The 60,948-nt window shown below is 37.6% G+C and overlaps 3 protein-coding genes across 3 annotated transcripts in view; 1 reads left to right on the forward strand and 2 right to left on the reverse strand.

Annotated features, from left to right (window-relative positions):
- Positions 1–14,051, reverse strand: part of LOC145768544 (sodium/nucleoside cotransporter 1-like) — a 17,973-nt gene extending 3,922 nt beyond the window's left edge. The window contains exons 1-12 of the mRNA XM_082580055.1: positions 13,939–14,051; positions 13,352–13,506; positions 12,501–12,592; positions 11,710–11,899; positions 10,528–10,669; positions 9,715–9,906; positions 8,482–8,623; positions 7,037–7,182; positions 6,173–6,303; positions 4,991–5,159; positions 4,429–4,497; positions 1–177 (exon numbers count right to left, since the gene is read on the reverse strand). The exon at positions 1–177 is cut by the window's left edge and continues 37 nt beyond it. Of these exons, the coding sequence (XP_082436181.1) occupies positions 1–177; positions 4,429–4,497; positions 4,991–5,159; positions 6,173–6,303; positions 7,037–7,182; positions 8,482–8,623; positions 9,715–9,906; positions 10,528–10,669; positions 11,710–11,899; positions 12,501–12,592; positions 13,352–13,506; positions 13,939–14,046 (1,713 nt within the window). The 5' untranslated portion in view covers positions 14,047–14,051. The remainder of the gene's footprint in view (positions 178–4,428; positions 4,498–4,990; positions 5,160–6,172; positions 6,304–7,036; positions 7,183–8,481; positions 8,624–9,714; positions 9,907–10,527; positions 10,670–11,709; positions 11,900–12,500; positions 12,593–13,351; positions 13,507–13,938) is intronic.
- Positions 14,052–28,930: 14,879 nt separating this feature from the next.
- LOC145769188 (myeloperoxidase-like) lies at positions 28,931–60,488 on the forward strand. Its single transcript, XM_082580778.1, has 23 exons — positions 28,931–29,228; positions 29,546–29,630; positions 30,474–30,654; positions 31,126–31,276; positions 32,496–32,601; positions 36,224–36,380; positions 42,743–42,800; positions 50,567–50,673; positions 50,951–51,112; positions 51,278–51,424; positions 51,919–52,020; positions 52,896–53,045; positions 53,495–53,622; positions 54,221–54,334; positions 55,129–55,292; positions 55,782–55,915; positions 56,505–56,673; positions 56,868–57,043; positions 57,345–57,563; positions 57,920–58,150; positions 58,686–58,810; positions 59,242–59,368; positions 60,138–60,488. Exons 1-23 carry the CDS (start codon positions 29,128–29,130, stop codon positions 60,140–60,142), a joined length of 3,099 nt encoding a protein of 1,032 aa, XP_082436904.1. The 5' UTR covers positions 28,931–29,127; the 3' UTR covers positions 60,143–60,488.
- LOC145768808 (uncharacterized) lies at positions 36,644–38,319 on the reverse strand. Its single transcript, XM_082580406.1, has 2 exons — positions 38,072–38,319; positions 36,644–37,276 (listed from the first exon to the last, which is right to left on the reverse strand). The coding sequence occupies exons 1-2, from the start codon at positions 38,096–38,098 to the stop codon at positions 36,839–36,841; spliced, it is 465 nt and encodes a 154-aa protein (XP_082436532.1). The 5' UTR covers positions 38,099–38,319; the 3' UTR covers positions 36,644–36,838.
- Positions 60,489–60,948: the final 460 nt, after the last annotated feature.

Here is a 60,948-nt window from a genome sequence, read left to right on the forward strand (position 1 = left end):
TGCAAAACCGCACAGTGAGTAGGTCACTATGGCTTCTGATCTTTCGTCCACCCAGTTGACTGTGCCATTGGCCGTGTGAGGTATTGTGCCATTGTCTCTGCTGACGATCATTTCAGCTAGCGATTCGTAAGCTATAAATTCATTGAGAAATATCTTCGTGCCAATGAGCTCGGCTGTCTGAAAATAGCATATAGCATGGCAAATAGCAATAGCATAATATAGCAAAGCCTGTACAGACTATTTTTAAGAAACCACTCTCAAGCGCGCCACTAAGACTGCAACGTATGATGACCAAAATTCAGCCGTATGACCTCAATGTCGAAGTCCAAACTGGAAAATATACATCGGTTGCAGACACGTTGTCAAAAAGCACAAGAAGACGCTGGTGAGCCTTAATTCAATACAGACATGCAAGTTTTAACGATAGCAGAATCATTTCCTGTTTCGACTGACTGTCTTGAAAACACAAGAAATGCAATAAAAGACGAAAACACGTCTTAACAAAGTATCTGTTGAACAATTGACCCAAACATAAAAAGAGCCTTGATATGCAATTTATGCATGCTTGTCTTTATTGGAAACTTAGATCCGAGTTCTCCTTGAATGATGGTTAAATTTTGAGAGGTGAGCGTACAGTTGTGCCTTTTTCACTCATGCTTGAAATGTTACACACATGTCATTTAGGACTTGTGAAATGTACCCAAAACGCCCGAGATATGTTTTATTGGCCGGTATGGCCGCTGATATTAATGATTTGATTTCTATTGGTGACATTTGTAAACAATTGCAGTACAACAATTCCAAAGAGCCTTTGATTCCTCATAAACCACTCAGTAAATTATGTGAAATTGTTGTGGCAGATTTGTTTCACTGGAACAATGCTAATTATTTAATTGTCGTCGACTATTACAGTAGATTTTTTGAAACTGGTTTGTTAAACAGGACCAATAGTCAAAACGTATTTCACCACATGAAGTCGTCCTTCTTTTACTGTACATACATGGTATTCCAAAAACCCTCCGATCAGATAAGGATCCTCCATTTCAATCAAAAGAGTTTGCGAATTTTTGTGATAGTTGGAAAACTAATCATCGAACTTCTAGCCCATTCTATCTCCAGTCAAATGGACTTGTAAAAAAGTTTGTCCATACTGCGAAACGTTTATTAGATAAATCCTAAAGCACTAACCTTGACGCTTTTTATGTTAATTATTTTAGAATACAAAAACACACCGATTAGACCAGAAGGATCTCCTGCTCAGTTCAAACCCGTCTCAGTCGACCCCGGTTTTGTGAAAAAGCAATTTGTAAAACGTCGTGCTCATAACAAAAGGTACTATGATCGTTATATGAAACATATCACTTTTGTAATGCATCGTGACATAGTTTATCAGTCAGAAGCTTTAGACGCTTTTTGTTTTTGGAGTGCATGAAGGCCTAAATTGCAATGAGCTCCTATCGAAGAAGTTCAAATATCGTGTGACACCATTAGACTACCATACTTTTCTGTATTCAACGGCTAGCTAGAAAGCAAACCAAACACTTTTTACATCGATTCAACGTCTCTAGACGTTGAAACAATGTTAAAAACGAAAAAATACCTCCCTGGGATGGGCTGCAAAATACAAAGTGTTTTCTTCACAAGGTAGATTTAAACGATCTGTCTTAGCCTGATGCTGCGAGTTTGCTGTGGCAATAGTAAGTTGCGCAAGCTTTCGGAACACAGTTCCCTAGTCATGTGCTATGATGATCTACCTTGTGAAGTAAGCTACGATCATGCTGCTAAAAGCGAAACTCAATCAATTACAAAGTGTTTCTTGATCATGTATAACCAAATTGGACTGTGTGAGTGCGAGAAAAAAAAACTGAACTAAACACAATTGTCACTGAAGCTCATTGCTTGATTTAGTTCTCATATCAAGTGATGACAGTACGTTTGAAAAAATATAGACTACAACATGTGGCTCAAAAATTAATTGAAACAGTTTTTTTTTTGCTTTGATTTTGTCTCATTCTCTGCAAATGTTGAGACAAGCAAAATATTTTTACAATGCCTCCGCAAAATAACAAGCAACGAAAGTCGGACGCCAATTACGATTTCATTGAAGCGTAGACGACGTCTACTTGCGTCTACACGTAAAAGATTAAAATGGAACACAAGAGAATTTTCCCGTCACACTCAAGTATAAAGCAATTAGAAGCGATTTCTCAAGTCAAATAAAAAAAAATATGATCAAACATCAAATTATTAGATTTTTCAAGTTGCGCTGTTGAACAAATTGCAAAAGATTTTCGATGCTGTGTTGTCAGATAAATTATTTGCATCATGTGAAAATTTGATTGATATATCTTGCGTAGTGTTTGAGTTACACGAGCTCGAAGTGCTAGTATCAGACCAATAGGTCAATATTTACTACCAAACATTCGAAAAACAAAACAAAAAGAAACAATAGAAGTAGTAATCACAATTATCCAATTAACAGATAATGCTGCTGCGTAGAATTGTCAACGATTAAACTGCGAATGGCAGCACTGAAATACGACGATATGTCAAGAACGTCAGAATTGCAGAGAGCATTCATGTAACCATTTTGAAGATTGATACCTACATAAAAGATTCTAAATAGATTTGCAAAGTATTGTATCAAAGGTTTAGATATTTTGTTCAATTTGAATAGTGTGTGCTTTAGTATAGCGAGTTAAGCCATGCAACATACCAGTTCCAAGTTCACTCATTTTAGTGCCACAGCCATGTGGGTGTTTACGTTTCTAGTTTATGTTGAAGTCTAAGTACTGGTGGATATTCAATTAAAGTTGTATGCTTGTCAATGACAGTTTGTCAGGAGATAGTTAGACGTCAAGGATTTCGTATAAAAATACAGATATAAAATAGGGGAGAACCTTCTACAGTGCCCAGTTTTTTTACATTTTCATAAATTTTGAAAATAAGTTGCAGAGAAACATTGAAATTTTGATTTTTATTCTATAGTTTGAGGTTTTCTCCGTTTCTTGGCCTATTTGTCTAAGTTCTGGGATTATTAATTTTTGTTCGGTAGCCCTTTAAAAACTTGCTTTCATAAGTGGGCACTGTAGGATATTGGTCCCATACAATGCCCATGGGGAGTACCTACAGTGCCCACTTTACAAAGCATCACATTATTATACTGCTTAAAAGGTCATATGCTACTTATCTTGTGTTGTAATATTCTGGCTGCAGCAATCACCACACAAAAATGTTGAATTCAAGCCATATAACATAGCTAACATGAACAACACTAATCAACAACAAAAGAAGCAGATGAAGAAATAAAAAAACTTTCTAACCATGTTTTTCCAGCCATGGTATTTGCCTTCCACACTTCCGGTATTTTTTTGTCATATTTGTATAGGCTACGTAGCAAGTTCGTATGCCAATTTTCTAACGTTCTTATTGAAAAACTAAATGGTGCTTTGCAAACTCTATTAGATAGTCACAAAGTTTCTGTTTTTCTTGGTCATTGAAAATTCTGTTTACGTAGTAGTTTTGATTGAAATTAATCATGGTAATATTCTCTAGATCTCGTTTACACTTAGCTAAATAGCGCCGAATTGTTCTACGAGAAATGCCGCACTCCTCAGATACAAATTGTTTTGATCTTCCTTTTACAATCACCTCCATGCATGCTTTCTTCATGACATTTTCTGGATGTCTAACAAGCTTCTTTGTAGGCTGCTGGACATTTTGAAAATATGGTATAGATATAGAAGATTATTAACTTATTGTCTGGACAAAACCAATAAAAGTAAACCTATCTGAAGATTGTTGCTCATTATCAATAAAAAATATATAGATCCAACAGTGCCCACCCCTGGGCACTGTAGGCTCTGTCACTGATGGGCACTGTTGGGGCCGTCGCCATTTTGGACAAAATGTGCTGCAATATTTATAAACTACATTATTACAAGCAGTAAGCAGTATCAAAGCTTGCCTACATTAACTAACTATCCACAGTGTAACTGACAATACTGTAACATGAGCAATGAAGTCACATGCACACTTTCCTTTCTTCCAAAAAAAAGTTTCTATTTTCCTAAAAAAATGATTTCTGTTCTCACTTGCCAAGTACTTCTCGTTGCATCTTCACGTTACATGCGAGAAATCATTGGGCACGTGGACATCTCAAAATGAATTCGGGCGCGCAATTGATGATGCATTGTGGGTAAAATTTTAATATGGGCACTGTAGGAACCTGGGCACTGTAGGAGGTTTTCCCCTACTTATTTTAGTCTGCTGCTGCGGGTTCGCTGTGGCAGTAGTGGTTTGGTACCAAACAGCTATCATCACAGCGAACTCGCAGCATCAGGCTAAAGCAGGTCGTTTGTGTCTACACTTGTAAAATAAACTAAAATCAATTATTTGCATAGTTATTGATAAATGATTGTCCTGTACCTTAAAGCAATCTCGCCATTCAATTCCCATCAAATATGTAACTGGAACGAAAAGATAAGAGCAGATCAGCTGAAAAGCAACAAGATGACTTTACTTGTCAGTTTGTATACTTTGTCATCCAAAGTTGTCATATCATGATTCACCAGTGGTTAGTCAACAGTGTGCTTTTATCTAATCAAAAAATAAAGATCCCAGATTGTAAATACTAAACTCATGTTCAGCAAACAAACTGTCTTCATCTTCAGTGCTAGAAACGTATTCATAAATTTATAGCACTGAAGACGAAGACAGTATAGTTTTTGAATTTTTTTTTTTTGCTGAACATGAGTTTAGTATCTGCATTTTGGGCTCTTTATTTTTTAATTAAAGTAACCAAGTGTTCCAACCATTTTGTTCCTAAGTTTGCTTTTATTTCTATCAAACTTAAGGCCAAAACCAATTGAGACTAATTCTCATTATATTATAATATTATTTGCACCAACTTTCCCAGTTAAAGTGTTTGACGAATTCCAACCAATTTATCACAAAAAAACAAACAAAACATCCACCAAGCGCTAAATACCTCAAAGCTGAGTTGTGGAAAATCCAACAATCCCCCAAACCAACCAAGAAAGCCATTTATGGCAGCCAGAAGTGATAAAAACGCTATTAAATTTCCTCCAATGTTTAAAACAAGTGGTATAGCTTGAGAGGCACCAACAAACGCAGCTTCAATGATGTTTCTCTGGTCCCTGAACATTCAAACATGTCAAGAGACGTGACGTAAGTCAACAACATTTAAAAAATCAGTGAAGTTTAAACTCCACTGAAAAATTTAGATCTCCATTCTCAGTGTTTGCTTGAACAGCAGTGAGTGCAATACTAAGAAATTGTGTATCCATTTCAACAATTACAAGAAGTGAAAGAAGACACAAAATAAACAATTCGACCTATTAATAACCAATAGTAGGCCTAATAGGCTATATCTACACTCTAGCCAGCAAATCAATTTTTTACATTGATTCAATGTATAGAGATTTGCTGGCTGGGTTGCAAGTCGTCAAAAGCGACTTCTGAAATAAACGACTTCTGAAATAAACGTCCCGATAGCTCAATTGGTTAGCGCGTCACTTCTGGAACAAAGAAACTTCAAGATCAATAGCGGCGCTGGTTCGACTCTCGGGGTGTGCGCTTGAGCAACGCACGTTAAGGACTGCTCTCCATTCAGCGGCATCTAATGGATGGAATAATTCCCTCGGCAACAATACTTCAACAATCGGAAACTTCACTCTGTCAATCTCGGTTACTGGGCCTGTGTTAGTGATTCAAAGCCTCTACAAGTATGCGAAACTGTCAGGATTAATCTATGCCAGAAGCTTTCCCAGTCCGCGGATAAAGATTCAATCAATCAATCATAGCTATTTGTGTCAGCTCACAGAAGATTCAGATGATTTTGGTAACCCAAATTGTTCTTGCCATTTTCCTTAAAACTCTTACCATCCACCAAGAAATGACGAGGAGGTTTATGACATAAGGACAAATGCATTAATGAAAACATCAGCTACAAATTTGATCTAAGATATCAACAGAAGAGACTGATTTTGCGGGTTGCTCTTTAATAATAATTGTCTCCATTCTTCTGATGTTGATTAGACCAAAGAAATAGTCATTGCAGTGAGTTTTGCAGAAATATCTTCAATGCCCAATAACGAGCATAAAGCTAGCTGTGAGTTACATTGATAAAACATTACTTAACTGTACTTACGGTTTTTCTATAGTGAGTCCTTCAGTTGTTAAAAACTTTGATTTTTTCGTTTCTGGATACACCAACTTTGAAACAGCCAAGGCACACGGTGAAGCCATAACACAAGCTGTTACCACATAGACTGCTTGAATCTAATAAAAACATACAATAAATGTTGAATATTTATGCAGTGCTAGCATTGGCGACGAACTACGGAGTGGAATGATTGATGGAATTTTTATGGTCGGACTAAGAAAGCTTCTTTGAGAGCTTAAGCCTGGCAGTTTGGCTACTTGTAGAGGCTTTGAACCACTGAATCAGGTCTGATCACTGAGATTGACAGAGTGAAGTTTACGATTTATTCGTATTAGCTAGAGAGCCGAAGCATACTCATTCGTCTATTTGGAAAAAGTTAAGTGCAGGTTAGGAAAATTATTACTTTTTTTTTTTTTCAGAAAGATTGTGCTGTATAAAGCAGAAAGTTTGCTATTAAAAGGATGGTGGACCTTTCGGATGCATTTGGTCATCTTCTTTAGGACGAGGTCATTCATTTCGTTGGAAAGAGACTAAAAGTTAGCCAAAAAAGATATTATTGGTTGTTTTCTCTGGTTAAGGTTGGCCAAAGAGGATCTTATTGGTTGTTTTCTCTTTCACACTGCATTAATACAAAGTACGGTACCGTTGTCCTGCAGCTCAGTGACACAAAGCCTTGAATAATAAAATCTTCTTTGCTACACAACCAACAAGCAGCAATATCGTTTAAATGCACGGCAACCTAATTTACACAACATACGCTTTTTGCTACGTGTGCTGGGTTTTTTTCCATTGCATCCTTTCTCTTAGAATATTCCTTTTAACACAGCAACGTGATAATCTATCAGTTACCCCGAAACCTAAATATGCCCCCAACACGCTTCCAGCAATGGTTCCAAACCCAGCAGTCATAACAGCATGAAGTTCAGACGTTGTTAAATCTTGAATGTATGGTCGAATAAGGAGAGGGGATTCCGTTTGGCCAACAAAGATGTTTCCTGTAAAAGAATAAAATTGTTTGAGCAAACGAATTCATCTGCACAACCACAGTAACTATTATATTGCTGTTTGATTTGTACGGTGATAAGTTGTATTTTTTGTACTGTAGCCTACTCAAGTTGAAGTGTTTTCTTTGCGAAGCAATTGGATACTGGCATGTGGCGCATCGTAATTAGTAAGCCATAAGAAAGAATAGTATTAAGAATTAAGCAACTACTGAGAATGAAAATAACGCACCTGGTACCAACGTTTTTGCTTTCTCTGTAAAGGTAAAGGTAGGCTACCTCAGACAAAAATAATTTTTTATCGTGTTTTGTTTGTTTGTTTATCTTTATCCTGCATTGCGGGAAAGCGGACTTGAGCGCTATGCATCGGTGTACGCCTTCCGACGTACACCTGACCCACGCTGCAGCCGACGGCAATGTCTGTTTCCGGTTGTCTACTCTACTTATGACGTAAATTTGGTACTATCCATTACTCGAAATCGATCACTAGGTAGAGGCAATTATCGTAAAGTTTCTTGCCCAGAGAAACAACAGCAAGTGTGGGTGGCTGGAGTCGAACATGCAGGCTCTCGACTGCGAGCCCAACGCGCTAACCACTCGGCCACGGCTGCCGAAGTTCTAATTAATTCTAATTAATACTGTTTCACTACATAACACCCGTCGTTCTATGGAGACTCACTGTGCCTCTTACTGCAGTTTGGGTAAAACAAAGTGATGCTTTTATAACATACAGGTAAACTCAATAGAGTATCGAACTGAGTTTGAGCGGTTAAAGAAGCCGTCCCAGCACTTCAACTGCAAAATTCTAGGTTTTACAACAAGTTTGATAGCTCATTACTAAGGCTGTGGAGTTGGAATCGAAAAAGTTTTGCCGTGTCCAGAGTTGGAGTTGTTAAAAAAAAAGTCAACGCGACTTCGGCTTAATGCAACGCGATAAACAATAGAATATTTGTTTGCAATCTTTTTCAAAAATATTGTTTCATGTTCTCTGTATAGCGCTCTAAAACCTTTTCAGAAAATGGAGGTGCTTGTTCTTATGAGTCGCCGTTTCAATATCGATCGCAACTTTCGTTAAATTAAATTTAAAAAAAAATGGGAGTGAAAAAAATTAAAAAAAAATCTGGCAACCTTCAAAAATGTGGCAACACTGAAGTCGGAGTTGGCCAGTTAGAATTAAAGAGTCGGGGTCGTATATTCTTCGCCCTACTCCACAGACCACAGCCCTGCTCATTACACCGACTTCGAGTTTTCAGACAAACAGTAAATTGACAATATGTAGAAAGCTTTCTGTACCAGCTGCGACCATGGATTCTGTTGCCGACGTGTTCAGTGATATTTGCATGAGCCAAGCGATTTTAAGTATTAGCCATTGCATGGCTCCGAGATAATAAAGAACAGAAATGAAAGCACCAAAATACAGAACGATTGGAAGAACCTGAAAATAAAAAAGTACATAGTTATACTCAATTATTCATAAATGGACTTCCAATTAAAACATTTCTGTTACTAGTTCCTAGAGCAGAACTGTGCCTAAAACGAAATTTGATATGTATAATCTTTCAATGCTAGCTTGTTATTTTGAGTCATTAAAAGAATTTTATAGTCACCATAATGTGAAGGATTGGTCCTACATTTTTTTAACACAACCTTTGTTGACGTCACTTCGAATTGATGTTCACTTTAATGCTTCGTGGTCTTGTTTTAATGGTCGTTTGATTTGTTTGACAAAGCGCGCACGACTAAACCGACAAAGCACACGGCTCACAGTTTCTAGCACTAGTTGCAACGTTGCAACTAGTGCTGGAAACGATTGTCCTGATGAACACCCAAACTTTTCAGTATTCAGTTTAACTCAAAATTACAATGAATCGGTTGCTGTTCTTAAGAACATTAAAGATCCATGGTTTAGTGCAGTTTTATTTGTTTTGAATATGAACATTTCGAGAGGAAACCATGTTGGCAAAATATATATTTACAAAGACACGTTATTTTTCCATTTCCAAACTGCTTAAAAAACTATTCTACCTGTGTAAGCAAACCAAACGTAACCAAACGCGGTCAATCCTTTATCCAGTAGTAGCCTACTCGCTTACGTGTTGGATACAATAATTGTTACAGAATGTTGTTTAATCTGCAGAGACGATGCATCATCACCTCTGCATTCGTTGATAACAATACCACAACCACCAAGCTCTCATTCATAAACAATCGTATCAGTTTGTAACCCGATGTAACTTGTCTTCCAATCAATGGATTTATGATCTAATGCGAACAGACTGTTACTATCAATCTTTGTATTTGATACATTACGACTCAGCTCTTCGGAGTTGAGTATCTGCTTTGTTTCTACTTTTTATGTTTGATTGAAATATGGACCATCTTGAGTCTGATGCAAATAATTAAATAAAATAAACATAGAATTAGTAAAACTGTAAAAATCATTTAATTATCAGTGGACGCAACATTCTCAAGTCCATAGTTGATGTGACTTGATGTTGACTACAAGTTTTGAGAAACGGTTGGTACCTTGAAAGCAAAGTAATGATCATTGAATGACTCTCCGAAGACAAACTCTGACCCTGCATCGACATAGTTAATAAATGTTTGTGCCAAATTTCCAACCCAATTGAATGCATCAAATCCAGCTTGTGTGCGCAGTATAAACATGCCAAAGCACAGCTGGATCAATAAACCCCATAGTACTGGTCTCCAAATAACCTGTTACAAAAGAAAATAGTTAATAGAGCGAATAATCCTGGAAACATTTGTAACCATTCAAAAACCTAAACACTTTTTGACTAGTCGACCTTAAGACAAACAAGCTTGGTAATTTGCAGAGCAATATGATGGATTCTCTCTCAGTTTTGATATGATCTACGTTGAACTTTGAGTGAAAGCTTTTGATAGATCAAAAAGTTGTCATGTCAATTTCAGTAATTAATGACTTTGAAAAACAGCATACCATCTGATCCGGCCTGTCCAGTCTGCGAGATTTTTAGAATTAACTTGTCATTAAGAAATAGTTGCAAAACAAAACAGACATGAACCTATAAAATCCAATCTGAAAAATAATGCACTTGCCTGTAGGCCTATTTATGTTACAAAGTTACTAGAATAATAATAGGAATAATAATCATGCTTTTATTTGCACCCATTGCTATAACATACAGTACACTGCGATCACAGATGCGATACAACAGACGACAGGAAGCAGCGAAGTGACATATAGTCTTCGAGTCAGCTGCTCCCCTTATTTTGGCTTAGAAAACTACTGTAACTCTAAATAACAATAAAAGCAACAATAAAAACAAAAAACTTTAATGTAAACTTTTTATTAACCTTGTTAGGATACTTTGAGGTTATGAAAAGTCCAAACAGAAACACGAGATATCCACCTCCGGATATGAGTTGATTTGGTCTTTTAGACGTATCCAAAGCGATCCACACTGCTAAACCAGCAACTACGCAACCAATAAACACCCTGCATATGCACATATATGTATATGTATTGAGAGTAAATAATCGTTTTGCATATTTACGTCAGCAAAGAATTTTCGTTTTTTTATGCAGAAAAACACTGCCATCACTGAAAAACTTTGTGGTTTTCTAGTTTAGATATCCCAGACAGTAAATCAGCCATCTTTTACATTGGTTCAACGTTTGCATATGTTCAATCAATTTGATGTCAGGGATTGATGGCTCTCAGCAACAATGATCATCATTACAGAAATATTACATTATTACTATGGCAAACCCATAACAATTAAGTACTGCATGGCCTACACAACAACAAGTATATGCAATAGCCAGAGTAGTTGGCAACAAATCCAGCGAAAACTTTTTCATCTACTATTTTGGTCATATACAGGCTTCGATCCGGTCGTTGTCAATTTAAGTGGACAAAAAAAAAACAAGAAACCCAATCGATGTTTCCACCTTCAAGCATTTCATTTCAGCTCTTGAGCGGTGTCGAACCGGCGCTCCTCCGAGCATCGTACCAGTTAGGGCTCTCACCACTCAGTTATAAAGCTATGCAACCGACGTTGTCAACCATTCAACCATGTCTACAATTTACTGGTTGGTTGGTTTTAAATCTTTACCCTCGGACTGACAAAGCCTTGATAGGTTATTCCTGGTACTTTCGCTTACTTGTAGAAAGTGGAGGCTCTTGACTCAGGGCCGGTTACCGAGATTGGCAGAGTGAAGTTTTCCGATTGTTAAAGTGTCTTCCCGGGAAATTATTCCATTCAGTAGGTGCCGCTGAATGGAGAGCAGTCCTGAAAGTGTGTTGCTCAAGCCCACACTCCGAGAGTCGAACCAGCGCCGAGTGATCTTGAGCAGGTCGCGAAACCACTGAGCTAACGGGACGGTAAGTAGTAGATAAATTACACTTTCCATTAGCAAACAATTGATACTATAGCTGGGCCATTCATGCACTTCTACAATGATGATACCTAAAATGGAGTTGAAATGAGCAATCGATATTTATTTCTTTTGGCAGTTTTAACAAAATTGACTTACCATTTTATCCAAAACATATTGTGAGTTATAAGCTTGTACATCGGTCGAAAAGCCTCCATTATACTGTCTCCAAAACGATCGCGGATAAGCGCATAAATATTGTACCCAACAACTACGCACCAAATGACAAAAAGTGGAATTGCGCGGTTAAAGTTCCAAATCATTGCGACTATCGTGTATGCTGTGACTCCTGGAAAAATTTGCAGATTAATTGTCAACACTACAGCTAGCGCAACACTGCACAACGCTACACTAATACTAACATAAAGCGGTGGGATGGCGCAGAGGATAAGGCGCTCGCTTTCCAATCATGCAATCCTGGTTCGACTCCCGGCTTCAGCTGGTTGTTGAAAAACACCGCTCACCTCCACCCAGGGTGTAATAAAACACCACTCACCTCCACCTAGCATGGGCTTAGTTGCTAAAGGAAAGGCGGCCGAGAGAAAGGAACGGGCCACCCTACTCTCGTCTGTGGCGAAGGCTTAGTACAATGAGAACCTTGTCTTCTCATCCCCAGATGCTTGGATCAAGTATGGGTCTCACCTTTACCTTCACTACAGCTATGATCGTTGAGAAGATAATTTGGGCCCGGTACAAATTAGAAAACTTTGCTAAAAAATACACCTTTAAAAACTCAAACCTATCACATTTTAAATTTTTTTAAAAAGTGATAAATAATTTGAATGCATTAAAAGTTTTTACAGTGTTTTGTAGACTTCATTGCAGACCTTACAAATTTTTATGATGATTAATCATTTGTAGGCAAAAAAGCATGCTGAATAAGTTGTTACCAATAGCCAAGAAAATTCCAATTGCAATGAAGATGGCCTTCTTGTATTCCGAAGCAAACTTTTTCACTGCCGTCACTGGATATACGATGGCCCTAAAAGCAACATTACGGCATGTCACATATGCACTTCAAGTAAGCTACATTGAAAGAATGCTTTTTCATGCAACAAGATAACAATTTTATGTGCAACAATGGACCACGTAAGTTATTCCATAACTATGGAATGTAGAGAACCTGTTTATCAATAAATTATGGATTTAATGGAAGGCCATCTGTTGCCTGTAATGAAAAAAATTATCTATTTCTCCAAACCAATTGCATTTGAAATGTTATCTCAATGAAGCCTACTTGGGTGGCTGTGCTAAATTGTTTTCATCGTCACATACACCTTAGACCTTCATTGCATGCACATCTTAAACCAATATGGTTTTGCTACGTTTCCTTTGGTTGGCTTTGTTGCTGTAGCTTATTCTATTTTCGCAACATCGTTTATTGCTTATTCCGACAAAGAAAACATATTAATTCAATTGCATTCGGAAACAAACAACGACACAGGAGCGGTCAACTCCCTTGTGATAAGCTGTAAATGTAAATGCTGAAATCCCTTTCACTTAATTCGTCGTCAAAGACTCTTCATTTACATCAAAAATATATTCATAAAACACAGTTTGATTTCGCTTTCTTCTCACAAAGGTTTAGTGAAGCCATTACCCATGCTTAGCAATGTTCAAGAGATTGGGGTAAGCGCATAACTAGATTCTATTTGAACAAGATCTTCTGATGATCCGTTAGGTGAAACAAGCTATCAAGGATTCAGATAGTAATAACTATATTTGATTTAACTAGTGTTACCTTAGCACAGGATTTGCGTTGGTCATAGTCGCATCATCACCATCATCATCATCATCATTATTACCATCAATGTCATACGCATCTTTGTTGCTTGATGTATTTTTGTTTTCAAGATGTTTTCGTTTTTTTACATCACCATTTACATTTTCTTCATCCTACAAAAAATTACAATATTGTTTTATTGCTTTCAAAATGGCTATAAATCAAGTTTATTTTCTTCAAAAACTTAGCTCATACTTTGTGGTTTACAGTGATAAAGTCTCTATTACATGGTCGATTGCGACAGCCTACCCTAAATTGTGTTAAAGTTTCACACTCAGGTTGCCAGGAGGTTGGTTGCGTATGAAGATGTTGAATCAATGCAAAGTTGATGGATTTTGCTCTCTGGGAAAAAGCTTAAGAGTAGAAATAACCGTAAGTCAACCTCCCGACAAGCTAAAAGTAAAACTTTAACACAATTTGAAACTTTGACACGCTGGAAACCATGATATCCTTTCAACGTAAACCTAATAGGCCTATAATTAATTTTGGTACAAGCTTTTATTGATGTTAAATCGTTGTATTATTGCATATGTTTCTTAACGTACTTGAAACGCAGAGTTAAAAACTCCTTTCTTTTCATTTTCCAGATTGGAAGACGAAGTAAATTCTTTCGCTTTTTCATCGCTCTCTGGATGACTTGAAAAAGATGTCATCTTGTTTTCTGCCGTAGTTGCCATTTTTCACACGACAAGTGCAAAGATAATCTGCTGTAGCACCAGGTTGATGATAAACTTTTTCGTGCAGAAAACTTCACTACAATTTCACAGTAACCAATATATTACATTTATACTGAAATTTGGCAAAGTAGCTTACGTCTTTAGTAAGTTGTTGCTGCAACCAAGTCAGTAGGCTATTACAGTACAAAAAACGTATTTCAGCCAAATGTAGCTTTCAACCTAAATTATACCTTTCATCTCAATTTCTTCTAGTTTTGGTCCATATCTTTTATTCTAGTAAACATTTCAAGCCATTCGCTTCACCAATAACTACATCACCAACTACAAAAATTAGTATTTTTGCATCTTTTCAACATTTGGAGACGTTAAAACTATTTACAAATAATAATTTTACGAGTTGTCATGATAGTTGTCCGCCCCGTTAGCTCATTGGCTACGCGCCCTGCTCAAGATTAAGCGGCGCTGGTTCGACTCTCGGTGCATTTCAGGACTGCTCTCCATTCAGCAACTAGTAAATAGGATAATTTCCCGACAACAACACTTTAACAATCGGAAAACTTCACTATGCTAATCTCGGTAACCGGCCCTGCGTCAAGAGCCTCTACAAGTATACGAAACTACCAGGAATAACTTACCAAGGCTTTGTCAGTCCGAGGATAAAGATTCAAAACCAACCATAGTTATAGGCCACTTGTTTCCGTGGGGTGTTACTGGTACTACATGCAGGGCTGGATTTCAGCCGGAACGGTGCGGAACGCCGCTCCGGAAGCTTGATCAAAAAGTTGACTTGTCCGGAACGGCCTTCCGGAAGCTCAAATATTTTATACTCTTATGATGCTTTGCCCTGTTCAGAGTAGCGTAAAGATAGTATTTGAAATTTGTATCATTCATTTGATCCGTTCTTCTTCGTGTGAGCATCTGGGGCCGAGGGTCAACCCTTTTACTACCCCAGATTCGTCACGATGTTCCCGTACTACACTGGAAGGTTACTAGAGAGCAGCCAGTCTTTGGTTTCATCATCCATGACGCGCAGACCTTACACTCTGTTAGGTGGCTTGAAGATGGTACAGTCATTGATGATGTGGTCTGCGGTCTAATCTTCGGCACCACATTCACAGGAGGGGGAAGAGGCCATTTCCCATTGATGCATGGTTGAGCGGAAAAGCCCGTACGAAGACGGTTGAGATGCATCCATGCCTGTCTTTGTAGTTAATTTGATCCGTTATTGTGCATTGTGCAACCTTGAAGCAGCTTGACTGTCCAGTGTCCAGACTGCAGCGCCACAACCTCACGTCTCCGATATTTTATTGAGCCACCTTACTACATCACAATTAGTTTTTTTGTATTTTTCTGCTTTTATTACTGACTGTTTCTCGCTGCTTAGCACCACTCAGTATGCCTTGCCCTATTCAGAGTAGTCTTGTATATCTGAGCAGTCGTGATACCAACTGGTAAGAGTAGCAATAAGAATAGTCTTATTCCGCGATCTAATGGTTAAGATGCCCACAGAAGTACACCGTGGAAGTTCAGTGTCGTCAAAATTTTGAACCTCAGAACAAAATCTTTGAGCTACGTCCAGTGTCTAAAGCTTAAGACTTGGCTTCGGCTTCTTATAAAACTTTCAATGCTGGACAGCTAAGCGCTGTTAGCCGACGAGTTTTCCTAGTACGTCGATTAGCTTTCTTGCGGTACTAACCGTGTCTTGCCCTAAGGAGTCAACGTTAAATCACTGATCTAAATTTATTTATTTATGTGTATAATTTTGTAGAACGATAAAAAATTCTTCTAAAAAACTTTGACACGTCAAATATTTGACTTAAAAAAATATTTTTTCGCTGGAAGTAGTGAGTTTAGGTTAGAAATGAAGAAAATTACAAGTTTCGTTATCTGCCAGGAAGCGAAAGCTTGTGGAAGACAGCCAACAAGCCATTTCCAATCCTACCGATTCGACCCCTTTTGACTTACCATCTTCGTCCTCAACTTATGTTACACAAGTGTCTACATCTGTAGATGCTTCAATTTCTCCTGATCTACCGGCTCTGTCCTCAAGTAATGAATGGCCTGATTGTTGGTCTACATCCCAGAAAACATATTATCAAAACCGATAGGGAATAGCTCACAGCCAAAGGCGGAAAACTTGGTTGTGTAAAATGTGGACGAGTTGGCAAATTAAGCGTAGAAAAAACAGCAGGGGCAAGAATTTCACGAGAATGGAGCCAAATAAACATAAATTACAATGGAACTACCAGATCACAAGAGTTAAGTTCCCTTCAGAAAGAAAAATACGAACTTCGGAAAAGTGCTGGCCACAAACCAAAGTCGCTCATTTTAACACAGTCGAAGGAAAACCGTATTTCAAGTGCAGTTGAAGTACAACCCAGACAGCAAATCGGTCGTTTTTACATTGATTTAATGTCTGCAGACGTTGAATCAATGTAAAAGGCGACTGATTTGCTTTCTGGGAATATTCCCGTGAAAAAGAGGTCACACAAAAACACATTTCGAACTGTGTACAAAGGAAAATCAATCATTTAACAACTTCGACAGTGAAATAGATGTGCACATGTGCAGGAACTCAATAGACTTGAAATGGGCTCTGTTTTACATTCATGTATTGCTTGCAAGAACATTGTGCAGCATGTAAGTAAAGAAATGAAGACGAATCTATTTTAAAAAAATGTTGAGAATCGTAAAACTATATCAATAATTTTTGGTGAATCGACCACGTTGAGCCGCATATCCACCCTGATTATATATCTTCGTACCAGTCTTGACGGAAGTAAAAAACTAACGTTCCGGAAGCTAATCTTCTGGAAATCTACCACAGACAACATGTGTTAGACATTGGTGACATAGCTTTACTAAAGTTTTTACACTTTGCTATGATTTTTTCCTCTCGTTGATTTACATTTTATGAATAAGCATTGAAACCTATCTAAAGCAACAACCTCATTTACAGCAGACTAGTGTGGCATAGCACATCCTCACTTCACCAGTCTGCTGACAGCAGGCCTATGCGATGCCCTCTCGTTGCTCTGACATGCTTGGAATAATTGAAAGGTATTTCAAGTACTCACACGTCAATGAGATTTGTGCACCTGCTTAGCTGTTATCACTCTTTCTATGTTAGATTCCATTTTGCATAATGCCACTTTTATATCATGCATCACATTTAACCTGTTTCGAGTTTTTGTTTTGATAGCAAGTAGTGTTAAAAATGCTGTTTCACATTCATAGGTAGTTGGAAATTGAATCAGCGGTGTTAGTGCCATATTTGCGATGTCAGGTTAGGACTGCGCCATTTCAACCCAAACGTCATTGCAACACACCTCACAGCAGGGGCGTATCCTCAATGGAAGCAAGGGAAGCATTGCTTCCCCTGCCAAAATTGAAAAAAGAGAAAATGATATTTTTAAGTAAAACGATTTCGTAATTTCTTTACCTGAATACGAATTAGAACAGTTTCTCACTCACGCCCCCGTATGATTTCAGCTCGGTTTTAATTTTAAAAAAGTTGGAAGCTTACGGATGCAAAGATTGTATCGCTTTCCTTGCTCTAGTTTTTGCTATAAGGAGAAACAAGCAAGAGAGAAAGGAAAAAAAGCAGCGCAAAGTTTGCGAGATTTATGTTTCTTTTAACAAATCGATGGAAGCAATATTTAAATTGCTTCCAGAGTTGCCAGATTGGACGAATTCCTCGAATTAGGCTTTTTTTTAAAATTAACTCTTCAAAATGCATAATCAATATTTCTCAAATATCGTAACCTTACCAGATAAAACCATATTCACCATTGTTCAATACATGTTCTATACTTGTTTATACTCGTAATGTGGCCGATTAAAACTCATCCGCTACAGTATTTTTATATTTGCTATTTTTTTGGGATAGGCTACTTTCAAAATTATTTTTGCTACAGTTTATTAAAATCCGCTACAAGTCATAAAATATATGTAGCCTACATTTTATAATTTTTAATAGAAACAGGTAAATAGGCCTATATCCATTTGGCCTTTTTGTCTAATATTTTCCTTGTTTTGGCCTTTTTTGTATTATTTTGGCTTTAAGGCCTTTTCATAGTCTGGCAATTCTGATCTGTTGGATATTGTGTCATTGAGCTAGGACGCTAGGTAATGAGAAAATCTAAGGCGCTGTTATGGTTATAATATCGGCCTAGTAAGCAAAAGTTTGAGCCAAATGTTGGCTTTACACTGTTATTTTGGCTGGGTAGACTTTGGCATAAGACATGATATGTGAGGTCTAGGCTAGAATTGACTTGACTGAAATGAATTCTGGCTTAAGCTACTTCAGCAGTAGGTAGCTGTAGCTGAGTTTTTGGTGTTCTAGTTAATAGCTGTTTATCTGCTAATAATTAAATTACATACAAATATTAATTACCCTAAAAGTGTTTCTAGAAAGCATTATAATCCATTATTTGAGTGTAATTTTGCAAAAAATTTCCTGGGGGGGCATGCCCCCGGACCCCCTAGGATACACGTGCCTTCGGCACGCTCTAACCCCCCACGAGTTATATTGCTTCCCTTGCTCAACCAACCAGGATACGCCACTGCCTCACAGAAAATACATTTTCCTCCCTATCATTCACCAAACCAATAAACTGTTCTTTGCAGCAGGCTAAGTTGTCTGGCCGATTGCTAACATTAGTTCCAAACGGGTGAAGAAAACAACCGTACCTACTTTTAAACATAGCCGTAGGCGTAGGAGAATAAAACAATTTAGAGGTGCGAAAAAACTTTGCCCAAATCGTGTCTTTACAAATATAGACCTACCTCTAAAAACACAACATTTTTTCAATTTCCTGCAGATACTGAAGCGAAGCTTAACATTCTGCCCAGATTCCAATACCACATGCACCATTGTCCAAATTCGATGACAATGCATTTTACATTTATTTTCTCGATTAACTGGATATTATTTGTCTAGATCAGCGACTCTTTTGTGTAACAAGGAAGCAACCGCTTTTCTGCACCTTCTTCTCCTGCGATAATGCGTTTAAAGATCTTGTAGGTTGGGAAAGTAATGGTAATTTTACTCTCCAATCATGAAAAAGCAGAGGCTGTCCAGTGTCCACAGCTCAATCTGTCGTAATGAAAAGAAAAAAAGGCGACATTCTACTGCAAGAATATAGAAATATAGAGTTTGCTTCCTTGGATATTGTAATCACATCAAAATTTTGTTTAAGAAAAACTCACAGCTTTTTTTGAAATGCTTTGCGGTCCTAGAATATTGCTTCGCGGACCCCTAAAGGACCGCGGACCCCACTTTGAGAACCACTGGACTAAACTTATCTATACACCAAAATAAAACTTAAAACTTTAAATTCATTATCCAGTGAAGCAATTGAAGTACAGCACAAATTTTACCAAACAACAATTATTAACCCATTAGGTTTTAATTGTTTAACATGCTGTATTTATTGTTTAACATCTTGTTTGCTGCGTCAAATCGGTTTAAAATTTGTCTTAAAATTGTTTGTTTTAAATTCAGCTGTTTTTAAATTTTTCTGGGTTAATGTGTATTGTCTCGGTATAAATCAATTTAATTGAACCAGTTCAAGAGTTTTCAATGATAAATTACTTAGTTTTACAGTAGACATGAAAATCGAACGTTGTCGTTGGCCGCAGTTGTGCCTACTTAGTTTTCTAAGCAGAGCTGCCAGAGAAGTTTAGATCAATCGCACTTAAATCGACAAAACTATTTTTCTACTGTTGCTTTTATTTCAATGCGAAGTGTTTGATTCTTTTATTGAAATTATATTTTGTTGCTTTATGTCATTGGAAGAGTGACAAGTGCATTTAAATCGTCATAAATTGTTATTTTGGCCTCAAACTTTGTAATGATACGTTACCTGGATTTGATTTGTTAAGTTTCATCTGAAGAAAACGTTATTAATCTATTGTGTTGTTCGTTTATACTTAATTATTTCTCCTTTACATTTTACAGTATTTAATTTCTTTCTCAATTTATAGGGTCACGAAAATGTTTTTGCGTGTACTATATTGACTTGAATTCTTATTGGTTGCACTGAAGTTTAAACGCCCTTGCTACAAGAGATTATCGATTTGAAAAGTTTTCTTTTATCTCTGTTATTTTTAAACACCCGAAATAAAGTTTATATTTGAATGAAACCACAGGACTTCACTTGAGGATCTCAGCAGCACATGACTTTTTTTTCATTTTTACCGAACATCAACCTATCTTATTTCAACGTAATGCAGATGCTTGACATTTGTCACACAACAGGGAAGCAGCTGACTCAATGACTGATATAGACTTTCTCTGCTTCCTGGCTGTTGTGGTATGTGGATTGCTATGGTGTTATTTTATTCGTATTGTGTATAATTGTACCGTATTACTCTGGCAACAGACAAAATAAAAGTTTTCTCTCTCTCCTTCATATCCATAATATTACAACTGACTCATGCCTACAGCATGAACTAAATGCTAAGTAATGTTTACTATTGAAAATGTTCCGTAATATCTGACTCACCAAAAAATATCAAAAAATATCACCAGTAAATATCTGACTCACCAGAGTTTTTAAAATGAGCTTTCACAATGTTACAAATAAGTAACAGATTTTTGTCAATCAAAAAAATTTGAAATTGAAAGCATTTTTTTTATTTGGATTTAAGAAAAGCTGCATAGAAATCAATCTACCAACGAAGTGTTGTACAGCACTTGTTAAATGAAGGGTAAAAATATAAAAAGAACAGTTATATTCAACATCACATTACACACTGACTGCTATTGGTTGGTAACAAATACACAATAGAAATTGATCCACAAAGTACAGCTACTGCCTATCCATTGTTTGCTGCATATGTCAGGCAAGGTTTAGCATTCAAAGCTACTATTCCCTAACCTGAAAGGGTTGGTCAATTGGAATAACATAGCTGAGTCCACAATCGTTATTCAATAATTTCCTTGTTTGCAGTGCAAGCAAGGCATAAGATATTAATGCTTTCACAATTGATGAGTCAGAATGTAAACGTAATTGAAAATTATGGAGTAATGGCTCAATCAAACAAATCTTATTCTCTTCTCGACATCATGTTACAAACTACCATCCATAGTTAAACTCTCAACATAGAAGATTTTCTCCGTGTTAAAAAGTTACCTCTAAGGATCAAAGGTGTAGTAAATAGGGGGCAAGAAAGGGTTAACCCTTTTAGAAAGTTAAATCTAGCCACTGAGTTTAAATTGAAGATTTGGATTGAAGTCCAAATACGACTTTGGTGACAAAGCAAGTTAAAGTTCTTTCAATGTTTCTACATCTTTTTATTTCATTTCTATGCATTTCTAACATCAGTGTGTGTCATAGCAAAATCAAGGCGTTTTTCATATCAAATTTTGCGTGAGGCAGGCGTTACCACCATACAACATATTTTTGGTGATTACTCGGTTTCCACAAATATGTGACTTACTGTAAGTAGTGCTACAACTCAAGTCTTCATTTACTCATCGTATTTTTCACCAAAATGAGGGAGTCTGTATCTCCATTGTAGCAGACAGGCTTCTCACAACTACATTGGATTCCTCCTGAATTGAAATGCACTCCTGAAGAGTATATCAAAGACTTCGACACAAAAGCTAAAAAACAGTTTACTTGGCAATATATTTATAATTGCTCGATCAAAAATAGTTTGTTTGTTTGTTATATCTTTTCCCTGCATTGCGGGAAAGCGGACTTGAGCGCTATGCATCGGTGTACGCCTTCCGACGTACACCTGACCCACGCTGCAGCCGACGGCAATGTCTGTTTCGGTTGTCTACTCTACTTATGACTTAAATTTGGTACTATCCATTACTAGAAATCGATCACTGAGTAGAGGCAATTATCGTAAAGTTTTTTGCCCAGAGAAATAACAGCAAGTGCGGGTGGCTGGAGTCGAACATGCTGGCTCTCGACTGCGAGCCCAACGCGCTAACCACTCGGCCATTGCTGCGTGGGCAACTCTGGAAAACTGGAAAACGTGGACAACTCTCAATGAGTGCTATTGTTCAACGCATTTTGATGTTCAGCGACAAATCTTAGATACATGTAACTGACAAGCAAGAATTTTAACTACTGTATCACAACCAGATTGTTGTTATCAGGTGAAAGCATCTTTATTGCAACAAACGCCTCAGCAAGCTAAATCCATCTTGTATCATAGATTCAACGCTATACACTATATTTTGACCTTGATGCAGTGTGAAAAACATATTTTGCTAGGGTAAGGGTTGCAGACAGAATGTGATTATGCAATGTACATCTCGTTCCAGCCAACGTTGTAAAGATGTTCCTTTGTAACGTTTATATCACTTTCAAAGTAAAGTTGAAAATCAATGTGAATATCACTTTAAAACGAAGGTGCCAGAATAACCTTGAAGGAAACCAAGCTAGCAAAGGTTCCGTTTTAACATCGTATCAACGCCAGGTGACGTTGTAAAAGTGATAACTTGGTTAGCTAGAAAGTAGTAAAACCCCAACACTACTTTCACGTAGGCCTACGGCCACTGTTGGTTGTACTAAATCTGCAGTGGTGAAGTCGGGCTACAGCACCTGCCCAGTTACATGCATTTAGGAAAACAAGCCCTAAACAGAGGATCACCTTCTTCCGTTTAGTTCAGTTAGTGTGACCATCACAACGAAAAACAATATATGCCAAACATAGCAGAGGTCTAGAAAAAGGTAGAAGCGACGAAACGCAGACGCTATAACCTGCATTAGTGGCGTATTCTCCATGCATGCAAGGCATGCACTGCATGCCTTATTATTCTGATGAAATCAGAAATCTTTCGGAAACAACGAATTTATGCTTAGAAATTGAAAATGTTAACAACAGAACCTCCTCTCTCTTTCTCTCTTAATTTCAATATTTGAAACAACTGTTTTTTTTTTAAATTTGGCAACTTTGCTGGCCCTGGCAACCCTGCATGCTGAGGAGAGCTCAGCAATACAATTTGCCTATTCGCCTCTCTTTTTACCACACTGTGGCGTAAATGGAACCTAGGCATGCAGATTTGCAATTGCATGCAAAACAAAAATCACTATCTGGGGATATTCCCATTATGAAACTTGTAAGCTATTACTGGCACTATTAGGCCTAGCGTGTTTGTTTTTTTAGAGTAATTTTCCTGTGGGGGCATGCTCCCAGACACCCCTGCACTGGCTATGACCTTCCCTCCATTGCATGCCTAGGAAAATCAACCAGGATACGCCACTGACCTGCATGATACCCAAACAGGACAATCAGTTTAAAATATGGCATGGTCTCAACACCTTAAAACACACCTTGTGCGCCCTCGGGCAACCACCTATTGTAGTACAGTAAGTGGAACCTTTGAATACACAATTCCGTCGCAAACAATGTGTCCTATCTGTGGTGTATCAACCAAATTTAGAACTCGGTAGTAGAAGAAACCACGTTCACAAAAAAGTAGCTGCAAAACGTTCATACCACGCATCAGTCAATTCCATAAACATGGCAAATAACTTTTAAACCAAAGCAACGTCGTTAACTTGAACAACAGTTAACGACGTTAGATACTGGCTTATGGTTTATTGTTGTGTCAATATTCTTTTTGTTTGATTTACTGCATTTCAAGGCACTTGGCTGTTTTAGATTTTTAACATTGCTAAAAATAATTTAAAATAATCTTCTTTAAAATTTCTCTTCAAAATAATAAATCTTCTAAATAAATCTTGTAATAATTCTTTTCCACTTTAAAACCAACGTTTACTTAGCAATAAGCAACAACTGATAAAAGATTTTTGAAGTAAGATCTGGAGTAATATTTGGTTGAGTGTCTCCCAAAACAATAGAAAAAAATGAAATATTTAATAAAAAAGCCACGAAACATTGTTAAAAATCGTCCTTTTCTGATTTAACTTTCTTTTATCAATTTTTGTTGAAACAAAACAAGTTATAGCAACTCCCTTCCTCAATCCCAGCAGTTTAATATATATTAATTATAGGCTATATATTACAACGTGGTTACGCGCCTGGCTCAAGATCACGCGGCGCTGGTTCGACTCTCGGTCTTGGGGTGTGCGCTTGACCAACGCATTTCAGGACTGCTCTCCATTCAGCGGCACCTAGTGAGTGGAATAATTCCACTTCAACAATCGGAAACTTCACTCTGTCAATCTCGGTAACCGCCCCTGCGTCAAGATTCCGCTACAAGCATGCAAAACTACCAGGAATAACCTATCAAGGCTTTGTCAGTCCGAGGATAAAGATTCAAAACCAACCAACCATATATTTTCTTGTCATACTAAATTTTTCATTGCTGAAGAGCATTTTAAGCTGATTCTTTTATGGACAGTAATTAGCCTTCATCGGACTTAAGAACTCCTTGGTGACAGTAAACCAATATTAGGATATCAAATACGGCATTAATCAGCATTAGCCTATATCAGGATTACCTGGAATGCAACCGATGGGCCGGATCAGACTCTTGAGGTTGGCGGCTCATGGCCGCCGACAGTAGGTCTACCTGCGTTTGCCCAACAAAACAGAGAAAACACGATACCTTTGAAAATACGTTCCTTTTAACAGATTACTGACAATTATGAGAAAAAAATACAAAAATATGTGGGCAAGGTTGTAATTGAGCTTATCTTTAGGCCAAAAGTTTTCTTAACTTATGGGTAGTGATTCAAAATTGGGTTGCTTAACCCTAGCTGCTTGAACGGGTCGCCAAGGATTAATGAATTGGGGGCGTTTTTTCTAACTTGCAAGTATTGCACACAGAATGACTGTGGCCAGGACTCTTCAATTTTTCAGTTCCCCGCTCGTTTTAAAAACTTTGATTACCCGTACTCTACATATTTGAATTTTAATTACACTGCAAACCTTTTAAACTATTTGACAGTTGGTCCACAAAAGCTTATTTACTATTTAGACAAAAGATTTACGAACATGGGGTTGCTTTTCATTTAGCTTCAGGCCTACCGCTAAATATTGAACAAGCAAATCAATACCAACGTTTCCCTACTTTCTTTTTAATTTGTGTGGTTTACAAATTGGCACACTGAGGTAAAAAAAACAAACAAACTCACCTTTAAATTTAATTTAAATTTAATCAACGTTAGCAAGCTCACCACTTATACATTTTCTATAAACAGAGCAATGCTACAACAATAGCAACATTAGCATACTGTTTGGCAGTGATCAATCGCTGTAGAAGTAGATAAAATATTATGTTATATATATCACCTCAGGTGGGACGGAAGCTGGTTGTTTGAGAAACACTGCTGACATCAACCCAGGGTGCAATAAACTAGGTGGCGTACGTAGTGAAACAAGAACGGCCACTGAAAGAAAATGGACTGGCTATTCTCTGTTCATTTGTTCCAGCTGCCAAATGCAATGAGAACCTTATCTTTTCATCCTCTAAATTTGGTACCAAGTAGACCATCCCAACTTTATACCTGACAGGACCGATGAAACAATCGTCGGCCAGATTTGGCGAGGACTGCGCCCCAGACTGTAAAATCTGTCGTTTTCACATTGATTCAACGTCTGCAGACATCGAATCAATGTCTGTATGTCAATCTTTATCTGCCTGGTGAACGCTTCCCTTCAGTATTGCCTGTGAGAAAGAGGCGTTTCAATTTTTCTTTTTGAAGTTCGTGGTCAAGAAATTGTTTCATCTTTATCAAAGTTAAGCCCAACGCTTCTGAAAGCAGAATCGTTTAACAATATTGAATATTTGAGTTGGTTTTGTTTTAAATTAATACTGTAAAGTAAAGATACCATTGTTGTAGTTGTTTGATGGGCCAGAAAACGAACTGAGACCCACCGGAAGCAAAAACGAGATGCCGACTATTTGGTCATTGAGCTAGACTTGGTTTCACCGAACAAGGAAATCGAAAATATCATCACGTGCTTTCTATTCTTTGTATGGAAAGGAAGCATTAACCACAGTAATTACTTTATCCGCTCACAGAAAGCAACTGACCAAAACTATTTTAATGTCATACTTTTTGCAGTTGTGGTGAAACTCAAAAACTTTAGCAAAATTCCCGATATAAGAAAAGTAATCAATTATTTTTTAAGAAACCATCTAACTTGCACCTACAGAATGATTAATCAAAAGATATAAATTGTGGACAAAATGCCTCTTTTGCATTGCGTCCTGTATCTATACAAGCTGGAAAGTCTTCTAAATTTCTGTTTTTAGCAGAAACAAACATTGTACAAAAGTTCTTCTGAGAACTTCAAACACGTTTCTAAATTTAGAAAATCGTGCTCCTCAGTTGTTCAAGCATATAAGTGTAAAGAGAGTAATAAAAGTATTTCTAAACTTGGTCAATCCCAGACAGCAAATCATCTCTTTTTTCATACTGTCTGCAAACGTTAAATCAATGTAAAATACGCTTGTGTTACCAATAGGGCTCCTACAGTACAACCAATGAAAACCTTTATTTTTCAATATACACAGCGCTTTGTCGATGGTAGAAAAACACCGGGTTGGTGCCTGATAGGAACAAAAGTATGTGTTTCTCGGCAGTCGAGTGTTTTTGGAAACACATGTTTTTGGAAAAGTCTTGATGGCTAGTGTGGATGCTACACCGGTATGGTTAGCGAAACACAATGCTCGCTGTTCTATAGTGAGTAGTCAAGTAGTGCTGACGCCAGAAAGATCGCTCCTTTTCAACAGGAACAAAAGTAGCTGAACAACTCATTTCAGACAAGTGCATTACGTTTGATGCCAAACTTAGAGCACCATCCGATTGGAGGACCTTGTTTTTACATTTGTCTTGTCTCAGAAAGTGCTCTCCCTGCCTGTTTTGTGCTTAGTAGTGAAAATTTGGTTGAAGTATCCTAGATGAAAAGTGAAGAAGCCAATTTTTGCTCCAACTTACAAACACGTATCGTCAGCCAAGACGGAACAGTGTGGTCACATTGGCCAACAAACTGAGATAATTTTTCTGGCGCGTTACTGAATGCTTTGAACTGGCCCTGAAGTATGCTTTGAAAGAGCATCAAGTCAGTAGTTTTTGAAGTTCTTTAGTAGCGTTGACAAGGGATTCCAGAGGGTACTATTGGATCCTGGTCCGGGGTGATTTTAAGGGCATGTAACTTTTACAAGACTTTGCAGAAACTTATTCTTTGGATATAGTGCGTTTTTTTTTATAAGTGTTTTCATTTTGTGGCAAAGGATCTCATTGGTACCAGGACTAGATTATCCTCTCAAAGGCCCTGGTTTCAATCAGTTTTTTTTTTGTCATGGTATTATCAGTGAAGAATTGGGGAATCGCTTTATTAAAGAGTCCTCGCAGCGTTCCATCATTATTGATAATTATGGTTATCACAGACAAGAAGAAAAGATACAACTATTTTTTTCTAAATTTAACCTTCGCCTCACTGTACAATGTAATCACAAAGATTTTCCATAGTTCAAGGGTTTCCATTCCATATGGAAACCTTCTATTCCATAGTTTCCATTCAAATTCATTATGTGGCTACAGCTGATTCATGGCGTAATGCAAAATCACGCCAAAAGATGTCATACATTTAAAATTGGAAAACAACCAATTCGTCATTATGCTCAACGCAGGGCGAGTTATATTTGGCCGGTAGTCGTGTGTGCAACCAAAAATGAACGTTACTCTACAACACGTGCAGTCCAAGCTGCAATTTCACGGAGCACTTTTTTTGTACAAAAACTGAAGTTAGTTGCGAGTGAAAACTTATATAAAGCGACAAAAAGCTTAATGTCAATCAGATCTTAGCAATTAGCTAAACGTCTAAAATTTGTCCGCATCCGTACTTATTAGACCACAGTACGTTTGCAAAGAGTGTTAAAATCAGACATATAGGTGATGTTTAAGATACTTGTACTATTGCTAGTTTACCAAGGGTCGTAACATATTGGGAATTGTGTAGCCCAAAAAGTCCACCTTTTTTCGTTTCAAAACTTAAAACGGAAAAATTTTAATAGGCTACTCTGTTGATCTTGATTTAATCCATAAGTTGTATTATATTTCTAAAGGTACAGTAGCCCACTGTATATCCGCTTTTGTTCAAAAACTAATTTCCCAAAGCAACAGAATTGAGAAAGGGAATAGTTATTTTCAATGCAGCATCAACAATACGCGGCATTTCAGAAATAAATTTGTATCTTTGTAAAATTATAGTTACATGTGTCACTGTGGAGTCAATAGAATAATGTTGTTTAATTATTTGATTTTGGTTCTGGCTCTTTCGAGTGAAATCAGTTCAACAAGAGGTATGCGATAACATATTGAGGTGTAACGTTTTTTTTTTTTTTTTTTTTTTTTTTTGATTTTTTCAAAGTGTATGGTTGAGGCTTGATGATTGCAATATTGCAAAAATAAATTCATTGTAGTATCACTCTTTCAAGGAAGTCTGTTGTAAGAAAACTTATTGCATTTAGCGCAGGGGCTCTATCCACTTTCAGAATTCGGGGGGGGGGGGTGATTTTTGGACAGTGGGCTAAAATCGTCATAGTCATTTCAACAACAACTTTCAACTCGTCTTAGTCATTCCAACCACTTCAATAAGTGGGCGGTGATCACCCCCCTCAACCCCCTTTGGATAGAGCCCATGGATTTAGAACTTATTTCGTTAATGATTATATATGACTTAACTCATAATCTATGGCTTAAGTTATGACGTAAAGTTAAGTTGTCAGTTTTGTATTTCTTTTCTAAAAACCCAACTGAATTTTTATACAGTAAGATTTCACTAAGTCTCACAAAAGTGATTTTGAGATTGAATTGTTTTATGTTTATGAATAAAATGATCTTTTAAAGACAAATTGTTTTTATGTTTAGTGTTAAACATGTGAATAACAAATTTTTAAATAAAACACACGCATCATTATTGTATTTATGTATTCCATTATCTATTATATCTAAGTGTCATTATATCAACAAAATAGGCAAGTGAAAGAAAATTAAAGTAAAATTGCAATTGAGTTCGATATTTTGTCAATTTTTGTTTTCAGGAATTGATTCAGCAAGTTCTTTCTTGCTTCAGCAAGGTTGGTTTGCTCCAGGGAACGGGTACCAATACAGAATGACAAGCAAGACTTTCGATTACAAAAGTGCCAAACGAGAGTGCCAAGGATTGGGAGGCACTTTAGCACAACACGGGATACGCGATCGATTCGTTTTCCCGTATGTCCTAAAACGAACTTTGCGAGTGGTTTAACTGTTAATGCTTATGTACTGCTCTACAGAATCACTTCTAAGATACTTGTCACAAGTGATTGTGTCTAACTGTATATGCTGTGAGTTGAATGTAAACTGAATGTGGGATTTTGCGAAATTGATTTCAATTCTCCGATTCACATGTTTATACAAAGGTTTATAAAAGGATATATAAGTTCCACATCAGTTCCAAGTGAAACACAATTCGATGGTTCTGCAAGTTTAAATTGATTGAAATAACTATTAAAATTACAGCCTACTCACCATGTTGCTCCTACTTGCAGAAAACTAACCGACGAGTTTTCCTTGGCAATGTGGATTGGATTAGATGACAGCCAAGAAGAAGGATCGTTTCGCTGGGCAGACAAAGTAAGAATCATTTATATGCTACCTCAAAGATGTTTATGTCCTAAAATAACTGAAAGCTGCTGACTGAATGGCTATAGGCTATGACCCTTTGTAGCTTTCAACTATCTATTGTGATGTAAATTTAACTTGAACTTTAAGCTGATAATGATCAGAAATCTCAGAATTGGTACAAATTAAAAAACAGATTATTTATTATTATTATACTTGTGAAAGTCAGCAAAAAATAAAAAATTTTTTTTGCATTTTCCCGTAATCTTAAACATTCAAGGAAATCCAGACTTTATTATAACAAAATTTTGCAGTCTATGCAAAACAACAAAATGCAACGTACGAAAAAAAAAGGAAAATTTTATCAATTGTAAAAAACTGAAAATGTGTATTTGAACCTATGCTTTGTGTGCAACGTGTTTACAAATTTTAAAATTTAAAAGTTTTGAAATATTCGAGAGAAAAAGAACAATTAAAGACCTGATTTGAAGAAGTATTTCAGTCAAAAATACGACTTTTGATACAAAGCAAGTTGAAGTTTTTTCAACATTGTTTAATCTTATATTTCTATGTCAACATCAGCGTGTGTGTTATAGCGAAATTAAGCAGCTTTTTCAAATCACAGTTTACGCAGGAACACTGGAACAGGCACTGACCATTATACAACATTGTTTTGGTGATAACTTAATTTCCAAAAATATGTGACATGCAACTCAGATCTTCAATTGTGGTTTCTAAAATACATTTTGTGCTGTAGAACTTTGCAAGATCATGAACCAAACACAAAGCTACATTATAGCTGACATGACCTGAGAAATGATAAAATGCTAACCAAAAGTAAATATTCAATTACAGAGGCCGCTGAGCTATTCACGGAGTGTCTTTTGGCCTTTGCATCGTTCCTACAACGAAAACCAAGGACACGGTAATGAAGATTGTGTCGTGTTAGACACCCCGAACTGCAAGACTTGTGATCGACAACTTGATGTGGTCGATTGCAATGAAAAACATCTGGGCTTGTGTGAACGTAGTCTAGGTAAGCTCCTTTACAAATGATGAGTATTCTTAGATTTTTGTCGGACATGCCACCAAGAAAACTACAAAGATCTCAGCCGAGGAGATCGCTTTCTTGCGGAGGTTTGCCCGAGAGAGACAGCAGCAAACAATATTTTTATCAAATTTTCAACATAATAAACTAACTAGTCAATCAAGCACACTTTGGAACATTGCACGACACCGGAAACACTAGCAAGATTTACGAGATCAGCAACAACTTTGTGAGAGGCAACATCGTCTATGAAACACTTATAACAAGATTCTTTGAATGACAAATGCCTGTTTCTTAATAACGACATGAAATTTGATGGAGATAATATTATTCACGCTTAGGCTAACGTTATATTTTTAACTTATTGTTTTTCCATCAAACAAACAAATAGCTTATAGCCTACAGCAGATACAAATACATCAGCAGACTATTTTTTTTATTTTTTTTTTTTTCTTTCAGGAAATCCACCTCAATACAAATCAGTGACACTTGAAGGAAACGAATATGCCTTAATTACCACTGAAACATCACATGCCTCGGCGAAAGAACAATGCCAAACATGGGGGGGAAAACTAGCTGAAACACCAATCACAAACCCAAGTGTGGCAAGGTATGGCAAACGATAAATCTTCAAACTAAATACAGGAATTAATGTTGCATTGGATAATGCAGAAAAAGACACGTTTCTTCTAAATATAGAACTGAATTTGAATGATGAAGCAACTGATTTCGAAATTAATTATGTTCTAATCGGCTTTATACAATCCCAATCAAATAAAATTTCGGCTTATTCGTTAATATATCTCAACGGTTTCAAAGGCACTAAAATTCACAAAATTTTTATGTTACAAATTAGGTGGCATTGAAGTATGATTTACTGTAATTAAAGTTATTGAAATCTGTATCTGTTGGTAGCATAAGTCATATCTCTACCCATACACGGCATAATGATTACAACAGAAGTCGTTAATTTATATTCACTCAACAAACAACTACATTTATGTAAAACGTTGTTTCATGCAAAACTGTATATGGCACAAACTACTGATTGGAAATTAATTTTGAATTGAACTGATACCAACACTCCACTTTCCTTTCCTATAGCTTTTATGTAATATCGCAATTCTTTATTCGGTGATCAGCAATTAGCCTTTAAGTTCTCGGCATATTTTGTTTCGATAGGTTTGGAACGCATTAACTCGCCCATGCATTTCAATTGCCAACGCCTTCTCAAGCATTAATCTTCAATAATTAAAAGGTCACAGAAACCAATCTGGTTTCGAGCGGAAATTGTAGCGGAAGCAATCGCTTTAAACTGTTACACACAGATTGAAGAATCGCTGAAGGAATTGTATAAAACAAACAACTTGAAAAATTGACTCCAGTCAATTTTAAAAACAAATAGCTGTCACTGCACATGACCAGAGAACTGTGTTCCGAAAGCTAGTGCAAAGCGCTATTACCACAGCGAACTCGTAGCATCAGGCTACAACAGGTCGTTAAAATATACATTGTGAGGAAAACAATGATCATGCTGCAAAAAGACGAAACTTGGTCTATTCCAGTAAGAAGAAAGTTTAAAGTGTAGCAAATAAGTAAACGTTTCCAAACATAGTTTCCTTTTCATGCCAAATACATATTTGATTTTATTCTCGCTGAAGATGTATTCACATACATTTCATTGCTGGAGAATGTATTGAATTTTTGTGTAGAAATTGCACATAGTTTGTCTGTAATTTTGTTACTACTTTATTAAAGTCTGCCCAAACAATATTTTTCTATGCTCATGCAAAATACTCTTCTCTTTTCAATTACTGCCTTGATTACAGGACGATAGCCAATGGATTGTATGAAGGACACGCCTTACAGAACCGTAATTCTTGGGTTGGAATGAGTGATGTCAGAAGTGAAGGGGTGTTCACTTTAGAATCACAGGTGAAACATTACTAACCTTGTGCCTTGAGATATTTAAATTTCAACATTTTTCGTGCTGAATTTTTTTTTGGCTTCGATTGGGCCCTAGGGGTGGTTTAATAAAACCGTGCAGCACAAAAAGAGCTTGGATCAAAAAAGTAACATAATTAAAATTTAATTAAAGAACAACCCGGTTCTGTAAACGAAGCAAACAACAATGTTTATTCAAACCATAAAAAGTTACGATTCACTGATGATAATGACCATAACAATGATAGTGGCAATGACAGATCATTGGTCTACAAAAAAGCCTTTTTTTGCAGTTTGGACTTTGAAAACAGATTTGAGGTAATTTTGGGGTGTTGAATTCCAATCTGAACTCAGATTTCTATTATCACATCAGATTTTTGGTATATGATAACAAAATATTTTATTTTTGCTAAAAGTGGAAGATTTGACGTTGCGTTCACCACCAACACATGCAGTAGCGAAAGGTTAGCGTTAGACAGGCCAAAATAGCTTAAATAAGTTTCTGGGCAAGCATTGCCATAGGCCTGCTTAAATCTTTGTGATTTCATGCAAACTTTGACAGGAGATGGTCAGTTATACTTTTAGCTTTTATTTTAGCTTGCCAATACTGCTTAGAAGGGCTTCTGTTTATCGTAAATAACCTCTGTAGCTATATCGTAAAATGACAATTTGCACCGATAATAATTTAATAAATCTTGTTATGACAACCTGCATTGCGCTACTAGCATCAGGCCTGGATACTCACTGCATGCTCATGGTTACTTGTTAATTCAACTACCCGTATACTTGCTTTGCATCTAGCCTACCGCAAAGGCTTGGTGAAGAAAAACAGCTTACTGGTAACTTTTCGACTGTCTTTTTAAACAAATATTCTTTAAATATGCTTGTAGGCTTTTGGCTATCTGAAGCTGTCTTTTGGTTATTAAAAGGATAATTTAGTTTGTCTAGTCTAGGGGTATGATTAGGCTACCTACAAAAATTAAACAAGTTAATTGTAATATTAAATGTATTTAACTTATTATTAATCAATTTCACAAGTTCTTATTTGGGGAAATTGAAAAGTACTTATTCTGTCTCTAACCAATTTAGTTTTATCGACCGGTGTCGGAAGAGCGACATTCTCCAGTCGTGAATTTAACCTCGTTTTGCCGTGCCTCTATATCAAATCTCTGTTTTATTATCTTATGAGCATTTTTCAATTCCCCGCTTATTTCATAATATGGTGCCTTTTTATCAGTAATATCTTATCGTGAGAATTATGAAGCGAAACCGGTTACACAATTATATCGCTTCAGAATACGAATGTGGTTATCTAAATTCTGTGAGTGTAGCATTTGTAGGGAAGGGTGACCTAGATTCCGAGAGAGCAGAATTTAGGTTTCGAATCTTCACAGTTGAATTGCATTTTCAAATTTAGTTTTCCTAGGTTTCTGCCAAATGTTATAATAATTTGAATTTGTTAGTTTAAACATGGTACATGTTACCGTACATGCTCTACATAACATTTGCTAACGGTCTTCTATAGCGGACTGTGCCAGCTGCACTACAAAACTTTCCGCAATTTTGAAAAGAACCGCATGTTTCACGCGCTACAAACTACCGCCCTGGCCTGGCAGTGTCATAAGAATAAGGCAATCGCTATGAGCATTCGCATCCCCTTCTTTAGATATCCCTGGATTTTACTTATTCAATGATCGTTCAAGTTTCAGAGTGCTTAGTTGAACAATTAACAGCTTTCCATTCAACAGCGCCCAGTAGATAGGCCTACATCATAATGTCAAGCAGAAATGTCATAGGCTACTGCCAACCTCAGTGATCGGGCATGCTTTATTGGCGTGAAGCCTGTACCAGTATACGACAGTGTCAACACTGAAACACAAGACTAAAACGAAGTTTTTGTGCAAAAGTAAATATTAACCAACTCAACCAACATGCATATAGGACAAAGATATTAAGTTGACTTATCTGACCAAGTCAATAATTGCTTAGGACTTAGAGAACTGTGCAACACAAAGCATATCGACAATCTTTCAAATTTGCAACGTATTAGGACTAGGCCTTTGTTTCGACTTTGACGGAACAAGGTTCATTGTTTTTATTTTCTTCTGCTTAGATTGACACGATTGACTAAAAAAAAATTAAGTTGTAGGGTACAAACCCACAAACTTCGTTAGAAGGTAAACCTGTTGAAAACTGACTAAATACTACTGTATACAGACTTTTCTAAAGCCTAATCGGTTTATGCTGGCTACTGATAACACTACAAAAAAAAGTTTGTATATTGTAAACAGTGGCGTACGCAGGATTTTCTGAAGGGGGGGGGGGCATTGACAGTAGCGTAGCCAGGAATTTTGAAAGGGGGGGTTGACGACCGGCGGGCGAAGCCCGACGGCGTTTTCGCCTAAAACGACACCCAGCAGCGGGGGTCTGGGGGGCCTCCCCCAGAAAATTTTCAAAAATTACTTTGAATTTGGTGCATTCTGAGAGCATTTTCAACAAAAATGTGGGTATGAATATTTCTGTAAAATGGTGCTGTCAGGTTGATTGATTGATTGATTGAATATTTATCCTCGGACTGGGAAAGCTTCTTGCAGAGCTTAATCCTGGCAGTTTCGCATACTTGTAGAGTCTTTGAATCACTGACGCAGGCCCGGTCACCGAGGTTGACAGAGTGAAGTTTCCGATTGTTGAAGTCTTGTTGCCGGGGAACTATTCCATCCATTAGATGCCGCTGAATGGAGAGCAGTCCTTAACGTGCGTTGATCAAGCGCACACCCCGAGAGTCGAACCAGCGCAGCTTGATCTTGAAGCATCTTCGTTCCAGAAGTGACGCGCTAACCAATTGAGCTATCGGGATAAGATCATGTTTTCTTCGGCATTTTTCGGAAATAAAGCTAATAAGTCTCTATGTTTTCTTGTTGCTAATTCCTGGCTGAGATGTTTGAATATTTGGTATTGGCAAAACTCGCTCTTTTAGTGCAGTTTTGTTTAAAATTAGGCAAGTTTTTTTAGACTGTAAGCATCATTCTCAAGCATAAAGAGACTGAAAGCATCATTCTCCATATTGTGACGTCACACGCGTGCCAAAGAGGGGGTTGTAACCCCCAAACCCCCCCTGGCTACGCCACTGGCCATTGATATCCCAGACGTCTTCATGATATCCCAGTATGGTTTTAGTTTAGACTTTATCCATATCTTTTTCACAATAGGCTTACAGAATGCTATGCTACATTGGCATACCTGGGGTGGGGTAAGTAGATTGGGCCACGTAGGCTATTTTGTATTGGATTAATCAATAGAACAACATTGTTAATTGCTTTGACAGTGCAATTCAAAACATATTAAACACCTTAATCTACGCCGTTAACTACTAAAACATTTTTAAGGGGGGGGGGGGGGGGGCATGGCCCAATGCCCTCCCCTGCGTACGCTAGTAATTGTAAATCTATTTTCATAATCTTCATTTAATTCACATCTTCCTTCCGCTTTTCACTCTGTATTATACTAATACAGGTCATTCTGGGTTAATAATTTTGCAGATTGTGAAATAAATTGCATCGAAAGCAAAATTTCGAACTTTCCCCACAGCTGTTCACCTTTTTTTCTATTACAGGATGGACTTAATATGTCAGCAATAAACTGGTTTGTAAGGCGTAACACAGAGGATAGAAACTGCGCCAGTTTCAACCCATGTGAAAGTGGAAAGATAATGCTGGAACCTTGCAGCTTCGCTAACACAATCTTGTGTGAGAAACAAGAACTGCAAAGCGGTGAGTGTAACATCACAATTGTTTGTATCCATTTAAATGTTTATTGCCTCAGGGCTATCCAAGACAACACGCGATTTATTTACATGCTGCAATAAAACAAAGCGAACGACTGGTCAGTAACGTTACCAACTTTGCTTTGTCAAGTCACAAGCATTATATAAACGTGCTGGGTGTAGTGAAACCATCTACAATTCCTCTATTAAGAAGTTTATTACGCTAAAATGCAACTAGGTTGTTCTAACGACATAAACTGCAAACTGAATTGAGACTGAAAATAAACACCAGTAAAAACGACAAAGGAACTTAAGGCAACGTAACAAAGCAATCAGCAACGAAGCAATCAGCAACAACATAAATTACAATGCAACTTAAAGCAATAACACGTCATTCACCCCTTCCATAGATTATCAATAGGGATCAACAAAAATTAAAGGCGCTAATACATTAAATACATTTAATTAATTTACAAATCTGTTTGGCGGTCGCCTTGAACGAGATGAGCGCCGGGGCATGGGGCGCTCGCTGGAATCAGCCGGTATATGAGTTTCCGATGACGGGGCAGGTGCATCTTCATTGACAGACTCATTATTAGTTGTTATTTGTTCGGGAAATTCCACAGATGGATTGTTTATCCCTTCGTTTGGACTCCCGGGATCCGGCAAACTAAGAGTCGACTCGTCAAGGCCACCACGAGCAGTTGGAGCGATGTCACGAATTGACACTGTGGTTTCGCGTCCGTTCGCGAAACGAACGTGCGCGTAGTTCGGAGTTGCATGAGTCATTTCCACTTCTTCGACAAGCGGTTCATACTTGCTAGCACGAACGTGTCGTCTCAATAAAACCTTTTGAGGACATTTAACCCAAGTAGGTATGGAAAGACCTAGACTTGAACGACGCTGAAAATTAAAAAATCGCTCGTGTGGCGTCACGTTTGTTGCAGTACATAATAAAGAGCGCATAGAATGTAAAACATCAGGTAGAACACACTCCCATTTAGAAATAGGAAGATCTCGAGTTTTCAAAGCAAGTTTTACAGAAGTCCAAATTACGTCGTTGTATCTTTCGCATTGGCCATTAGCCCGTGGATTGTATATAGAGGTTCTGCTGGTAGGAATACGCAAACTGTACATGTAAGACACAAAATCCTTAGACATAAACGATGCACCTCTATCCGAATGCACATAACCACATTTACCAAACATTGCAAAAAGACTAGACATGCACGAGATTACAGTTTCAGTGTCTACTTTACTACAAGGAAAGGCGAAAGGAAATCGAGAGTACTCATCTACTACAGTCAGAATGTATTTGTTATTCGTAGCAGAAGGTAAAGGTCCTTTGAAATCGATGCTTAAGCGCTCCATTGGTTGCGTAGCTTTTATCAATGGAATTTCAATTGGCTTGTAGAACTTAGGTTTCAACTCAGCACAAATTTCACAAGCGGATGTCATTTTACGGATGTCATCAATAGAATAAGGCAAATTCTTTGTTTTAACATAATGATGCATGCGAGTTACTCCAGGGTGGCATAAGGCCGCATGAATTTCATACAACGAATTGTCCATCATAGTTGCACAATACACTCTAGATAAAGTGTCGGGAGCAGTATTATACTTCCCTGCTCGATAAACAATTTCATAATCGTACTGTGATAGTTCCAGTCGCCATCTCAAAATTTTTGCGTTTTTTACCTTGCCATGGTTGTTGCTGTTGTACATGAATGCCACCGATTTTTGATCTGTGACAAGTTTGAATCGGCGTCCCGCTAGAAAATGACTCCATTTTCGAATGGCTTCGATAATTGCCGTCGCTTCTTTCTCTATGCTTGAGTGAACTTTTCACTTTTGTTGAGTGTCCTGGAAAAAAAAGCAACGGGTCGCCCGTTCTGATTTAAAGTGGCTGAAATGGCAATGTCAGATGCGTCAGTTTCTACTGTAAATGAAATTTCTTCATCTATCACCCCAAGCGTAACTTGAGCCAATTCAGCTTTCAACGTCGCGAAAGAGTTTAGGGCTGCATCATTCAGAGGAAAGGTAGTGTTTCGAATTAGAGGCTGAATCTTGTCAGAATAACGCGAAATCCATTGCGCATAATACGCAAATAAACCGACAATCCTCTGCTGTTGTTTACTACTTTTTGGAGGCGGGATTTTTAGTAAAGATTCCACTCTTTCGGGGTTAGGACTTAAAGTACCTTTAGAGATTCTATATCCAAGCAAGTCGATTGTATCTGCCGAATAAGTACTTTTTGCTTCATTGAAAGTTAGATTGCATTCTCGAGCTACTGCAAGAAATTTTGATAAATTTTGATCGTGCTCTTCTTGGGTTTTCCCGCAAATGGTAATATTGTCAAGATAAGCGTACGTACCTTTGCACTCGTAGTCTTTAATAATGTTGTCCATTATCCGTTGAAAACCAGGTACTGCATTCGTTAGACCAAACGGCGTTCTCTTCCATTGCCACAAGCTTCCATCGGCTTCGAAAGCAGTGTAATTTCGATCTTGCAGAGGAACTTCTACCTGGTGGTACGCACTTTTTAAATCTAGCGTTGTATAGATGCTGTTCCTAGCAACATTGTTCACTACGTCTGACATAAGAGGTAAAGGATACGCGTCCAAACAAGTGAATTTGTTTATGGTTTGGCTAAAATCGATGACCATACGCTTTTTGTGATTTTCTTGAGTGACCACAAGAGGTTGTGCTCGCCATGGCGAACGACTCGGCTCAATTAAACCTTCCTTATAAAGTCGCTGCACCTCTGAAGAGATAAAACTTCTATCGGCTTGAGAATACTTTCTAGGCTTTGTAGCAATCGGATGGCACTCCTTCCTTAAGTGTTTGAAAAGCTGTATTGAAGTAGACGTTTTAATAGCTTCTAATGCTCCGATCTGTAACGTTGGCATAGGCCCTCCAAATTGAATGTTCACGCTTTTGTGCTGTTTCATAAAAGTTTGTCCGATAATTAGGTCGGTGAGCAAATTTTTCAAAACAGTGACTCCTACATTATCATACTCTTGTCCAAAAAGCGCGACTTTTACGTTACAGATTCCTAAACTTTGCGATGAACATCCTTTCACGGCTAATCCAATGCGGCATTCACTTTCTTCAAGATTTAGTTTTAGACGCTTTCTTAAACGGTCGCTCATGTGACAAAGGGTAGAGCCAGTGTCGATGAGAGCATTGGCTTGAACTCCGTTAACTGTAACAGGGACGTTGACCTTTGCGTGGGTGTCGAAAGATTCGGTTGTCATATTCATAATGACATCTCGTGGAGTAGAAGCAGATGAATAAATAGGTTTTCGATTTACCCTGGAAAGACGACAAACTTTTGAGAAATGACCTTTTTTAGAACATTTGAAACAAATAACTTCACGAGCAGGGCAATATCTTCTACTATGTCGCCTATTTCCGCAATAGTTACACTTTTCAACCAACGCGGCGCTAACATCTGAGCTTTCTTCCTTATCTGAAGAATCTTCAATTTTAAAAGTAGGACGTGTTTTAAAAGCTGTTGCGCCACAATCAAGTGAAGACGGAGTCTGGCTCGCAGTCATTTCGACACGATTGCAAAACGTTTGGGCATCATCTAAGGATCGAGCTTTATCAAAAGTTTGTTGTAGCGAAGCATTTTTGTCCTCTAGCAAGCGTTGTTTAATGTGATTTGACGAAATCCCAGCGATAAACGAGTCACGTATAGCTTCCTCTTTATGCGCAACTGCCGATACGGCCCGAAAGTCACAGGAGAGGCTCAATCGCTTTAAGGTCTGCATGTACTCGTCTAGTGATTCATCTGGCTTCTGCTTCCTAGTTTTTAAAACAAATCGAGAAAACATGGGGTTAGAAACCTTTTCAAAAAGGCGCTTCAGTTGTTCGATAGCTTCATCATAATTTGTTGTCTCACACACCAGTTCATATATTGAAGCGTCTATATGATTTATAAGCAAATTCAACTTGTCTTCAGCTGAAACTTCTCCGAGCTTTTCTAGATAAATTGTAAAAGACTTGTACCAATGCACCCATTGTCGTTTAGCGTCTTTACTTTGCGGGTCCGCAGCTAAGAGTCTAGGGCGCAAGTCTTTTAGATCCATACTTTATTAGCGTAATAAAATGTAGTGAAACCATCTACAATTCCTCTATTAAGAAGTTTATTACGCTAAAATGCAACTAGGTTGTTCTAACGACATAAACTGCAAACTGAATTGAGACTGAAAATAAACACCAGTAAAAACGACAAAGGAACTTAAGGCAACGTAACAAAGCAATCAGCAACGAAGCAATCAGCAACAACATAAATTACAATGCAACTTAAAGCAATAACACGTCACTGGGTTTGCTGGAAGCTTATGTTCAAGTAAGGGATAATGCAAAGATTAAATACAAGTTCTCTCATAGTCTCAGTAGCATAATGTATATATTTCCCCCATCAACCAGCCAACGTGCATGACGGACATGACGTTTTATGTGCAACTCTGCTTGGTAACAGACTAATGTTTGATCTGATGACCAAATTGTATGTTTCTATCTTTCAAAGACACAAAAAGACACCAAAAAAAACAGAATGGAAATAAATTAAAATGAAAAATCATCCAAATTATTCTTCAACTGTCATTTTTTTTTATACCAAAACCTCAATGTGACATATTCTTTCACACGTCCAATCGTCCATTACCCTTCCACAGTAGCGTTGACAGGAGGTCCAGAGAATATATACCTTTGGAACCGGGCATAAGATAATTTTAGGGGCCGAACCATTTCAAGGGGCTGGAAACATGAAGAAACCTCTTGGATACACTGCGTTTTTCTTATAAATATTTAAAATATTTAAAATATTCGACACTATTATCAAAGCACAAGTTATTGGTACTGGTCCCATATATTCCGCGGTACTACGACAGTTTATCGAAACGACAATTTATCGAACGACAATTAATCAAACGACTGTTTATCGAAACGACAATTTATCGAAACGACTGTTCACCGAACGACAATTTATCGAACGACAGTTAATCGAAAACCTAACCTAAAACCTAACCCCTAACCCCAACCCAAACCCTTAACCTTTAGCCCTTAACCCCTAACCTTAACCCCTAACCTTAACCCCTAACCTTAACCCCTAACCTTAACCCCTAACCTTACCCCCTAACCTTAACCCCTAACCCCTAACTCTACCCCCTAACCCTAACCCTATCCCCTAACCCTATCCCCTAACCCTATCCCCTAACCCTATCCCCTAACCCTATCCCCTAACCCTAACCCCTAAACCTAACCCCTAAACCTAACCCTAATTCTAACCCCTAACCCTAACCCCTAACCCCTAACCCTAACCCCTAACCCTAACCTCTAACCCTAACCCCTAACCCTAACCCTAACCCTAACCCCCAACCCTAACCCCTAACCCCTAACCCCTAACCCCTAACCCCTAACCCTAACCCTAACCCTATAATCCTAATCCCATAACTTTAACCCCATAACCCTAACCCCATAACCCCTAACTCTATCCCCTAACCCTAATCCCTAAACCTAACCCTAACCCTAACCCTAACCCTAACTCTAACCCCTAACCCTAACCCCTAACCCCTAACCCTAACCCCTAGCCCTAACCCCTAACCCCTAACCCCTAACCTCTAACCCTAACCCCTAACCCCTAACCCCTAACCCCTAACCTTAACCTTAACCCCTAACCCCTAACCCCCAACCCTAACCCCTAACCCCTAACCCTAACCCTATAACATTAACCCCATAAACTTAACCCCATAACCCTAACCCCATAACCCTAACCCCATAACCCTAACCCCATAACCCTAACCCCATAACCCTAACCCCATAACCCTAACCCCATAACCCTAACCCCATAACCCTAACCCCATAACCCTAACCCCATAACCCTAACCCCATAACCCTAACCCCATAACCCTAACCCCATAACCCTAACCCCTAACCCTTAACCCCTAACCCCTGTGTATTCCATTGCATATGTGCTTCGTCGTTCGATAAACTGTCGTTTCGATAAACAGTCGGTCGATGAACTGTCGTTTCGATAAACAGTCGGTTCGATGAACTGTCGTTTCGATGAATTGTAGTTAGAAAAACTGTCTTTCGATTAACTGTCGTTCGATAAATCGTCTTTCGATAAATTGTCGCGTCACGATATTCCGCAAGCTATGCGCGGAGGAAAGTTGGTCTAAACTTCTTTTTAAATTGTATGTCTTTATTGAAAAGGTTGTCATAAAAAAGGCTTACAGTTTAGTATATTTTTTTTATAAACAAAGGGCAGTCTACACCCTACATATAATTTTAGTGAGCTATAACCTATATTTTTTGTAATCGTAACTGATTTTACATATTGTTATATTGTTTCAACAGCTCAAGATGTACCTCAAAGCTGTCTTCCAACCAGCATAGACGAGTGTCGCTTACAAGAGTAAGTAACATTTTTTTAAAGTTGATCGATATCATATATTTTTGTTGGCATTTTAAAATCAAACCTCAAAAGTCTATTTACAATTTTAAAGAAAGAGCTAGGAAAGCATGGTGAAATTGTTTAGCCTTAGCCCCGATAGCTTGATCTACCTGCCGCCAGCAGTGTTAACGTGGGAGTCCAGGGGGGTTACTATTCTGGTCGGTTGAGCAAGAGAAGCAATAAAACTCGTGGGGGTTAGAGCGTGCCGAAGGCACGCGTATTCTAGAGGAGTCCGGGGTGTCCACGGAAAATTTTGCAAAATTACATTCAAATATTGGATTATAGTGCTTTCTGGAAACTTTCTAAGGGCAATATTTGTATGAAATTTATTAACAGATAAACAGCTGTTAACTTCTTAAAGGTAACTCTTACACAGAAACGGGCAAAAACTGCGGCTAAAATTAGAGAACACCAAAAATTCAGCCACACAAAAACTCAACTAAACTGCTCAGCTGCAGCTACCTACTGTTGTAGTAGCTTAAGCCAGCATTCATTTGGGTTAAGTCTAGCCTAGATCTCACATATCCAGTCTTATGCCAAATTCTATCAGATAAAAGTGTAAAGCTAACATTAGGCTCAAACTTGTCCTTACGAGGCCGATATAACCCAACAGCCAATGCTGCCACAGCAAACTCCGTAAAAGCACAAGATTTAAAAAAAAGCACAAGATTGCAAAATTGAACCTTTGCCACCTATTTAGCGCCAATTCGAAGAAAAACATGACTCTGAAATCAACAGCTTAGAGATACTGAAGAGAGTTTAATACTCGAAATCTAGATATAGCCTACAGCAATTGATGTTATGTATAGAATAGAATTAAAAGCGGATTTGGTGTTAGAAGTCTTGTCTCAGATTTCCTAGAATTTAGACATACGAAGGCGATTGCTTACTAATCACTGTTCTCTAATAGACGAACGAGTGAAGTAAATGCAATTATTAATTGTATCTATTAAAAAAAATTACACTTTATTAAACAACCTTATTGTGTGTCGTGTAATTTACGTTGTATGCTACAGTAGAAACTCCTGCCGCGTTCCACGCATAATGCCTTTGGCCAACGCAACTGTTCAGTTGGCGCTCCCACTCTGTTTACTTGCTTGTTATGTTGAGGTGCGGTTCAGGTTGATAATCTTATTGTCTGAAGTACTAAGCTTAATTCATTTGTTTATATTTATTTAGATGTTCCATTTAGTTTGTTAAAGCTAATATAAGCTTGCGTAATAAAGTATGTATTAGTTCACGACAATTTAACAAACTAATTGAAGATGGATAGCAAGTTTATAAAGCCCAGTTTGTTCAGCGCTGATCCCAACTCTAGTCAAGCTAGTAAAGAGTGGAAACATTGGCATCGAACATTCGCGAATTTTCTTGCAGCATTTCCAGCTGAACCAGAGATCAGTGATGACGATAAACTGCGATGTTTGATCGCCCACGTTGATAAGGATGTTTACGATTACATCAGTGAATGTAATACTTATGAGCTTGCAATAAGAACTTTAGAAAGATTATACGTGAAACCAAATAATCTCATATTTGCCAGACATTTTCTAATGACGTGCAAACAACAGGCAGAACAGTCATTAGATGATTATGTATTAAACTTGAAGCGGCTATCTCGAGATTGCAATTATAAAGCCGTAACCGCGGAAGTTTGCCGCAATGAAGCGATTCGTGACGCTTTTATATCAGGGATATTGTCTGCATCAATACGTCAAAGACTCTTGGAAAATATTAGAGAAGAGACCATAACCCTCGATGCTATTTTTAATCAAGCTCGCTCATTAGATATTGCTCAGAAAAATTCTGATGCCTTTCTAGTTTCAAATCAACAGCAAACCTACTGTCAAGGAAACACATCAACATTTGCCAACACGATACAATGTTCTCAGAGAGAATCGGCTGAACAAGAGATTTCTTTGCGTGAAAGACTTCCGTTAAATGAAAGTTGTGCTGCAGCTGACTTGAAGAAAAAATGCTCCCACTGTGGCTGTCCTGACAATCATGGAAGAGAAAGATGCCCTGCGAAGAACAGTAAGTGCTATAAGTGTGGTTATCTTGGTCATTATGCAAGAGAGTGTCGTTCTCGTAGAAAACGAATTTCACAAAATCCGTCTAGTGCTTCTTTATTCTCCTTACATTCTGCTCCAAATAAAGTTAACTACACTGTGTGTATTAACGGTGTTACTGCAAGAGCACTTGTGGACACGGGTTCTACCCTAAGTCATGTGAGCAAACATTTTGCTTTAAAGAATGCAATTCCTATCGAACCGGAGTTTAATGAAATTGGTTTGGCCGTGCATAAAAAAACTTCACAAAGCGATGGATTTTCTACTGTTAAAGTTTACTTTCAAAGACGTGAATACGATAAAGTGAAACTTATCGTGCTTGATAATTTGTTAACGGACGTTATTCTGGGGCAGGACTTCTTGGCTCAGCATAAGCACGTAAAAATTAACTTTGGAGGTAGCGAAGCTCCTTTGTATCTGGGGGCACTAAAATGCGTGAAAACGGATATTTGTCCAAGATTGTTTCAACATTTATCGCCCAACTGTAAGCCTATTGTGACTAAGTCCAGAAAGCAGTCTGCTGCTAACGAAAGGTTTATAACTGAAACTATACAAAAAGATCTTCAGCAAGGTGTAATTGAGCCAAGCACTGCACCATGGCGAGCTCAAGTCCTTGTGGTATCTGGAGAAAATCACAGGAAAAGAATGTGCATTGATTACAGTCAAACTATCAATAAGTTTACGTTGTTAGACGGATATCCATTGCCTAACATGCAAAATTTGGTCAACAAGATTGCTCACTATTCATTTTTTAGCACATTGGATCTGAAAAGTGCATACCATCAAGTTGAAATTCCTGTGGAAGATCGGCCTTATACAGCTTTTGAAGCCAATGGTAGATTGTATCAAAGCAAAAGACTATCGTTTGGATTAACAAATGCTGTACCTTGGTTTCAAAGAATTGTTGACAATATCATCGAGAGCAATGATTGTAAAGGCACATTTGCTTATTTGGACAATATTACCGTGTGCGGTAAGACAAAGGAAGAACATGATGAAAACCTTCAGCATTTCTTAACAGTTGCAAACAAGTGCAATCTCACTTTCAATAATGACAAGTGCACCTACTCCACGGACAAGATCAACTTACTGGGGTATGAAATAAGTAATGGCAGTTTAAGCCCTGATCGCGAAAGAGTGAAGTCGTTATTAGAAATGCCGGTTCCAACCTCAGCCAAAGAGCTACGACGAATTATTGGTCTTATGGCATATTATGCTCGATGGATACCGCAATATTCGGACAAAATAAAACCGCTTGTTGATAGTAATAGGTTTCCCCTGAGTGATCAAGCTATCTCGTGTTTTAACGAACTTCGGCAAGTCTTGGCAGAAGCCACTTTGAAGGTAATAGATGAAAACTTGCCCTTTTCAGTCGAAACTGATGCCTCGGATATTGCGTTGTCCGCAATATTACATCAGGCGGGAAGGCCTGTGGCGTTTTTTTCTCGGACCCTGAATTCGAACGAAAAGCGATATTCCAGTATCGAAAAAGAAGCTACTGCCATAATAGAAGCGGTTCGAAAGTGGTCACATTTCCTTTTAGGCAGACATTTTACTTTGATCACTGATCAAAATTCAGTTGCTTTTATGTTCGACCACAGAAGAAGAGGAAAAGTAAAAAACGACAAGATAATGCGTTGGCGAGTCGAATTGGCACAGTATTCGTATGATATCGTGTATCGCGAAGGCAAACTTAACGTGGCATCTGATGCTTTATCTCGTGCGTATTGTGCCAGTACAACTGGGAACACACTGAAAGAAATTCATGAAAATTTGTGTCATCCGGGAGTTGTGAGAATGCAACATTTTGTAAGAACAATGAATTTGCCATACTCGATAGATGATGTGAAAAGATTGGTCACAAATTGCAAAGTTTGTTGTGAAGTGAAGCCAAGGTTTTACAAACCTCCAAAAGCTACATTGATTAAAGCAACGCAACCATTTGAACGCTTGAGTATTGACTTTAAAGGACCATTGCCGTCAAATACTAAAAATCATTTCTTTTTAACTGTTGTTGATGAATTTTCGCGTTTCCCCTTTGTTTTTCCTTGTAGTAACACTACTTCTCATACTGTAATTATTTGTTTGAAATCTTTGTTCAACATGTTTGGTATGCCAGCCGTAGTGCATAGTGATAATGCAAAATGCTTTATATCCAAAGATATAAAACAGTTCTTAAGTGAGAGAGGCATATCCACAACACATTCGTCAGTGTATAATCCGCGTGGCAATTCACAGTGTGAACGTTATAATGGTGTTGTTTGGAATGCAATTAAGTTAGCTCTTCGTACTAAAAATTTAGAAATTTCACAATGGGAATTAGTTGTTCCAGAAGTATTGCATTCACTTCGATCGTTATTGTGCACATCCACAAATGAAACGCCTCACGAAAGACTTTTTAATTTTCCACGACGTTCAACTTTTGGGTTATGTGTACCTTCGTGGTTGACTGAAGAAGACAAGGTACTGGTAAAACGTTTTGTACGTAACAAGTACGATCCACTAGTGGACGAGGTTCAACTTGTGAATGCAAATCCAAACTATGCTGTGGTAAAGTTCCCAAATGGAAGGGAAGCAACTGTATCTGCCAGAGACTTGGCAGCGCCAGGACGAGACTTTGCCGACCCCGTCAACCCTGCTGAAGTGGAGAAATCGAATGAAGTGAACTCCAGAATTAGAAATGTTTCTGATGACGTCGAACGTGAAATTACTTGTGAGAGGAGCTCTGCAGACGATGGTGCGGTTATTAACACGCAACCTATTGAACCTAATGTTGAATTGCAAACACAGAAAAACTGGCGTTCTGTTCGTATAAAAAACCCGCCAAAAAGGCTGAACTACAATTGAGCGTTTGTGTATTTATTGTACTGTAATTTTTATGAAGGGGTGAATGTCGTGTAATTTACGTTGTATGCTACAGTAGAAACTCCTGCCGCGTTCCACGCATAATGCCTTTGGCCAACGCAACTGTTCAGTTGGCGCTCCCACTCTGTTTACTTGCTTGTTATGTTGAGGTGCGGTTCAGGTTGATAATCTTATTGTCTGAAGTACTAAGCTTAATTCATTTGTTTATATTTATTTAGATGTTCCATTTAGTTTGTTAAAGCTAATATAAGCTTGCGTAATAAAGTATGTATTAGTTCACGACATTGTGTTCATCTCACATTATCTGCTCTGCAAAGATAACAACACATTCATTAAAAACGTGAAATATTGAAAGAACTTAAAATATTTACAATCAGTGATTTACTGATAACCTATTGTTTAGCAAAGTTACTTTTTACCCATCTTTTTAATTAAAGTTTAGATTTCAATTAAATTTAATTTAATTTTGATTAAATTTTATTTATGTAACTATAAATTGACAAGAAAATGGGTGCCATGCTGAAAATAACACGTAAAAAACATTTTCAAAAGTAAAAACACTGACTCAAAATGCAGTATAGATAAATGACGCAATATCAACAGTAAAAGCGGTCTAAAAACGGACTTATTAAAAGCAATACAGACTACGAGCCACATACCGTACTCTTTTCAGATCAAGTTTTGAGCTAATCTTGTCAGGCTTGATAACTCAATGTGTACAATTGGTCAATATAGTTTCAGCCTTAATTCTTTAGCAAACTTAAACTGGTAACAAAGTTTAATTTGATTTTGATCAAAAAGCACAAAATTTAGCCAAAAATTGATCGAAAAGCACAAGAGCTCAAGATTAAAAGTAAAAACACAAGGTCTTGTGCTAAAATACAAACCGTGCGTCACTGCTAACATCGCCTTTGATTTTCTCATTACGTATCCTACCGGTACATGTGACAATACCGATCAGTCAGAATAAAAGATTCAGAATTTGCTTCCATAGATTGGATAAAAGAAATCTAAATCGCGTAAACTTTGCGCTTCTTTTTCCTTTATTTCTCACTTGTTTCTTCGTATAGCATAAACGGGAGTAAGGGGTGCGGTACGAATCTCTGCTTCCGTAAGCTCCCAACTATTTTTAAAACTTAAAACCGAGCTGAGATTATACGGGGACATGAGTTAGTAGCTGTTTTAATTCGTATTCAGGTAAAGAAATTACGAAATCGTTTTACTGAAGAATATCATCTTCTCTTTTTTCAATTTTGACAGGAGAAGCAATGCTTCCCTTTGCTTCCATTGAGGATACGCCCCTGGGTTACTTTTAAATCCGTGCCCGGGAGCAATCTTCCACAAAGTACCATTAAAAATCCCTTTGAGCAACAACAAAAAAACGCAAATCATAGCTAAATTAAGTCATCCGTTTTCCATCGCCTGACTTGGCGCAGAGGGTTAGGGTGGTGATAGTCATTTCATTGACGTGGGTTTGATTCCTTCCATTGCGATTGCTCTTTTTTCTTCTGTAATTACCAAACAAACTTCAAAGAGGACTTTTTAATGGTAGGCTACCTTTTGGAACGTTGCTGCCCGGGATGAAACCACTGCGTATTCTTTTAATACAGTGCGTTTTCTTTGATGTGTCTTAATTTGGAGCAGGAGGATATCATTGGTAACGGGCCTAAATGATTCTCATAACGAACCTGCTTGCAACAAAGGAAAAGTTCAATCAATCATCAGAAATTCATTTTTAAAGTGTAAAGTTTTGCAGAGCAGTAAAAGAAAGCTCTTTAGTGCTCGCAGTGATTAACTATAAACCAAACAATGCTTCTCACAGAATGCGAAAACTGCGCATTGCCAGTTTCGATAAACAAGCTTGCATTGTTTGGCTCAAAGCTGATAAAATTATTATTTGGAAGAAGTTTTCTTAATTTAAAAAGAAAGTTTTCCTCATTTAACAGTTAACAATAAAAACTTTAAATTTGAATGGTGTTTTAAACAAATGATTTTCGGCAAATTGCGTTGCATTCCCAAATAGCAAAACCCGTCATTTTTGCGCTGATTCAACGTCTGCAGAGGTTAATTCAATGTAAAAATTACAGACTTTGTTGTCTGGGATTGTAGATGTAATTTAGCAACGTTAGAACAACGCAAAAAGACAAACTTTTTTTATCTAATTAATCAATTCTTGAATAGGTTAATTTAAGTAAAGAGAAGATTTTTCTGAACCATAGACAAATAAAACGTAACAATCAGACGGCATTTAACATAATAACATGAAAATAAACTAAAAATTACAAACGTTTTCCGCCATACTCATGTTAGCCCTTTTCAAGTAAATATCTGACTGATATTATACATAAATAGAAATTAAAAAACTCATCTACACACACAAAATCAAAAAATAAACTCATAAGAATGAAACGGCAAGGCAGAAGAGAGGAAAAATCACGACGCTTAATTGCGCAAGGCAAAAACACACTTAAATGATGCACAATTAAGTGAGGACAGTTAGCAGATAGGAGGCGCCTGCTGCCAACAACTGCCTATTGAGGAGAGAATTGCAGGATTTTATGAGCAAAGCCTTAGTATCAAATTCGATGAAGCATTTACGCACAATTCTAATGGACTTCTGGGATGATTTATTGCTTGAACAAGTTCGGCAATCGAGTGTATGATCTTTCATGGCACTTTTTCTGCTGAGCTAAGCACTTTTTTGCTGTTCTCAACTTTATTTGTGACAATCATTGAATGCATAATTTGTTAGCTTGTCATTTCCTCATTAAACGGACAAGACAATGCACGTTACAGTTATCGAACTATCGAAGGAAGCTGCCATAACTTACTGGACGCTGATCGTGGCCGGGGAAAACGACCATTCAAGAGAATGCTACCTCCCGCTTATGAAGACGGTGTTGGTACGTGAGCTGTTAGTCTATTCTAGCTCAAATTAAACAAGGCTAAATTGTCCTTGATTTGTGCAGCTGTAACCACAGACAACATCTTTTTTGTAAGATCCATTCTTTCTCTGTAAGTATGATTGATTCTGATTCAGCCCTCGATGAACAATGATGTTCCAGTTGGATCGATATCGTACGCTTTGCTAAAGTTTTAAGTTATTTTAAAGCTTTAAAATACCGGTAGTGTATACTTTCCGTTGAATTGTTTTTTAATTCCTTTACATTTCTTATTTAGGTTCTCCAAGAGGAGGGTTCCCGTCAAGACTGAAATCTCCCCGAGAAATTATTCGAAGTTTGAACACTAGCGGCGAGCCTCCTTCCTTGTTTGCAAGCCACCAGATGCCGTTGTGGGGCCAATTACTTGCACACGATCTTACAAAGCTCGGAGAATTGAAAGGTAGAATTGTAGTGACGATAAACCAGCTTTCTGTCGGTTTAAAAGTGAATCACAATTTGTGTAAAAACTCAAGTTGAATCTTGCCTTGATTAGTAGCATTAGAAGTGATGGAACGGAAAACTTCATTCTTTAAGCCCATAAGCAATTCTATTTTCTGGACTTTAGACAAAAGCGGTGCCCTTCTTCTCCATTGTCCTTGTGGAGATGAAAACCCGGAGTGCTTCAACATACCAATTCCACAGGGAGATCCAGTGAGAACACAAAAAGAATGCTATCCTTTCGTGAGAGCAGAAAAAGTTCCCGATATAAATTGTAAGGATTTATGGATCAAACTTTATTTTATGTAAACTAAATTAAAACTTACTTCACAGTGTAGATATTAACGACCTGTTTTAGCCTGATCCTGCGAGTTCGCTGTGGCAATAGCGAATTGCACTAGCTTTCGGAACACAGTTCCCTGGTCATGTACTTCGTCACAGCACGTGACTAAGAAACTTTGCTCCGAAAGCTAGTGCAAATCGCCATTATAGCAGCGAACTCGCAAGATCAGGCCAAAACAGATCGTTAATATCTACATTGTGAAGCAACGGTCATGCTACTAAAAGCGAAACTCAATCTATTGCATAAATTAAAACTCTTGTGCATAAGTTTCCTAAAATATCCCTTAAATTTTATTTTTTTTACTTTTTTATTGAGATTACATGCCAAACAGCATTATTCATTATTTGCAACGGCAAAAACATTTTAGGCTACGTTTGAAAACAAAATTTTGACACCTCCATAAAAACGTGAAAAATAATTATTAGGTGACGAACGAGTTCGCGCTCAGGAGAACCGCGTTACTTCATACATCGACGCTAGCAACATCTATGGAAGCAACGAGCTGTTTTTTTCAAGCATTAGAAAAGGTGAGAGAAGCTTCCCAAACTGACAGCCCACAATAACAATTTAAATCAAGAAACACTGTAAATCTCATTTATGGCCTTGCGTATGGGCTTACTGAAGGCGATATGGGATTTCATATGTGTTTCTGAGCATCAGATTAGTCGTCGTATCTGGGCTTAGCATGACGGTTAAAGATTTAGGTTAAGTAGCCGGGATGGCAAGTTGCCTAAGACACAGCCGTATGCTTTTGAGCGGTGTCGAACCAGCGCCCTTTCGAGTACCGTATCAGGGCTCTCACCACTAGCCTATACACGACTACAGCAACGCATCCCTTTCATCATCATCATTATGTTCCTTTTTTGTATTGAGGGTTGAAAACAATGCGCCATTGTTCTTGATCATGAGCTGTTCGTACTGCACTTTTATAATTAATTTTGTCAATTCAGAGATGTTTGTTGACAAAATCACTCTTGGTCTGCCATTGTTTTTTTTTACCGCTTATCTTCCCTTCTATCTGTATTAATGGTCTTTGTAACGAGTTTTGCCTTATTGTGTGCCCGAAATACGTCAATTTTTTTCTTGTGACTTTTTGTAAGATAATTTAGATTGAGTTGAGTTTGGATAATACTTCATCGTTAGTGAAGTTTTGTTTCCATGAAATGTTTAACATTTGCCTGTAGCCTACGTCCTGAGCTCATCGCTTTAGTGACAAAGTATTTCAATGTCACTGAAAACAGATCAAGTGGTGCCCATTTCTGTTACAATGCAAGAAAAACAAGAAAAGATTCTGGGCTAAGTTTTTATATATTCCGACACATTCAGGTAGGCTACTTGGTGCTAGCAAAAGCTTTCACGTAATGTTTCAATGTGCTTTATGTTACCGTCACATAACTTGCAGGCGATGGATTATTGTTAATAAATGGAGGCCAAGATACCAAGTATTCCGGACAGCTCCCACTTGGTACACAAGTTCCCCATGAACTTCACACCCAGTTTGAATGCGAGCCGATACATTTTGACTTCACTGAACTGCCATGTATGGCAGCAGGTCAGTCCTTATCTAGGCAACAAAACCTGTTCCTGTTACATTAATCTTTAACGTCTTTAGACGTTGAAATTGTATTTTAATAAATTACGCAAAAGAATTGTTGGTCTAATGAACAAGGGCAGTGCTTCGTTAACATAACATCTTAATAAATCTAGAATTCAAACAAAGCTTAAGAACAAAATATGGTGGTGATTTTACTGTAATACTCTAAGCCAGTAGCGCTGACAGAGGGACTCAAGATGATTTTAAGGGGCCGTAATCTTTCCAAGACGACTGGCAACATGAAGAAACCACTCGGAATTTTTTAAATACAATTTGTTTTTCATAAAAGAATCTTGATTTGGGTTCCAAAGATCTCGCTGGTACCTGACCCAATATGCCCTCCCAAAGGCCCTGTGTAAAGCATTTGGCTTGCAGGATTTACTAACAAGTATTTAAAACACTTGCAGGAGACATTAGAGTCAACGAGCAAGCTGCTCTCTCTTCCGGCCATACAACATGGCTTCGGAAACACAACCAAATTGCAACATCTTTAAGAGAAATCAATCCCCATTGGGATGGTGAGAAAACCTTCCAGGTGAGCAGTTTTGTTCGTTTTTACTGTTAAGTTTGCTTGAGCAGGTTTGTATCCATGTTAAAAGGCATAAAACTGTCTACTTTTCAGCAAAACCTTAGGCGAGATTGACTGATGTAATAAAATTAAAATTTTAAGCCAAATTTGTATTCAATCTCTGCTTTTTATAACATATGATATTTTAAAGTTGGGTAAAAACATATTTGTATTGCAAAAAAACTATAAATCCAGTTGTGTCTAACACATTCACTTTCACCAGATGAACTTTGCAACTCTGGTGCTAGAAACGAAAACTATTCTTGACGCATAGCCGACTCTTGATTAAAAATATACATGTAGTTTGTTCAAATTGCTCTAGATCATTTTATTTAACTTTATAATATCTGATCTCAAGCTACAATGGAAAAATAGCTTAATTAAATTTCACTTATTTAACTTCAACGGTCAACGTCTATGATTGAGACACTGTTGGAGATTCAGTTTTTAATAAAAGGAAAGGGACTAGCTTGATTGATGTTTGATCTTCTTTCTAGCAATCAGTCCGTCATTTTATTTCTTTATATTTTAACATCACTGAGTTTTAAATTGAATTATTTTCAAGGTTACAAGAAGCATCGTAGCAGCCATTCACCAACAAATCACTTACAACGAGTTCTTTCCTATTCTTCTTGGGGAAACAAATATGAAAAGATTTGGACTGACGCTCACGAAAAAGGTAATAACCAACAAAAAATGTTACGAAAGGTTTTTTTTTTTGTAAAATTCCTAGCCTGCCAACAGGGGCGTAGTCAAGGGGGGGAAGGGAGCAAATGCTTCACGTCTAAAATATTTTTAATAACATTTCAGCTTGTGCTACAGCATTTTGAGGTATTTCTTTCAAAATTTTCTGGGTGAGGAGAGCTTTCCCATACCCTCTCCAAGTTACCGATTTGTTGCCCCGCTCACTAACATGTGCAATAATATTTATTTGCCTCCCTGAAATTTTGTGCTGGCTATGCCTCTTCCTGCTACGTATGCCACTGATTGTTTCAGTTCATAGCAGTTTATTTTTTTGAAATTAGCGTCTACCAGTAGCCTACTTGTAAATGAAATTACCAGTTGCAATATATGATAGCCAGAAGAGTAGCTAGCACAAAATTCCATGGAGCGGAATAATTATTTTCGCAGATATGAGTGAGCCCGCAAGCGAGTTACCAAAGGCTGAGCACTCCTCGGAGCGGCTGGGGATCTCCCTCATAAAATTTTGAAAAAATATACCTTAAAATTAAGCATTCCAAGAGTAGCTTATTTCCAACCTAAAACAATAGTAAAACTATGTGAAATGATGCTGTAACAGAGTGTAAAATATTTATTTAAAATATTTGAAAGTGTAATTGCCCATTTTGCTCTCCCTGAAAGCGCCCTTGGGCTTCGACTAATTAATTGTTTGTACCAAATCTTGCCACGGAATTACATTTTTAAGTATTGTGGCATCTTCATGTTCTCAATTTACCTTTATCTACATCACAGGGATATTATTATGGATACGATGCGAATTACGATTCAACAATTGATATCTCGTTTGCGACGGCAGCTTTTCGCTTAGGCCATACCCTCATTAACGGTCTCTTGTCCAGACCTCTTCCTGATTATTCTGAAAACCCTCACGCTGCGCCAATAGACTTGATTTCACAGTAAGTTGAAAGTAAAACAGAAAGTAAACTTTTGCTTTTAATAGCCGAATTTTCTTATGACTTGAATCCGTAAATTAACCTTGCATTTGTCCTGAAATTTTTCAGGAAAAGTCCGAAAAGTATCTTGGTTATTTAATTTCATTCTGCACGTCTTGTTTACAGCATTTAGCACAAATACTTTTTCTAGCATGCTAACTTAAAACATCAGCTTGCAACTCACAGTTTTTATTCCTCTATCAGCACACTGATTTACCCATCTAGTTGTATTGCTAATGAATAAAACAAACCATCACCTTTAAAGAAATAAAGGCTAAAAGTTTCAACATCCAAATATTAAACAAAAATTTTTTGTATCTTATTTAACGTTAAATCTTTTAATTTTAAAAATGTTCTTGGAAGACAACTGTTTTTATGGTAGAAATTTTACGTAACTTTGTTTAACGGTTAATTTAAGAAACAAACCAACATTGATTTGATCCCGATGCTTAGGTTTTTTGACCCAACTCCAATACTTGGACGTTCTGGTGTTGGTTCCGTGTTACGCGGCATGGTGTCTGATCACGCGATGCATTATGACACACAATTCGCAAATGCGCTCACCAATCATCTATTTGCCAAAGCAGGTAAGTAGACTAGGTATTACCGTTGTGAGAGTATGGAAGCAAGACTCCACTTTCAGTCTTGGTTTGTTTTTTTTTTAAACTTGGTACAATAATTAATCAGGTGGTCTCAAAAAAATATTAACTCTGCAAAACTGTGGGCTGGGAACCCAATGAGAAACGATCCGAATAAGCGAATATTCCATCTGAGCATGGCCGATTAAGCGGTGCTAGGGCTAAAAGCTGCAAACAGGCACAGCCAATACATTAAAGAAAGACACAGCTAATGGCAAAACACTGAAAGTTTTTAACGGTCTTACTACATGCACTCGAAAATTCTGCAAGTTGCTTCTGGTAAATCTGGATACGATTCTACGTCGAGACATATTACTGTAAACAAGTCTTCAATAACAGTGACTTTGTTCCGTATACAATTGATGGATTGTTATTGTGGGAATCTTTATCCTTGGACTGAGTAAACTTCTTTGAGACCTGAATCCTATCAGTTTTGCATACTTGTAGAGATTTTGAACCACTTACGCAGGCCCGTTTACCGAGATTGACAGAGTGAAGTTTCTGTTCATTGTTGTTAATGGGTTGTGCTGCTTTTCAGGTGAATTTGGTAAGGATCTACCTGCCATAAACGTCCAAAGAGGAAGAGATCACGGTATACCTTCATACATGGAGCACAGGCGGTTCTGTGGCCTATCGACTACTACTAATTGTATGCTCATGGAAGACATACCTATAGCAGTCCGTAGCGTGCTTTGCAACATGTATAAGTATGTATTTGTGCCTGTTTGTTCCTCACAATAAATTAATAGACTCATTTTTTTACAATATTTGATTGACTTTTTTTCTCCAACTTTAGTGCAATAATATCTAAAATGACACAATCAAAGTTTTAAATAAACTGTGATATCAATAATAATCACAATGCACAAGTTTAATTTACGAAAACCCTTTTTGACAACAGCTCAACAGAAGACATCGATCTCTTCGTTGGAGGAATATCTGAAGTACCAAGAGACAACAGGCAAGGCGTGCCTGGGCCAACGTTTGCCTGCATTATTGCTTACCAAGCCAGGGATTTGAGGAAGGGAGACGCATTTTGGTTTGAAAATGGAGGCGCAGAAGCCAAGTTCACTTACAGTAAGTATCAGCGTCAAGTTTTCAACACCAATTCATATTTTAACTTAGATTTTAGCCTAGATTTTAACTTAGATTTTAGCCTACTTTGTCATAATTTTCTTCAAACCCAAGATCTTTTTAATGTGTTGTTTAATTTTCATTCAACTTAAAAAGACATAAACTAGACCAAGGATTTACAGTAAATTAAGGGAATTGAATTGACCATTCTAGTCGAGCAAAAAAACACAGTTTTGCATCTCGTATTTCCTAAATGAACAACCTGGATGTTGCAAACTTTTAAAAATATTTCATTCATTTTCAGGTCAGTTGGAAGCCATCAAAAAGGTGACGCTGTCGCAAATGATTTGTGACGTGGGTGAGAATGTGACCACCATCCAACCAAAAGCCATGCTTCAGCATACTTTGGAAGATAATGGCCGAGTGCCTTGTGAAACTTTGCAACAGTTGGACCTCTCACCATTCAAAGACTTTGGGTCTGGTTTTGTTGATGTTGAGCCAAATATGAAAAATGAAAATAGCGGTGAGACACGATTGATGTTTATATTTTAAAGACTTTTTTTATTTTCGGACTTCAGATAAGCTAGGTAACTATGTATCACGGTTACCAGCTTTAACTAACTTTCGTTTTGCCATTTAATTTTGCAAAGTATAATTTAACAATTCAAGAGGTGTTTGAGCTATGATTTTACCAGCACAAGCCATTGCTACTTGTAGCCTGCTGTTTTTAAATTCTCTGCTTTTTCAACTTTCTTTTTGCTTTCATAAAGTCTTTATGACGCAACCTGGAATCGAACCCAGGCTTAACAGCACTAGACCCGAAGCACTACGGGGCTAATACGTAATCCAAACCCGATGTTCAATTTACTACTATTGCAGATTTCGAGTGGACTGTGTGGTTTCCTTACACCATTTCAAGCAAAAGAAACTTACCACTGAACCCGGCTGCAGTATTGCTACGTCACTTGCGTGTCTATCGAAACGATGACGTGTGTTCTGACGTCATCGGAACAGAAACAAGGAAAGTGAATGGATTTTATCAAGTGCGCTACAAATGTAATCCCGGAACAATCAAAGCTACAGATTTTCCTCCAGTGGACTCGGAAGAGGGTGAGTGCACAGTTTTTTCCTCTTTAGCAACATAAGACATAGTCATAATTATTTTAGGGCTGCATTGGCACTCTCTGCTTTGTAAAGTGCGGAGGAGTAACACATTCTGCGATGGATACAGCGCTATATATAAACAAACATTATTATTATTATCAAGAACAGTTAGGAGCAAATGGTTGAAATGTCTGGATAACTCAATCGAAAAATAAAGAACCCAAATATGTTTAATATCTACAGTTTGTTTTACTACCACGAGTATAGTAGGCCTATCTACATTTTGGGCTCTTTGTTTCTGGTTTTCAAAACCGTTTTTTCTACAAGAGTAATAATTCAATCACTAGGAATAATAACTGGTAACCAACCAAAACGTAGTAGGCTACGGCTCTGACAAGACCAAAAAGTCTGAAACAACTATCCTTTTTACAATTTGTCCAATTCGTTTGACGAGCTTTCATGTCCATAACAAACACGACTATAGGCAACAAGTGAGCCACTTTTCACAATCCTTGCTCTAAACATAATGTTACCTTTGCAGTGTACTTCACACTCTGGTCAAATCAAGGGACTCCATCTGAACCTACCTACATTGACAATGAAACAACTGAAGGAAGTGCAACCTGTCTTTACCCAGTTGCAATACAGGCGCAAACAGTTACTGGTGTAAGTGATGAAAAATATCCTAAACATACTGAAGATAGATACAAATTAATCACTTTTGTGGAGATAACATTGTATGCAGCTCAGATATACTGCACCTTGCTCTTTGCACAGTATACTCAATCTGCAGCAGCCTCGTAGTTGCACAATTGAATTTGCTGCTGTAAGAACCTGTTGATGATACGAGCACAAAGAAAGCCAAGTTTATCTCTATTGTCCTAAGATTTCTTATATATTCCTTGCACCCCACCGGACAGCCAGGGAGCATGCTCTTTATTCAATAGATCAGTAATGTGGTGGTACGTGAATTTTTTAATTAAAGTTGCCGAAAGTGATATTAAAATTGAACAAATCAAAATGAAATTGAACATGACTTTAGTATTTACATTTTGGACTCTTCAGTTTTTGATAAAAACTGTATTTGTTTCGTGTAGATTCCAGCTCGAGAAACAGGAGATGTGTTTGAAGTTCTGAGTCCATCGCGAGGTTTGTTTTGCAAAGGAATTCATCAGTTATCTGGACGTTGTCATGACTACAAAGTTCGCTTTTTGTGCTTGAAAGGTAAGAGAGATAAATCTGCCCAACCTAGATTGCAAAATGTATCAATTTTATGTATCAACGTCTTCAGGCGTTGAATCAATGCAAACACGACGGTTTTGCTGTCTGGCAAGCGCTATCTTATCACCAGCTAAAGTTACATTGTTTCAACGTTGGTTACTTTTGCTGGTTGCAATTCAGAAAACTTTGTCTTTTTGTATTGTTTCAACAACTGCAGGTGCTAAATCAACGTAAAAAGTATTGATTTTGTTGACTAGATCCGTAGTTGCACTTCTTTGTGGAACTTCAGACATTCCACTCGGAAATTTTCGCTATACATCTTTCAAAGTTATTCAGGCGATCAAGCTATGCAGCCAGGCATTGATTGCAAACGCTTTTGCAGAACTGCTTCGAGTTAAAATATTCTTGTTTTGATTTACTTGAATGTGATTGAAGAACAATCATAAGACGCTCTTTAAATGATAAATTGTTTGTTCAGTGAAACGATTTTATTGACAAGTTACAACCTTGTAAAAAATAAACACGATTACGTATTGGATTTCACGAATAATTGTTTTGTTTAGATGAATTAAGATATTTTCCTGAAGAGGGCAGAAAGTTTTGCCGAAAACGTTCGAAATTATGTATCTATTTCATTTCTGTATTAATTTTGAATTATGCAATTCAATGTTATTAAGTTGTTATCGATTGTCTGTCTATGGTTTTTAAAAAGTACCTCTCTACCAAAGCTATAGCTTATTATTTGAATAATATTTATTTCATGTACTTACAGATTAACTCAAAGACCGTGGATTTTCCAACGCAGTGCCGTCAACCATTTCAACAAGGATATTATCAACTGTCACACAAGTTTTTACTTTGATGAAAAACGTTATGACCAAGACCAAGTTATTGAAAGCTGTTATTTATTTAACTTATTGCCTGTACATAACTTCCTATTCGTTCAAAAATGTCGAATGCTCAGATTGTTATGAATTGCTCACAATATTATTGCAAAGATTGAATGATTAAAATGCTCAGAGAGAATCGTTACGAATTGCTTACAATGTGAATGCAGCGATCGCTACGATAAAGGTTTATCCTGGTATGCAATTGTATAATGCAAGGTTCTGTGTTTGACAAGACATTTGAAGACATGCCTGAAGGTGGACACGAAGATTGGCTTCCTTGCCTTCCCGTCCACTTAAGCTAAATCTTCAACTATCAGGCGTAAGCCTGGTTACGACAATAAAACAGCAGGGTATTCGTTTTTTAAAGCATGCGCACGCAGAATAGACTATCCGTATTTGAATCAGTTGTCTACTGTTGTCCAACATTGAGCATTGGGCAAACACAAAGGATCCAAAAACATAAACGAACTCAAGAGCCCACTTTGCACCGAGAATTCTTTTAACTTCATTGTTACTGCAGTTGCAGTCTATCGATTTAGTAGCTTCTTGTGTGGTGCTCGATTCGAAACCAGACTGAAACATCATAATACCAAATACGTTACGACAACCAGTCTTTCAAAACTTGTATTGTTTCTTACTGTTTTTGTTAGGCATTGAGAAACGCCGCTTCACCGCGCCCGAAGTGAAAACTCG

Source organism: Aplidium turbinatum, chromosome 4, assembly GCF_918807975.1.
Source record: "Aplidium turbinatum chromosome 4, kaAplTurb1.1, whole genome shotgun sequence".
In the NCBI taxonomy this organism is placed as follows: domain Eukaryota; kingdom Metazoa; phylum Chordata; class Ascidiacea; order Aplousobranchia; family Polyclinidae; genus Aplidium; species Aplidium turbinatum.

Coding starts and splice junctions, on each gene's coding strand:
- LOC145769188 (XM_082580778.1), top strand. CDS start 29,128: ATGACAAGCAAGACTTTCGATTACAAAAGTGCCAAACGAGAGTGCCAA. Junction 32,602..36,223: donor TGTTCACTTTAGAATCACAG/GTGAAACATTAC, acceptor TTTCTATTACAG/GATGGACTTAATATGTCAGC. Junction 52,021..52,895: donor TTTTTCAAGCATTAGAAAAG/GTGAGAGAAGCT, acceptor CATAACTTGCAG/GCGATGGATTATTGTTAATA.
- LOC145768808 (XM_082580406.1), bottom strand. CDS start 38,098: ATGTACAACAGCAACAACCATGGCAAG. Junction 37,277..38,071: donor ACAGCAACAACCATGGCAAG/GTAAAAAACGCA, acceptor TTTAATTTTCAG/CGTCGTTCAAGTCTAGGTCT.